A 67,257-nucleotide genomic window follows, 5' to 3' on the forward strand; every position below is an offset into this window, starting at 1 on the left:
TGCGGGCGCCAAAGAGCGCCAAAGCTCTTGTCTAGAATAAAGGGGTCTCGTATCCCTATGCGCTTCCCGCCTGGTACAGCGTACCGGCTAATTCCGTTCGGCGCCTTCTGACCTTGGGGGAGCTGAATACTGACACAGCTCTGAGTGCTCAACTCGAACCCCGGCTCCACACTCTCTGAGAGCGGAGGCTTTTTCCCTCGAGCCGGAAAACTTGATATCGAGATTTTGAATCGGCTGCTGCCGATGGGAAGCAAGTCCGAGTCTCTTTCGGATGGAGTATTTTCGAGCTCTGGGAATCACGAAGTACAGCCATGAGATTCCCTCATTGAGAGGTTGAAGAACTTGAGCTCACGTCGAGATGTATTCGAGAGAGCCCCTCATGGGGTAATCTTCTGATCTTTCACGCTCGACCATCTCTCTAGCAGCAGCTCCAATGCACAAAATCGCTGTCAATTCACCGCGCTATCCTGGTCGTCGAAGATAGATTAGCGGCTCAGACTCATAGCAAGCTTTCAAATTTATAAAGTTCTGTGGCTCCTATTCCATTCCCCCGACAAAGAGCCTCCCAAAGTACCGGACCTCCCCCTGAATTTTCTGTGCTCTTGCAGTGCACAGGACGGTCGGCATGATGCGCAGAGAATGCGATGATCTCGACAACGGGTCCTTACCCAACAAACAAGGACGAATGGATGGTTGTTCCCCTCTGGGAGTCCTTCCCCACAGCATCAAGGAGCGAACCTGTATCTCCCACCAACCCCTTTCCAAGAGAAATTGATCGCCAATAACCCGTTCGACGACAGCCACAATGCTAGCGCACATCTCAAGGGAAATGTAGCGAAGAATTTCCCGCCCGGGAAAGGTGAGACCTCAAGGCTCAGGACGCCGGTGGCTCGCGATGATTTTCGGGGAGATTAGTGAGAACGCTCTTACTACCGCAATCTAACTTCGAATACCTTCCCCGCCCTTTAGGTCAATACATGAGCCGCGAGAATGGAGGAGCAATGTACCCGTGTGGGGTGTGTCATAAAGAAGTGCACGACAACGACCAGGCCGTATTTTGCGAGCCGGGCTGCAACTTTTGGTTCCACAGAATTTGCACTGGACTAACTGAAGCAGCATTCCACATGCTGACGCAGGAGATCGCTGCTGAGTGGGTCTGTGATAAGTGTGCTGTGCACAACAAAGTACCGCTTGTGAGATTCAAACAATAGGGCCGGCATCAACTGTACATAGAAGAGTTCAGAGTGTCAGCGGATCGGACCAGAGCCTGGACTCCAGCTCGGAAATCAAGCGGAATCAACACAACGCCCTATTCAAGAGCTGGCCGGTCCGCGACGTCATCTACACATCTGTAGGATACGTATCACCGAGAAAGAAATTTACCGGTCGCGGAAAACATCAGTTCGGCTGCGCTGACTTCTAGGAAACGGATTATTTTGTCGAGCAGCCGAGTCATTTTGATTTTCGCAGCCATTCTCATCGACGCAATAAAGTCATTAGACCTCAGGAATAACGAGCGCTATACTTTAATGGGTGAAGTGGATTTATGAGGAAATTTTGTAGCTCCTTGCACAAATTCCATGGCTGGGCGCAGGCGGACTTTCTCCAATGCTACCTATCGTCATCCGACTGCGAGCCCTGTATCACATGACGACGATTGACTCGATGAGCTTTCGTCGCGTTGTATAATTTACAATAATTCGTATCGTCCCAACATTCCCTCTCTCTATTCCATGACGTATCCCGTGAGATCAACTTCTCCGATCTGATCCCCGTCAGAGCCGACAGTTATCTGCACGAGGTGCTGAGGGTCTGAATCGTCGAGGATTCGGCTTATGAAGTCCTCATTCGCTCCATTCGATATCGGGGTCGGATCTTCCGCTGGTGGATGCTCGTCGATGGTCGAAATCACAATTTCCTGGAAAAAAGGAATCGAGAGTTTGAGGTCGTTCGAAGTCGGAGAGAAGCTGTCGGGAATCTCGCGAGACGGAACTCATGATAAGAGAATGCGAGCCAGTTGGAAACGCCGGATCTATGCCTCAATATATTACCTGACTCAAAATCGTCTCATCAGCCGTCATGAGCTCTTCTGGATGCGGTTCGAGTGGAATCGGCTCGGGGAATTCCTCTATTTCTTCCTGTACAACTTTGAGCTTTTTCGTTCTCCGTTTCTTCGTATCACGATGAGAATGAATCATGTGCATCTCTAGTCTCGCTTGACTGAGCATACCTTTATCACATATCGAGCAGAATATTTCGTAAGCTTTAGTATGAACTGAGATGACGTGATTTTTCAGTGCTCCGGGCGAGAAGAATTTCTTCTGACAAAACTCGCACGTGTTGGCGCGTTCCTCCAAATGCTTCCGGATGTGATAACTGAGAAGGAGTTTAGAGCCAAAGGGCTGCTTCGAGCAGATGTGACACGAGAGCTCAGTCTTCTCGGAGTGGGCTACCATTTGGTGAGCCAACAGACTGCTCTTGTACTTGAAGCGGAGCTTGCACTCATCACAGTAGAACACCCAATTCGAATTGCCAACGTACGTCTTTCCCTTGTTTCCCACCTCCAACCTCGTGTGCCGTTGCCGGTGCACGCAGAGCGACGCGGCAGTCGTGAACGTCTTCTTACATGTAGGACACTCGAAGTTCCTGACCGTCAAGTGACTCCGACAATGGTACTCCAGGTGCGCGATGGACTCAAAGCAGAATCCACAAGTTAAACACTTGAGCTCCTTCTCGTCACTGGCATGACATGCCTCCATATGCTGTTTGAGTCGAGCCTCGTTCGGGAGTCGTCGAGCACAGATTGGACAGGGAACGTGCTTTTTGAAATGACGAACGTTTATGTGACGATTGAGAACGTCGAGGAGTGGGAAACTGAGATCACAATACGGACATTCAAGCCGGTCGCGGTGGGTGGCGCGATGGAGACGGAACCGGTTCGCCGAGTACGAGCTGAATGGACAGTTCTCGCAGCGGAAGCGGGACAGGCCTGCGTAAGGCTCATCGCCATTTACCGCTTCGGAGTCATCGAAATGCACGATGGCCAAGTGACGTTTTAGCCTCAGCTCAGTCACGAATCGATTCTCGCAAATACCACATTGATAATTCAAAGTCTGATAATGCGTCATCCGTAGGTGTTTCTTCATCTGACTCGCCGTGCGGTATTCCGATTACAAATCTGACATTTGACGCTATCCGTTGTGTGCAGATGACGTACGGCTCGGTGCGCCCGGAGGTTCCCGCTCGAAGACGTCGTAAATTCGCAGAACTCGCAGCGGTACGGCTTCAATTTGTTGTGATTATTGAGGTGCGTCCGCAGTGATCCTGCTGAAGTGGTCCATTTTTGACACAGATTACATTGGTACGTCGATTTGCCTACGGTCGCTGGGAGCGCCATGTGTATCAATTGATGATTCAGATGCACCGTACTATCTATGGTACGGTGAGCACATAAAGCGCACTCGTAGATTTCGATCTCCTCGTGTTTCGTCTCTATGTGCTTGAGAACGTTCTCCAGAGATCCACATGACTCGCCGCAGTGTATGCAAATCCCTGATGACACCGTGCACTCTTCGGAGTGCGTTGCCAGAGCCGTTGCCGTACAGAAGACGTGGAAACAAGAATTACAAACGTTCTTGCCAAGCATGTTGATTTTGGGGTGGACATCGACCATATGTTGCTCAAGACCGTCGACAGTTTCGAACAGTTTTTCGCAAACGGAGCAAGTCCTGGCAGTATGTTTCGACATGTGTGAGCTGAGACTCTTGTCGTCGGAGAACTGGAGTTTGCACATGTCACAGGTGATTCCTTTCGAATGCTGCTTCTCCTCATGCTCGAGGAAGGCTTGCTGAGACAGAAAAATAATATTGCAATGGGGACAAACTTGTGCGTGTTTGGCTTGCATGTGGGCTATGTGGGCTTTTTTCGTCTGGAGAATCGCGCTACATTCCGAGCAAGGGTAGGTGCTGTGGAGCGAAATAGTATGATACTCCAGGATGTTCTTCGAATTGGTGCCGAACGAGCAATCCTCACAGAGAGTGTGAGGAAACAGTTCTGCCAGGCTCTGCTCCACCGTCAGTCCGCAATTCTGCGGGTGCTCGGACATGGCTCCGGAGCTCGCGAACATCTTCGAGCAGGTCGAGCACCGAAACTCGATTTCCAGAGGAGGTATGTTGTTGACTGAGAATGTTGCTCGTTGCAGTGATTGTCCATCTCGCTTGCTATGTTGCATGAGAAACTACAGAAGAAACAGTGGAAAGAATCCAAGTCACGCTCACTCGACTGTTGGTGAACATGTGATCGGAACTTATTGAATGAGGCTGATTTGTAGCGACAAATATGGCAAGAGAATCCACTGCTCGCATCTCGTTTCCTCCTGATGATGGTCGGTGTTTTCGCGAAACGAGTGCTTTTCCGGCTGTAGGAACCTGACGACGCATGTTTATCGATGATGTGACTGTGCATGGAATCCTCACGGATTGTTCTGAAAGTACACGATTGGCAGTCCAGAACGCTGACTTGGAAATTACCGACTGCGGGATTATCCGATTTGGCGTCCGCCGATGAGTGGGCCCGAGCTTCCTTCTGGAAAAAGAGAGATTCGAAAACGGGACCTTCGGAGTCGCAAGTATGAAACTTCCCGGGCAGAGAAAAATAGGGCGCGAACTTTCGTCAAGATCTTCGCTCCGACCAGACTATATATGCGTACCTTGCCAGTGCTACAGTCTTGGAAGTGATCGGTGGCCTCCGACTCGGTCTCGAAGAGTTGTTGACAGATACCACACTGATAGACAGCGTTGATGGACTTCCTGTTTTCGTCCTCATTCTTCCGTTCTGGCAACGAGGGGTGATCTGGAGAAGAAGTGATCTTCAATTCGAAGCCTGATACGATCAGCTCACAGTTCTTCGAGGAGGATCTTCGGAACTCGTTTTTAGGCGCCAATGGCAGAAGAGAAAGCAAGCCTCGATATCAACTTGCTGCGAAGAGCTACTTGCTCCCAACATCGTCCTATCGATTCTAGACATGACGCGCCTCCAAAACCATCAGTTTCTGGCGTCTCTGCATGGAGGATCGCAGTGAAATCTGGGGAGTTTCAGACGGTTTCCCACACCGGGCTTTCCGTGGGCACAACCAGTCCTCGACATGGCGGGCAGCGGCGTCATTCGATCTCTCAGTAGGACGACCATCGCGCTTCTAAGACGCAGGGAATAAGGATCATGTGAGCGGCAGCCTGAACTTTTGCGCCATAATTTTTGAAAAACATCAGGGAGCATTAGACAGCTCTCGAGCGACCACGGTTATAGATACGAAGAATCTGCGAGGCTCTGCTCTGCGAGTTTGCAGAACTTCAGGGACCGGGACTTACGTTTATTGTTCGCTTTCATCTCGAACTCCGCTTGGGAAGCACGGGGAGTAATGGAACTAGAGATTCTACCATAGTGAAACCGAGACAACTTTTGGGAATCGATCCGTAACGCCGTGTCCGTATACCATCAAGAGCAGACGCTTCACTCTCTCTGGGACAGGGCTCCTGAGGAGTGGTGATAATTCGAACTTCTCCGGCGCGCTTCGAGCGTTCTGCATCGTCGGCAGACGATTGAGCCGACATTTTTTGGGACAAAAACAGAGGAATAGTCTAGGTTACATATATGAGCAGGAATTGACGCACAGAGGAGCCCGAGAGACGCAAGACAATGTATCCTCAAAACAGAACAATTATCTAAAATATCTCATCCTCCACGCATGGCTGTATTACCCGCGCGACGCCGCCCTCCGCGGCTCTAATTGCCGATAATCGGCCCCGTTCGACTCCGGAATCAGTTCCAGACCTTGTGAGTTGTGAGACGCTCGGTTTCAATCTCTCGGACCGGAACTGATTTTGCTCTCGAGTCTCGAAATGACAAGGCCGCAGGCCTGCATTGAACCTCGCACCATTCTTGAGAAGCGACATCCATCCATCGAGGGAGCAAGAGCTCGAAGTGTTTTTCGACAAGGTCGGAGACAGAATCTCCCATGCCCGAATGTCTGGTCTCGACACGTTCCTGCTTCGAGTTCTCGAATACGATCTCCCCTTTCAATGGAGTTTTGCGTCGTCGTTCACCGACCCAGCCGGGAATTCCGTCATCGCGCTCCTGTGGACAGATGGTATGGCGAGGAGCTGCTGATGGATAAATTCACGCCATTCATGCCCCTCAGGAGCGAGAACCATCTGTTATCAGCTCTCGCGCAATCAGGGAAGCAAGCTATCAGCCGAGGCGACGGGAGACTACCGAAGGTGGAGGTCGAGGGTGACAGAAAAGGTAGGTCTCGACTCAGCCGGTTCGGTAACGACGTCACAGACGGCGGGATATTCGACACAGGGAACCGGTATCCCTGTCGTGCTCCAATTTCACATAATATTCCCACGGGTGCTCTTCCGAAACATGAAAGTTAAGCGGGCAGACGACGGAGCAAGAGGAGGCGGCACCACCGCAGGAGACAGGAGGCGCAGTTTCGGGGATCTCCTCGGGGTCCCCCCTTCTGGCGGAGGGATTCCCGGGAGCACGCTCTTATCGCTGAAAAGCCTTAGGAAATAATTCATCTAATTTAATTCCAAAACTTAGGAAAGCCTCTCGATCCGGCGGAGCCGCTCGGTTGTTCGCTAGAGCCGCGAGCAAGATCATCGACATCATTGTTTTCACATTCCTACGTAGATGTGTAGACTACAGAAAGTAAACACAGCACCGGGAAGACTCATATGAAAACACCGGCAGCGCGTAGAGCGGTACAGCGATCCACGCGGATAGCGAGTGGGAGCATGGAGTTTGAGCTGTGACCTGTGACTCGTCGTCGGTCCGCAGTGCTCCACTGAAGCTCCAAAATGAACAGCTTCTGCCGGCTGAAGCATAGCCAGTACCTGCTCCCAACAAGTAGTCCTATTGTAGGTGCTTGAACCTGGTCGATATCATTCTCTGTCGTAGACTGCGGTCCTTGGCACGTCCGGTTGGACTCACTCCGATGAGAGGTCACGGAAGCCTATCGGGTCTCTAGGGACTCCGACCTGCGACAGAAGTTCCCCTCAGAAGTTCGAAGAGTACGGAAGTGTCGGTCCTCCCAGCCGCCTGGCATGGCAATCAATCCCGAGCGCGCTGCCGGCTTGAAGATTGTCCTTGAAGAAATGTGGAAAGAAATACCGAGGTACAGGCATTCCCATTCCCGCCTGCCCCTTTACTTGTAGAGTTCGAATCGATTAGCTCAGACTTGAGCGCGGACGACGAATTCCGCTCTGTATAAAATACTGGGTGCAGCGATCCAAGCATGCTGAGCTGATCCCTAATTGGATATAAGAATTTCGAGTTTACGGAAGGGCACTCCTTGTAGTGATCTGCAGAGGTATTTCACGGATACGGTCCTCGAGGAACTCTGCCTCACGCTACAGAACCCACTCACGCTGAGAATCGCGAAGCTTCTGCATGAAGTGCAACTCTTGCGGGAGGATGAGCTGTACAAAAAGAGATCCGAGCTGGTGAGCAAACTCAAACGTAAGTCTTCCTCCGAAAAGTCAGCCCCAGCGAAACCGACCTTCAACGACACCCCTAGCCCGAATTCCTCGATTTCTAGAACGCATGGGAGCTTTGAAAGAAGAACATCAAAAACGGCGGGAATTACAAGCTAGAGCGGGCCTCAGCTTGGAGGATCTTGAGAAGGAGCTCGACGCCGATTGGAAACTGATGGAGGTGCGTAGACTAGGAGAGCGCATTCAGAATCTGGACTCGACCGCCCGATCCCAGCACCATCTGATAAACATTTTTTTCTAGGACGAGAGTAAAGCTGAGCTGAATCAGACAGACCTCAGCATCATCAAAGATATCGACAATATCGTAGCCGAACAACAAGAAGCCTTGCAGGGTGTGGGGGTTCCTTTCTTCAAGGTACGTGAGAACTCCATGATTGAGATGGTTGGCCACGGAGCAGCCTCCGTGTATATTCGTCTTCATGTGCCTTCATTCGGAAGATTTTCTCATCCGTAGAAATTCCACAGAGGACGCAGAACAGCACGGAGCTGCGAATCCAGATGACGTTGATCGACATTTTGCGCAGAATCACGGAAATGCCCAAATTCCTCCCGCCCTCCTCTGACGTTTGATGACTGATCTCGCTCTCATAACAACATCATTGACCTGATTGTGAGCTCAAATTTTAATTGTACAGATGTCGCACAAGCAGCCACGATTGTTCCGAAGTTTATAAAATAATTGTATTTAGCGAAAGAGCATTTTATCAGACAGAGCACCTGGGCGTGAGTGCTCGTTCTCGCTGCGAGCCACATCGCCCGAAGCCCGTACGGAGGAAGACGATCCGCATATGATTGGTGAACCACCCTCGCGTGGTCTCAATCCGGCACGGAAATCAACTCTTGCCTTGGTTCTTGTATAGCACTAATGCGCTCCGCTAAGACGGTCGTTCTCATTGAGATCACTCCGAATCGGGAGGATGACTCCATAGCCTCTCATCGTTGTATTCTTGAGAATGACCTTTTTCATATCGACATTATTTTCGCGGCAAAGGTCGCGACGATGAACAAGGTGTGCTTCTTGGGATAAACCCTCATCCATCGGGGATGACCGGCATGATGCTCTCGATGTACACCCCGCGTACTGCACCTAATAATTTTAGAATCGTTGCCGGGTATCGGAGCGCGTCCTTTCCCTGTTCCCCCCCGGATTTCTCTTCGCTATCGAAACATCTACTCTTGCTGTCTGCTCCTTGCTTCGCCCCGGAGACCATCAGTCCGAGATCAACAGGGGCCAATGCCGCTCGGGAATATTATTCGTTGAATAATAAAGCGTCTCGGGATAACCTCCCATGGAGAGCCGTCCGCTGAAAGCGTGCAACGGCTATTCAAGAAAGTCCGCTGGAGACTCGCCTGCTCGCGGATTGGCGCTTCCCGGGCTCAGAGTTGACCTGCTCATCTGCGAGGTTTGACACGAAACCTTCCTCTCTGAAGTTCGTTCTGTCTTCAGGAGCTCAAGCGTTCCGCTACCTCATATGAGCCTCCAGCTCGATGCTGTGCTCCTATATAAGGCTCTGATGTCCTGGTGTTGCGGGATCGGCGAAGCGCGGTGGGTTTCAATCCAGGGGGAGCCTCCTCTCTCGTGCTAGTTCCGCTCTGAGCAGTTTCGTAGTCGAAGTCCGACTACGTCAGCAAGGGGAGTCCAAATACCGCAGCAGGGACGAACGATAATTCCTGCTAACGTCGAATGGTATCCTCAAATATCGCTTTCGTATAATGTGGGAAATATCATCAATGTGAGAATCTTTGATAGCATTGCCCCCAGCACTCTCAAATGATCGGATTCCGTCGTTTGGATAGTCATTCATGGAGCGTGCTTCCCGGTGCGTGGCTGAGCACGACACTTTTACAGGAATAACTTTTTCTAATTAGTACATAGTTAGGTATCATTGCCTGAGTCGCTTCGAGCAGTCGTCGGCTGCTCGTGGCTCGGGAGTACCGCTACTCCTCATCGATCTGAGGTAACAGGTAGAACTGCTTGACGCAGGAAAAGAGGGCACAGCAGCCCACAAGAGCCTAGCTATTACGTTCGTCATCCATCGCGGTCAGGACAATACCCACGATGATCCAAGCGTGATTCCCCGTCGTTCAAGCAGGACTCATCCGACTAGGGAATCGGAGCCCATCAAATGGATGGACCGCGCGAACGCTCTCCGAAGCCCAGCAGAGATCACTATCATCATTTCTCATTTTGCTTATTGCAAATCAGGAGTTCCCAGTCCTGTGCGATATAACTATTCCACCTATTCTCCTCTAGGGTGGCCATCGGAAATACAAACGAACGATCGTACGTCGAACTTTTATCCGAAAATCCAAGCGGAAGAACGTATCACGGTCAGGGAACTGTGCGAGCTGAAGTCCGAGTCAGCATGGGTCGATCATATGTGACGGCATGACGGGGACGGTGGAGGGAGAAAGAAAACAACAATAAGGCGAATCGGATCGCGGATCCCGGGATTCGAATCAGGCAGTGGGCTGAGAGTGTCGGAGAAACGAATCTTAGCCGGAGGCTTTGAGGCTGAGGACCGCCTGTATGGCTGGAGCGATTCCCTCTTCTGATTTTATGATTTTCGCTCCTTAGGACAGCTCCGGGCTGCAGCTCGCCGTCCAAAAGCGGTTCATCGCGAAATCTGTGCAATGGATCAGTGATCGCATCCGCAGTACCGGAGACCGGATCGTATCAAATGGTAGCGCTGTCGAAGCTTTTTTCACTCAGCACTGCCGTAAGGACCGCTGCAGTGGTCGGCGCCGTGGTGTTCGCCGTGTGGTATATCAAGCGCTCTCGCGAAAAAATACCGCGCGTTTTCGTTTGTTCCTCTGACTCGGATTGGGACGAAATCGCGGACGAGTTCAAGAAATGTTCATCCGAAGGCCTGCTTGGAGTTGACTGTGAATGGGTGAACGTGAATTCGGGCACCCATTTGGTTGCTCTGCTCCAGATGGCGCCGAATCCCGAATTGTGCGTCCTCATACGCCTCTGTCAGATGCAAATGCCATTGGAAGTGAGACGAATCCTCGCGGATCACAACATCTTGAAGTTTGGTGTCGCTATCGTGGAAGACGCCAGGCGACTCCACACCGACTACGGGGTCGAGGTAAGGGCTGCGCTGGTTCTGACATTGTTTGGAGCGCAACAACATTCAATCGAGAAGTATCTAAGGCGAATCGTTTCTCTTGTAGATGAACGGCTGTCTGGATCTACGGTACATGGCCTTGGAAATGGGTTGTGAGGAGAACACGAGCCAGGGCCTTTCCCTGGCCACGCTGTCATCTCGCTTCGCAGGTTACGAGCTGAACAAATCCCCGCTGCTGCGAGGGTCCAACTGGGAAGCTCGTAGACTCACGAAGGCCCAGTGCGTCTATGCGGCGAACGATGCGTTCGCTGGGATTAGGATAGCGCGCCATTTCCTAGGAACCTCCCTGCTGAGATCTCTGCGCGACAGCTGCTTGTCTCGATTCGCGATTTACGTCGACAAACCATTCCGGATGCATCCAGCGAAGAAGAAGAACCCGTCCACGAAGAGTTCGAAACCTCCGAGCTCGAAATCGAAACGAAGAACGGTCACCAGAAGCGACCAGAAGGTGTACAAAAACGCTGTCATGAAAGCTCCCGACGGTGAGATGCTTTGCAACACCGACGACGTTAAAGTCGATTGGTATCTCAAAATGAAACTGGCCACACTCGAGTCCGAAGATCCGCCCGTGATCAGACTCAACTTCGAGCCACGCTGTCGCGCGATTCTGGGGGGCGAGTTCTACATCGAAGAGAAACGCAACATTTGCGTTGTATGCGGCGCCGATGATCTCTTGTTGAAGAAGAACGTAGTTCCGTTGGAATATCGCAAAAGGTTCCCGGAATTGATGAAGTCTCACACCTCTCACGACAGCGTTCTGATCTGCGTGAGTTGCCAACACAGGTCAACGAGGCACGACGCCGAGCTTCGCGCAAAGTTGGACACCGAATGTCCGATAGATGTGCAGGCTCCGATGATGAACTCGCTGAAACGAGCGGCTCGTGCGCTGAAGACGGCAGGAGGGAAATTACCCGAATCGAGGAGGATTGAATTCATCAATTTACTCGAGGACCACTTCAGAGAACCTCTATCGGATGCCGTGATAGACAAAGCGCTGAGACTAGACGAGCAGCAGTGGATGCTCGACCACGGCTTGACGCACGCTCAAAGGGTTGTTGCAAAGTACAGCAAGACAGAAGGCCTTTTCGCATTGGAATCCAGATTCAGGCAGCATTTCTTAGATACAATGCAACCCGAGCATCTCTCGTCGAAGTGGTCCGTCACCCATAATCACGAGGCTGTCTTGATGAAACTTGCCACAGGCAGGTATGAAGGTCCGCTGACACACGATGAATTTTTGAAAGTTGTCGGCGCGTCGTGGAGCCGAGTCGGCGAGATAGTTCGTGCTGTCGTCCAGTACGGGCTCGTAGATGCCGGTCAGGTTGTTGTGTGGACGGAGATAGGAGGAGCCGGGTTCACGCAGGCTCCAAAAAATGACTGCGCACATATCTCGGAAAACCGACTCCATGGAGATCGCCTTGAACTCAATGATCGAGAATCTAAGGAGAAGTTCCACGTTATGCCGCGTAATCCGGATTCTTGAGCCGAAGCTTATATTTTCGTAGTCACGAGAATTCGTGTACTTTGGGTCGGAAGCGTAGGTACTGGTGAAACCTTTTATTTTGGTGTGCGCTCATGTACACAACGATCTGGGCACACGTCGTCATTGGCTGTAAAATTCGAGGCGCGAAATACTCATTGGGCCTGATAGTCGGAAAGGTTCATGGAGGAGCATTGACAACTCATTGTTGGATGGATGATAATATGACGCACATTTGAATCTGGGAGATGTCCCTTTCTTGTGATTCCCTATAACTCTTTGACCTCGTCCGCCGCTTCCGTCGATCCAGCCGAATCAATGGCAGTCGAAGCTCACCCCCACAAACTGTATGATTTATGATCTCCAAGCGCGGACTTGGAGGATTTTTGACAGTAGTTGAGCCAACTGATGGGAAGGACTCAGGTTACAACATTGTTCTCATATCCGACGACAGAATAAAGGATGGATGGGAGGCCCGCGATCTCTCTTGTTCCTCTCATCAATATCAGCTCGAGTCAACACCTTCACCTGTCCGTCACCTGTCGTGACGGTGTTCAGAAATGTGAAGTTTCCATTATGAATTATGAGGAGCGAATCGAGAGCAATACTTGGGGCCTACTCCAGGGTGCTCAAGAGAGGTGGGGAGGGCTGGGGCAATTTCCAAGGTATGAGGTTTTCTCTGTCGATTTCGTTTTAGAATTCCCGCTCTCCACCTCACGCGCGGAGTTCGCTCCCGTGCTGATGACTTTTTTTTGCGTATTCGATGCCGAACCAGATGTGGTCGCTGGCAAGCGGCTGGCCGCGACGGGCTGACGAGGTTGCGTGCGTGGAATTATCCGACCTCAGAGGCTAGCGAAGCATCGATAAACAGGTCGAAAACGATTCATCGGTTTGCTTTGATAGCCGAATCAGTGTCCTATAGGCAGACCTTGCTAGACGCATCTGATTTTAGCCTAAAGTTCTCAGGAGATCGAACTCGAGAAGTTCCTCGACTGGAGCGTGAGCTGTTAGCATCAAATTCTACACATATGAGGGTATGTCGTTGCCATGACATCCGAATCGAGTGTGTACTCGGCAGGCTATCGGCGCACTTACCCCTCGAGTTGGGCCCGTGTCGCAGCTCCGGTGGAGCTCCATGTTCCTAACTATGAGCTCGCATCAGAGCCTTCTGGAGGAAATCGACCGTGAGCAGCGCTTCAAGTAAGTTAGTGTATCTCCTTCAGTCGGATGGTCTCCGATCCGCCTTGAAGAAGTATGCAGTACAGGTGGCTCCGAAGAAGTGGTTCTCGTAAAGAGTCAGGATTATTCCATCTCGTGCCGGGATCAGAGCCCCCATTTCGGTGATTGCTTGCAAAGATTTCCGAGTGAACTACTAAGCTCACTGGGCTATTGTGCGTTGGTACAGATCCGGGCGGGCGATTTGCCCCACTTTGTTCAAAGTCTGGTCGAATGGAGCGAGGGCAATGAAAGTTCGAACGAGTTGAGAGAGGTCTGCCCGATCCGAATCTCCACCTGTGTGCCGTTTTTTCAATAATTCTCCTCTTAAAGGCATGTACTTGAACAATCACTGAAGGACCTGGAGCATACTGTTTGTCAATTAGAGGAGAGAAGCGGGAACCCTGACGTGAGCGAATGGCAGCTCCGATACACAACTCAGGTTTGTGTCCCGGGGCACGGACTGAAAATCTTCATGGCAGGATAATCGAAATATTAGTGCTCGGCTGGTCGGATAGAGCGAGCAAAGGGATCCTTTATTCAGAAGCTCGGGTTTCTCTCGTTCACAGGTAGAACTGAATCACCATCTGGATCAGCAAAAAGAATGGCTCCGAGGACAGGTGGAATGCCAACAGGGCCGACCATTTATTGGCTCAGCAGAGCTCGACCTTGATTCTTTTTCGGAGGTCAGTCCTGGAACCAATTGCGAGTCGATGGAGCGTCTATCCAAGCTTATTCCAGCGTTATGGCGGACTCAAGGGAGGACGGGGGCCAGCAAGAGGGCCTCCGGCCATCCAATCGAACGGGCTCCCGGAATGCCCACGTCCGTTTGACCCCTTTTCCTGCTGCTCCTTGTTCCCCGAAAATACATCTACAGTAAAAGCTCGTAATAAAGACCCCCATTACAACGAATTTCTCGGTACAACGAACAAGGAATTTCCCCTCCTTTGGCCAGCTCGCCTGAGGAATAGTGTTGAGCGGCATTCGTTACAGCGAAAACTCGGTACAACGAACCAGTTTCGTCGGTTTCTCCGTGTTCGTAGTAACGAGCTTCTACTGTATCTCGCGAATTTCGAAGGGGAGGCGGGAACCGTCGTTTGGAAATCCGCTGTAGTGATCCCCCGCACACGGATTTGGCGAGAAAAACGATCGCATCTGGTCAAGAGCCGGGGAGAGAGTTAAGGAGACTTTTGGCAAAGGAGTGCTTAGAGCTTACGGAATTGTGATTGAAATTCTCAGGCTCAGTTGGCAAGATGCTTGAGGCAACTGGAGAAAGATAGGGATAACCTCCGAAGCGACGTTCGCGATCTCGAATGGAGGTTGGACCAGGTGAAATCCTTTCCTTCGACCATCGATTGACTTCATTCATTTCGATGAATTCATGGAGAGTCGCTATATGTCTGTTGCGAGGACAGACCTCGGCAAGTAGTATGGTCTATATTCTAACGGATTCATATCAATAGGAATCGAAGGCCTTCCATAAATTCGATGAAACCCGGAAGGCATACCAAACTGAAATCCGAGACGCGATGACGAACCTCGAAGCTCTTCGATCCCGAGTGAAAATGATATCGAATGACTACGTAATGTTCAGCAAAAGGAAGTGAGTATGTCCCTCATTTCATGATAATCCAACCTTTTGAATCCATCGCTTCAAAGTCCCCTTGTACTGAAAAACATGTCCGACTTTCCAGGGGGAACATTCTGCCAAATCAGCGTGTCCTTGATCCGAAAAGGGGGCCTATAAGGAAAATCGCAGCCGTTCGCAGTCTTCCGAAACTGAACAGCGGACATCATGATCGCACCTCTGGCCATATGAGTGAATAGTGCGGGAAGGAGGCGATACTGGCGGAAGCGAGCGGCACCGGGTATCGGGAACGATCACGGCCTGGACTCCGCGGCCTCGATGCGGACTTATGAGAGCGATGAGGAAGAGAGGGCCGAGCACCGATATTGCATGGGTATCAGACCGGGATTTTCAAACTTCGCTTTTTCCATTCACAGAAGAATGAAAGGTCGAGCTCTCAGTCGGAATGAAGCGAGAACTACAGGCTGAACGGAGTGGGGGACGATTCTGGCGAAGAGATAGGGACGGCGCGAAGATGACCGACACAGTTTTTCTTATCGGAGCCCATTTCCGAGGATATCCCTGCGACCAAAAGAAGTCGAGCCACCGTAGATTGAGACATTACGCCCGGGACTTTCGCGAAGCAGAGAATCGTTCACCCAGATTTGTTGTGAATATACGAACCGGCATCATTCTCAAGAATAAAAGAGCCGTCGCGAACTTCTTCTTCGGTGCCCTGTTGACTTATCCACGACTCCATCACGGGATCTCCACTCTCAGTCGAGCTCTCCGGTGGAGTGGCGATATGACGGCAGCCCCGAGGAGCATCGATGAGGTCTCCTCTTCGCTTCCAATTATCCAGAGAAGCTCCGCGCGGGCTCGAAGTCGTCAGATCGGAAATTGAATACCGTTCAGAGGGACACGGACGCCCCAATCAGGGGTCCATCGGAAACGGCTTGAGACCACAATGACACCCGACAATCGACGACAGATTAGTCGCCGAGTAATCTGAGATGATAGAATGACTTTCAGTTTTACAATCAGTTCTTGTAGGTCTGCTCCCATTGTCAGAATCAGCATCAGCACCATTTGGCTGCTCCAGGTATGATAGATCGAGCCCTGGGAAATGTTAGGGACTTTCTCTCCAGGCAAAACAGCGCTTCCGGAGTCGAATCGAGACACACACCCCAGAGAGTCCTTCGGGAAATTGAGGAAGAAATTGAAGAGCCGTTCTGCTCAGCAACACTCTCCTTGTTCCTCTACGTTATCCCCCGAGCTATCCTGATCTAGAGAAAGAACCGGATCATCGATCTTACAGAAAGCCGCGCCGCTTTCGCACCCGCGGCTTCCTCGTGTATTCTAAATGAACTCAGCTGGGTGAAAATTCTTCGTAAAAGCCTTGCCGAGTGACCGGACTAGCGCTCTCGCAAGTATTCCTCGAATAAGTCAAAAAATCATCGATACCGCATACGCTCCCATCACAGTCCTCTCTCGATAAGTAACACTCATTCAGCGCTCAAAACATTCCGAGTAAAACCCCTCGGTCGACAGCGTTGTGCATCTCGATCTTGTCTGCTATGATTGTGAGATAATGTCCAGACAATCATCCTCATCTTTTGATTAGTTTGTATTATAAGTGAGTATATCTCGCGCGTGGCGGCGGTGGAACTAGAGAGGAATGTTTCCGTGTTTCTTAGGTGGATTGCTCAACTTCTTGTCCCTCAACATATTCAGGTCCCGACAGATGCGCATCCGAGTAGAGTGCGGCTCAATTATATCGTCGACAAAGCCTCTCACCGCTGCCGAGAAGGGATTAGTGAATTTGTCGATGTACTCCTGCTCGTATCTAGCAACATTGTCTGAACCTCGGTAGAGGATCGACACCGCGCCCTTGGCGCCCATGACTGCCACCTCGGCCGTGGGCCACGCGTAGTTCACATCACCCCTGAGATGTTTCGACGACATAACGTCATAGGCTCCTCCATACGCTTTTCGCGTGATGATTGTCACTTTGGGGGCGGTGGCCTCCGCGTAGGCGTACAAAAGCTTAGCTCCGTGGCGAATGATACCGTTGTATTCCTGAGAGGTTCCCGGTAGGAATCCCGGCACGTCAACCAACGTCACGATGGGGATATTGAAGGCATCGCAGAAACGGACGAACCTCGCACCCTTGACGGACGAGTTGATGTCCAGACAACCCGCAGCGTACTTGGGATTGTTGCCCACGATGCCGACCGTTTCACCGTTCATGCGAGCGAAGCCACAGACGAGATTCTTGGCGTAGTTCGGCATGATTTCGAAGAAGTCTCGGTCGTCCACGAGATCCAGGACCACGTCGATCATGTTATAGGCTTTGGTCGACTCCAGCGGAACCACAGAATCCAAAGAGTAAGCGGGGCGGTCCCACGGATCGCTGCACTGGCGTCGAGGAGATCCTTCTCTGTTATTCAGCGGGAGGAAATCGTAGAGTCTTCGGAGTTGAATCAGTGCATCGACGTCGTTTTCGAATGCTCCGTGAGCGACCCCTGAAGTGTGCGTGTGTGTCTTCGAACCACCGAGCTGCTCTTGCGTCACGTCCTCGTTCGTAACGGCTTTGACCACGTCGGGTCCCGTGATGAAAAGGTACGAGGTGTCTTTAACCATGAACACCAAATCCGTCATCGCCGGCGAATAAACAGCGCCGCCCGCACAGGGTCCCATGATCACCGAGATTTGGGGAATGACGCCGGACGCTGTCACGTTCCGTAGGAAAATGTCGGCGTAGCCCGCGAGCGATTCGACCCCTTCTTGGATCCGAGCCCCACCGGAATCATTGAGTCCGATCACCGGAGCGCCCACCAGCATTGCTTGGTCCATGATCTTGCAGACCTGTAAGAGAAACCCTCTAATGAACGATAAGGGTCTTCCGTAAAACGGCCATGAATTTGGAGGATTTCATCCTTTCCAATTCCGCTCTATCCAGCTCATGAGGGTTAGGATCCACACCTTTTTCGCATGGACAGAACTGAGCGATCCACCGAACACCGTGAAGTCCTGCGAGAAAACGAACACTTTCCTGCCATGGATCTCGCCGTGTCCCGTCACCACGGAGTCACCGGCGAATTTCTGTTTTTCCATCTCGAAGTCTGAGCAAGTGTGCTCCATGAATTGATCGTATTCGGTGAAAGACCCAGCATCCACGAGGAGACGGATTCTCTCTCGAGCTGAGAGCTTTCCACGTTTGTGCTGAGCCGCGATCCGCTTCTCACCTCCACCGAGAAGAGCTTGAGCTCTTCGATCTTCGATTTCTCGCTTCACTTTCAGAGTGTGAGCCACACTGCACCATTTGACATGAAGGGCCTGCGCGCGGACCAGAGACGGCCATCGCAAGCGAGACAACATCATGAGCTCTTCCTAGACGCCACCGAACGAGAAGAATATTCGAGGGAAAATCTCTTAGCCCCGCGGTATCTCTTCCGAGACTATCTGCAACCAACGGATGTCAGCCGCTGTCTCGGGAAGGGAAATCTTCTCGCGTACCGTTGGAACTTCTCGATGCTCCCTGATAGAGCTAGATTCCGATCTAGTTGGGGTAACGAGTGAACACTCGAGGTTGGTCGCTAGCTCAAGGTGTCAACATTGGTCCATGCGTTGACAACACCGGATAGACTCCAAAGAGCAGATCAGGAAACACACGGTGAGCGTTTCAGGCAACCGTCAGCAGTCTTCTGTGTTCGAATATAACGTGTGAGTTGAGTGCTTATATACGGATCTGATCCGGTAGTGAGGGCTAATCCCGAGAGAAGCACGATGAGAGAACATGGGTTCTAGAGTACCTGGTCGTTGAGCAACCCCCCTTGGGGTGGGCTCCCTCGGGTTTCACTCAGAGCGACTCTATCTAGAGGATCCGTCTCTCGCCATTTCGAAGTCTTCTCCATTCAGAGAGAGGGAGGTCAGCGAAACGTTTCGATACCCTGGGAGAACTCATGACGGGTGACAAGCGGAGCCCTGCGGGTCTGCCAAAGGGTTTCCTTGTCGATTATTATCGCACTGGAGTCATGGGTCGCGGGTGGCTTTCATCGGGACGAGCTCGGGGCGGGAGCCAGCTATCTCCAGCTGCGCAGCCTCGGTACCTGTAGGAATCTCAAGGTGCTCCCGAGTGCATGATATCTGACTGAAAAAGCGTTCAGTGCCCTGGATGTTACCCACTTGCTCATTCTCTTCATGCCTTGTGTGCCTCAGACAGAGTGATGTTCAAAATGGAGCTCACAATTATACTCCACTGCTTGTGGTCGCCGAATCGTTATTCGAAATCCGATGAAATCAAATCCGAGGAACACACCTCTGCCTGCACCGACGAAGGTGATTCGATTGTTCCCGCCTCTGCGAGTGGCGCTGTCATCTGCGCGGCGGTACACGTCGCTTCGGTGGCGTTGTGATTCTCCGAGAGACGAGCCCTTCGACTCTCTCATTCATCGGTGAGAAACCAACTCTGTACCCCCATAGTGACTTCACACAGCGGGTATTCCACGATCAGCTGTTTCTCCGTTCATCGGTGGGGTTCAGGGAGTGGAATATATTCTTCTGAGAGGCTCCACAGGTCATAATCATGGAAGTACTGAGACCGCTGGCGAGCCTCGTACTACCCGGCAAATGTTTCGATTCGATCTTGCTTGATTGGAACTTCGGAGACGGTGAGTCAGATGATGTCGGCTATCAAATGGTTCTCGAGGGAAGTTTTCGCTCCCATCATGATAATGTTTCCGATAAAAAAAACCTGTGGCAGCGTATCGGATACGATTACCGAGGGCTCCGTCTGCGCTTTTGACAGGAGCTTACTCTAACCGATGCCGGAAATCGACGGGGAGGCTCGGATTGGATCAAATTCCTTTCCTGGAGATCCCGTAGCTTTCCCATGTTGACAGCGGCGCTGATGCGCCGACCGTCGTTGCCGGCATACTATCCCCAAGAGTATGAGCCCCTCTATGGGACAATGGGCTCGATCCGTTCCCATGGGACTCTTTTCGTACACGGAATCTTTCACCAGCCGGATTTTTCCGCATATGCTCCGCGTCGAAACAAAATGGCTGTGCGGCGAATTATTGCATCGGCTGTCGGAAGGAGCCTGAGTAGAGACATTCGTATTGCAGCGGCCTGTCTGAAGCTCGCCCTCTCCAAATGCCTCGGATATGGTATGATCTTGGGAGGGTCTCTCGTAAAACTGCCCCAAATCCTGAAAATATTGAACGCCAAATCCGCCACCGGTCTTTCGGTCGCTGCGGTGATTTCCGACCTAGCCGGCGTTACGGCAACAACCGCCTACAGTTTCGCTCAGAAATTCCCCTTCAGGTAAGTGAGGAGCTCTCCCCTGAGTCTGAACCTTGGCTCGGTTCCTCGAGCTAATCTATGGTCCATGATTGGATCGGGAAAAAATATTCACTCTAATAAACTATTCGATTACAGCGCCTACGGTGAAGGTGCGTTTCTCATGCTGGAGACAGCACTCATCCTCCTGCTCGCTCTGCATTATCAGGGACGAACGCTGATGGCCGCAGTGTTCGCGTTAATATACTTTACTGCCTGTTTCATCAGTTTCTCAGATACGCTCCCCATGGGAATTCTGTGGTGGGGGCAGGTTCTGGCGGCTCCGACCGTCATATCGGGAAAGGTGAGTTCACTAGACGCCCGTGGAGGATATCCGGGCGGGATGTTGTTTGAGCAGCCCGCACTCAGAGTACGGAGCGACGATGGGCCGAATCGACTCGCGGAGAGAATTAACTCCATGTTCACGGGCGACTCCATGGTGTGCTCTAATTTGATTATTCTTTCCTTTCAAGCTCTGGCAGGCTCGCGAAAACTTCTATGCCGGTCACACCGGTCAACTTTCGATGATCACCATGTCTTTGCTGCTCTTGGGGTGTCTAGCAAGGATCTTCACTTCAATAACTGAGACGAACGATCAGATCATGATTCTTTCCTACGGTTTCGCAGCCTTGGCGAACGCGTTGCTCGTGATTCAAATCCTAATTTACTGGGAAGCGACCGATAAGATCACCAAGACGACTTCGAGTAAAAAGAAAGAGTAAACATTTAGGGCGTCTCGTGAAGATTTCCTACGCACGAGACTTCGAATCAGAGGATGGCGTTTGAATTTAGAGTCACTGAAAACTATTCCGATCGGAAGACTACGAGTGGAAAGTCTCAGGTGTCGATGACTCAGTCAGTAAGATTTCAACTCAACGCACCGCTCGACGATTCGAGGAGATACAATCGAGAGTCTAACTGGGAGCTCGAACGTAGCTTGAAATCGATGTGGAAACCCTGTATAATAGCCATGAGTATTCGGATCTTCTCTCGGGATCCTCATGATAGTCAAAATCGTCGGCTCGGCCTGGGACACGACCATTCAATTTCGGTGAGAGGAATTAGTTTTTGTTTTGGAAGAGATTATTATATGAATTAGAGAGCAGCGATGTCTGCGCTATAGCTTTGTCCCACCTAGAGCAAGACACCCTTCAGGAAACCTGCTGCGCAGGACTCTGAAAAGTTGTTTGAATTATTTGATGTTGTTGGACCCTCTTCGAGAGTCAGGAGTAAATAAATGGATGGTAGAAGGGCTATCTCAATCGATAACTTCATCCCAAATTAGAGGGAGGAGCCTTGAAAATGGCGGGGAGGTCGTTCTGAGAGATTTGGGACATGCTTCCGCGCGAAAAAAGACTAGATCAGACCTACAGGGTTCAAGAGAAGAGTCGGTGACCACACATTCAAGTCGATTTATTGTCAAACCTATATTGAAGTATTTCAACCTTAACGCCTCCCTTTGAACTTGGTTTTCTTCATTTTGAGATCTTTCTGTCCGTGATGCTTTCCGGAGTCTCTTTTGAATCTCTTCCCTGTTTCTGCTCCTTCCTCGTCATCGTCTGCTTGTTTGTTTAAACTGCAATGGAGGAACGCAAATCATCGCTCGTTACGGGATTGAACGTTGGAAACTGTGATGCATCCTAAGAACCTCAGTCGCTCAACACACCTCTTTATGGATATCAGGGCTTTGCCTTTGTTCCCTAAGGCCGTCTTCCATTCGTCATCGGTCCCTTTGATGGAGTATTGATCAAGGTTGAGTTCCTTCAGAAGATCCTCTTTCTGTTTTCGTTCAAACTTCGCGGCGCCTTCTTCAAGGTCGCGTTTTAGACTTTTCTTGAGCGGTTTCAATTCGCTTCCGTCGGCAGTCTAGGGGTCGAAGAGTTATGAATTATTATCACCCCAAACACATCAATGAATATAATTGTGGGAACCACCATGTTCGTGTCGGGAGAGTCGTCCTTCCGCTAGACGCAGTATTCTCGGATCTGTATGACTTGCCTTCGCATCACCGAAATCGGCCTCCACAATTCTCTGCTCCTTGAGTTGTTGGAATCTGGTGAGGAACTTCCGCATGGTGCGATTGAAGAGGCCTACGAGTGAAATCGAAGCTTAAAGCCATTTTCTGATCCGCGTATCGCCGAGACGGGGGTGTTTGCGAACTCTCTGGCCGGCGTGAGACTCGGTGCGTACTCACCCAAACACTGGACGCGGTCGATGTCCAGATCCTTCGCTATGTCGTCGACAGATCGGTGCTGCAGTCCCACAGCCAGCAGAATACACTGTTGCACCAAGGAAATATGCATGTCTCCCATATGTCCCAGGAAGTACCATTTCGCCGCGATCGGTATCATGTCCATCACCAGATGGTAGTCCGCAAGGTTCCCGCAGTACTGCTCGAGTCGTTTGACATCGTGAACACTGAATTCTCTCTCCAAATCCTCTAGGGTCAAGTCAACGGTCGTTGTATGAACGCTGTTCACGATAACATTCGAAGCGAGTTTCGACTCCAAGCTACGGAGTTGGAAACCCAGGAGAGCGCTGAAGCGCTTCCGGAAGTCTTTGAAGAGCAGCGACGTCCAGGACTCATCGTGCAGAGACTTGACCTGAAAAAAAAAGTGAATGGGGGCTCTGGTGGATGTTTCGGAAGTAGAGAAAGAAGTTTCGATCTCGCTCCGGGGCGGGATGCCTTGACTCGGATGTTTCCGGATCGACCAAAATCGAGGAAAGAAAGTGAGCATCATGACATACCACAATACAAGAATGTTCTCCCGTAAGCTCGTTAGGTGTTTGCCTGACGTAAACTGGAACGTAGCCGAGCGACTTCCAAAACCGGAACAAGTTGTTGGTCAGACCGAAAGAGACACCGATATAGTCTAATTGACGAGGTTGGAACTCCTCAAGTTTCAACAAGAGCGGTGGAAGAGATTTCCTGGGCTCGATTATTTCGTTCAGTAGGTCGGTGCCGGAATCCGTGATCTCATCCATGGCCGTCGGGTTCGTGGGGTCGGTTTCGGAAAGACTCGGATGGTAGCCTGCAATCGAAGGATTCCGAGGTCGATGCTTCCGTGACGAAATCTGCCTAGGATTCGAGATTCTCGACAAGGCTCTCTCTGATACCCTCGAAGTAGTTACCTTGATAAAACTCAGCCAAAAGCTGCATAGCTCTCTTTCCATAGCCCATTGATTGGTAATCCGGATGCGTTGCAATCCTTACAATCCGCGCCCCTGAGTACTTGGCGAAGTTCGCATCCTGGAATTGCTGCGCTACGGTCCATGGGATCAAATCACCCGATGGTTGTTGATCTCGAGACAGGTGATAATTCGCAGACTCCGAAGAAATTCCGCCCTCGTAACACAATTGAATGACACAGAGTACTTGCGGGAGTTTCGAATCTTGTACCGGCCCAAGAAGAACGAAAATATGGTGAGCGGGAGCGTCAGAAAGCAGCTGGAGATCGTTCGGCGAGTTCTTATAGTGGGACGCGACGTAGAGACCCACGATCTCCTGAAGGAACATCTCGGAGACCTTGTGGTAACTGAACAGAGAGTCCCTGTTCACGTAGTAGAGTTGACAGTCGTTCGGCGGAGGACAACCGGCCCCTTTGAACTGTTGTCCGATGCTGGCGTCGAAACAGAGGAGTTGGTTCAACCATTTCTCACATAGATCGCCGGGCTTGTACCGGATGGATTCTTCCATCTGGAATTCCTTCAACGAGCGAGACGAACTATCGGCTCCAGCTGTCACCGAATCCTTGCGGAGCTGTGCTATCAGCTTCAAGCTCAACGAGCGACCCGTCCCCTCGTAGCCGTTTATCGTCGACGAGAGGAATACCATGTAGTTCCCCATGAGGTTCTTCACGACCGGCAATGGTATGGCGGCTGCCTCGTCGATCACGAGGAGTTCGGCTTGCGCAGCGTATTTATAATCCTGGGGGTGGATATACTGCACAATCTGGCGGGGTTGGCCTTGTTGATGCATGACGATTCTAACAATGCTCTTCTTAAACTCCGGGTTTGTACTTTGCACAACGTCGAAATCGATGTGTTGTTCGTATTTCATGACGTCGAAGCCCTTCACGATGAATTCGAAGACTGTTTTCAAATTTTCAGGAGAGGGCGCTGTCACGAACACGTTGCAATACCTGCGGAAGAACCATCGAGTTTTTGAACTCTGTCCTTCTCAGAAGGCATTCCGAATTTGTTCGACTCGAGGGCTTAGCTCGGAGATCCTCCGAATGCAGTGGAGATATTCACCCTGTCGCTATGGCTGCGGCTATCGCGAGGCCCAAGGATGCTGATTTTCCTCGACCTCTACCGGCTGTTAGTGCAACGGTGGCCTTCATGCTTTTCTCCGCGAGGACGTCCAGCATAAGCATTAAGGCCTGGATCTGTGACGTGGTCACGCACAGGTTCACTATGGGTGCTACAGGGGCTTCAGATAGCGAAGATTTCAAATCTGCGAGCTCCGAAGCCTTCTCGTCGGAGATTTCAGATGCATCGATCGGAGTGATGTCAGCTGCTTTCGAAGAGAGTGGTAAGATGTTGAGCTTGTCATCGACGACCTGGAAATAGAACTCTGGCTGAGGAATTCCTCCGGCCTGTACCTTGCGCTTCCGGAATGGAGATCATTGTTCGAGCTCCAAGATATTCCAGAGATATGTTTCCTTACCAAACAATCTGCATGATCGGCTAGCGAAAGTAGGAATCGCTCGTTGAATCGATTCACAACTCTCGTGTGAACCTCCGTCCTGTACCGGGAGTGGACATCCATCGTCATTGTATACAGCTGTTTTAGTGAGTCGACAGTATGCAGAAGTATACAGATAATGCCACCGCCTTCGACGGTCTCCACGGTTCTCGCGAGGATGTTCGGGGTCATGGCCTCGAAATCCTGGAGAACGAGCATTCCTGGAGGCGAATCAGCAGTGAATGTCTAAGTTCTAGATTATTATCTGCGTCGTACCGGCAGAAGTCTGAGGCTGGAAAAAATCACTCACCGAAGGTTTGCCCGAGGATCTTGTGCGTTTCATGATAGTACGTGTATCGTATTTGTGTAGACGAGACGAAAAGCTCGAAAGGATCCTGCTCATTGACGTCCATGGTTCCGTTTCGCACCTTTTTCTGAATTTCTTTCATTCGTTTCTGACGATGTGTGGTGAAACCGAGATTCTTCTTATAACACCATAAAACACTCGGTCGTGCCTTGACAACGCTCTTACTGAGCATGTGATGTAGGATGACAACCTGTGAGGCGAGGAATTCTCGTTAGGGAGGTACCAGAGCTTCGATACCGGAGATTCCTGCATAAGAATGAAAACGGGGCGAGCAACAAGTTCTAAATATCAAAGTTAGAATCAAGACTCTCCCTGACTCTCGAGGGCGATCTGGTGACTCCAATTCGGAAAAGTTACTCACCTGCTCTCTGGCTTTGGGTCCGACGATGAGAAACATGCTCCGCTGTTTTTTAGCCACTCCATTCTGAATCAAGACTCGGATCCTATTATCGATCTTCTTCCTTTTCATCGTAGCAGAGCCCGTGGACTCTTTCTTGTCCACACCCATCTCCACGACGTGAAACTTTCACTCTGGGGATCAGATCACTTGGTATAAGCCTTTCCGAACTGTTCGGAATGAGTTTCCCCTCTGCCTGTTCGATTGCACAAACCGCGCTCACTCACAATCAGTCCGATGTTGTGTCTCCGCGAGGAGGGAGCTATCAACACACGTGCTTCAAAGCCGGGAATACAAACAGAAAATGATGACGCTGATCTCTCCAGACCCTCGGGCAGGGCGTTTTGAAAGCTGAAACAGCTGGCGCTCCGCGAACAGCTGGTCTCGGAATTCCCGCATATCGGACTCCAAGGGATCTCCGCGCAGATTCACCACAATAGCCCCACGGACTGGGCATGATCCGAGTCTCTCATTCGGAGGCCTTCCACACCCTCTAGAATCTCCACTCCTCTCTACAGGTTAGATCGCTCGCTGATGACGCGCTTAGATCGCGCCGCGGCACAGGCCTGTGCCCGGCTTGTTATTGACGGTGGCGTGAATAAAAATCAGCTGATGTTATTTTGGTCAGAGTGTGAGGGCCACTTCGTGTCTCTTCTTCTCTCTAGCATCCTCGGTTACTTGGAATCGCCGCATCCCCGGGAGGAGAACTCCTGCATAGAGTCTGAGGAATCTCATCGAGGATTTCGGAATATGCGGATACCCCTCACCAAGTAACGCGAATCTCCACGGCGTGATCGGTCGCCGCCGAAGTGCAATCTTGGCCTTCCAGGTGAGCTCACAATTTCCCCCCGGCCGGTCCTTGAGATAACGAAGTACTCGGAAACCAAATCGAGGAGGGTATTCTGGCCCGCGTAAATCCTCGGCGAGCGGGAGTTTCGCTTCTAGGCTGGACGCTCTGCTTTGGAGCGATCTCTAGCTCTCAGGAAACGCTCAGCTGTCGAGAACATAGAGCATGATACCTGTCGTAGATCGAGCGCGTCCGGCCACGGATACCCTCGTGGAGCGCGCAGGTCCCAGAGCTTCACCCGTCTAATCCATTAATTCAAAAAGAAACACGAATTCCCCTAGGCGTTCCGGCCATCCATCAACATCATGAGTGGCATTGTTTCGTGTAGCCTCCGATATTTCACCGGTACGTCGACGATGCGCTTCTCGGGCCTTACATATTCTGTACATATCTCTGATTTATTGCATTGAGTGTTAGTACCATGATTCCTACCTACCGCTAAATTCGAAATTCATCGTGTGGGATTTGCGTTATGCGGACTACGTCGCCTTGGTCGTAGCGGAGCTCCTTCCAGTCTCATGTACCTCGCTAGGGCGGCATGACTCGCCGGCAGAATACCTCGCGGGAATGTCTCAATGGGCATCGATCCATTTCCCCAATGGGGATGCTCTCCGAAGTAGATCTCCTCCTCAGAAGCAGAGTCGGCACCACGGCTCAGGTCCTGTGATCACCACTGAAGATCCGATGGATGTTATGAATAGTGTCTCGAAGGCGGAGGTTTCTTCGACCTTCGACGGGCTTTAGCGAACTCCTGAAGGACTCGTGATCATCTGTCCCTTAGTCTGATATCGTTCAATGCATGTTGGGCATTTTTGATCCTTGCCTCTCCCATCAACTTACAGAGGCCATGTCTCTGGGCATGCGAATTCCGCATTCCGCGGACCCCTGACCTCTGCTATGAACGTGCGATGACTTTATTTGCGCTGGCGCTCAAGGCGTGCGACGATGGAGAAATAGAAAGAAAAAATCATCCCTTGTTGGTTCCCGTGGATATCACCCGAGCCGAGAGGAATCTGTGACTTGCCATCGTCCGCAGTTTTAAAAACTTCTACAGCGATTTCAACGAGCCGTTTGACATTGGTGAACTCGACAACAAGCACTTGGAATCGCGTGTTCAACTTCCCTCTTCCTTGATTCGGAATCGACATTTTGTTTGCCTTGGCCGCGGATTTTCGTTTCAACTTCTTCGCTTCCCTTGGGCGCGTAATACGATCTTGTCCTGTCTAGAATATCGTTGGGAATCATTTACCTGAATGACTCCACTAGTGGTCCATGCTCACGAAAGTCGATGACGGAACTCTCTTCGATATACTGATCTGATTCGGACGCATCCGATGTCCTCCGCCTCCGCCAACATGGCGTAATAAGACCAGCTCCAGAAGCTCTGCCTCTGGAATCACGTGCGTCCGCTATCGATTTCGTATAGAAGCCATCCGATGCCTTCGTTTTCTCAGAGCGACGCCGACGTGGTGGCGATAGTCACCGAGAAGAACCACCAGCTGATTGTGACTTATCGACCACGTAGTTAACAGACTTCGGAGGCAGCTCGAGTGCTGGAGATAAAAGTGAGCGAATATGGCTCCATAAGATTTTCTGTTCCCCCCTTCTGCCCGACTCCGGTTCCTCGCTAGAACCATCTCCTTCAACGGCTCCTCGTGTTCATCATTCAGAAGCGGCCATCATCTTGTTCGGAACCAATTTCATGAATTACGTTCCTTCAGCGGTGACTTCAAGGGCGAGATATTTTTTATTTCATCTCGGTGGCTGTGTTTCTCATCCATTCCCACCAATGACTCCATGCCCTTACACACGAACGCAAACAGACTCTTTTGAAGCCTCTTACCAGAGACAGGCCGCCTGGTCAGACATCTGGTGGGATGGAGTGTCGGCCGGCACTCACATCCAAATAGGAACCTTGAACTCAAAATACTTTCAAGAAATTCTGAACTGGTCGGGATCGTCCTTATGTTACACGATCAGAAGCCTGGCGCGTCCAAAAAAGCAAATCGTACCGGATGCGTCGCGCAAACATCATGATGGTTGGAATTGCGAGGAGCCGCGGGATTGAAGTACATTGAAATCTTTGCCGAGATATGAAATGTTGCTCTCGCATTCTGATTTCTCTCGAATTGCCCAAATCCGAATCGATTAGGAAGCCAGAAAGCTTCCGAAAATAACAGGAATGAGAGTCAATTTCTTAAAACGAGCGTGATCACTAATTCCATATCTTCGCGTGCCTCCAGATTTCAAAAACTTATGAACTTACTCCATCTCTTCTAAATATATTAGAAAGAACAAAAGTATGCGTGGGAACCTGAGTTTTGTAATCACCACCAACGACTTAAACAGCCCGTGGATAATTTTCTCGGTGCGAGGGGCGCCGCCGTTTGTAAATTACATTTGTTTTTGATTCTTTCGTAAATACTTTACTCGAGAGGCGGAGAATCCCGTCCGTGCCTCATGATCCTTCCCGTGGAGCGAAGTTTCACTTCTGACTTTGCCGAAATTCTCGGGAATTTACATCAGGAGAATACTTTGAAATATGAAAGACACCATCCTGACTAAGTGTGAAGAAGAAAAGGAAGCGAAGACGACGAGGGAAATGAACTCCCCAAGAGCAAACATCGAGCGCTATCTGCGAAAATCACACCTCGGGGTACAGCAGTCCTTGATACTTCGCCTGATGGGTGTCGAAGCGCCTTTCGCCGATATTATTCGAAAGAGCATATTCCAGCAGCGAGAGCATCGGGAAGCCTGTTTGCGGGTCCACCTCACCGCAATATCGCCTGGACCGAAGCAGGCTCGCCGCGTTTCTTCTTGTCTTCTTTGGAGTCTGCATCTTCCGATGGCGCCTCCGGCATCGGTCTCGGAAAGTGACGATTTTCTCATCTAATACAAATATCAGGAGAAAAGGTTCGATCCACTGCCGGCATGGGAGGAGTTTGCGGGCGTGGACGGAATTCTCGCGCCATAAATTGATGAGCGTCTTCCACCGGATACAACTCCGATATCCAGCTCCCGGAGTTCACCCTCGAATAAGCCCCAAATCTGCCACCGAGATCGGATCGAGGGTCTCTGAAATTTCTCGGAGGAAGTCCCGCGTTCGAGGAACCTCTTGCCTCTTAAAGGCTCGTGTTAGAAGGAGTTTGACACGTGTCAGAAGGTAACTACTTATTGACTCCAACTGGAAGGTTTCCTATCTGATACGTCCCTTATTCGCGGGACTTCCCTGCTGACGAAACTCCCGCATGGATGCCCCTTTGTCGAAGAAATGTTCATACCCCGAAAGAGTATCGATGGGAGCCGTCTCCTTCGCCAGACTTCCTCTCGCTCAGTCTTCGTTTGCCTTCATACGAGCCAGGGAAAGCCGCCATCTGTACCAGCTGTCAGCGTTATTCTGGGATGGCGAACGAAATTAGTGAATGAACACTTGCGCAACTCTTCGGGGGACTCGCACCCACTGCACCCGCTAGGACGATGCGCAGCCAATCTATGACGGATGTTTCGAGCATTCTCGGAAAACCGGGGAAAATTGTGCAGCACGAAGACCACATTATCATTTCGAAAGCGAGCAGCGCTGAGACTGACTGAGTGAGAAGTCGATTCGTCCAATCGAATGTTCTCCGCTCTGTGCTTTCTTGAATGAAATTAGCATCGGCACCTTCTTCACTGAAGTGGCACTATCAAAACGTGGCTTCCACGAGATGAACGAAGCGACTCAGCAGATCTGATGGATGTTTTTTTCAAAACGGAATCGACGTTTCATCGAGAAATGCTTCTGGTTTCATTTTTTTACTCTACTCGTTCGCGGCGGTCCAATTGGCGATGGGATCAATCGATCAATTTGATAAAAGCCTTGATGTGCTTGCGAAGCAATGAATGTCGAACTGTTGTCGACGACAATCGGAACTGTTGACGCGGCTCGTCTGAGAAAATTTTGCAATTGAGTATCTGAATCGAATATCGGCCCGCTTTCCTCAACCTTACAACGTTTCGTAAATATACCGTTGTCGAGCGATTGGGATTTCCCCAGGAAGTGGAGAAGCGTCGCTCCGGGAGTTTCTGGGCTCTCTGATGCACATGTATGCAAGGAAAAGCGCTCCGAGTCTCGGAACCCGGACATCATTTCCAAAGTATCGGAGCATAGCTCGATCGACCCGTATCGACGCTTAGTGTGTGACGCGAGCCGAATATGGGTTGGAAACCAGGAGCGATTGCAGCGACTCGGAGTTGGGAAAGTCGGAGTCGAGCTCGGGAAGCGATGTTCCCGAAATAGTGGCTCCGAGCCTGAATGAGTCCGACACGAGGTTCGATCGTCATAGCGCCGGAGTGAATCCTACGGATCTCCAGGCTCCTCTTAGAACTTGCTGCCTTTGCCGATAGTCGCCCTATTTCGAGTTTGCAGCGCCACTCGGCATCTCGAAGGCGGTTTCCATTTCGGCGCTCCTCTTTCACTTGAGAAGCCACAGTAGACGTTAGGCCTCACGGCCATGGAGTAAACAGCTCCTGTGGGAGCTCCTTTAATCATCTTGTAGTGACGACCAGAGGCGAGTTCCCGTCTTCCCCATAGGATAATTGAACCGGTCGCTCCCGCACTCGCTTCATTCGATCGGATCGCGAGGGATCTCAGTGATTCTCTTTTTCTCACGTTTGATTTCCGTAATTCCCCGCTTCGAATCGATTGGGAGCTCATCGGAATTTTCTCGCTTCCAGCCACCGCGATTCGCCGACGGAGCAGCGGGCTCTCCCTCCAGACCCTCTTCCCCTCCGGAGCTTCTCTGACCTCGGGGCTCCGGGCACCGACAAGCTCCGCGCCTCCCTCGCACGGAACTCCATCCCCGTCCCCTTCGTTGCTGTCAGTGATGTCAACCTCATCGAGGAACAGCTCGTTTTCGGCCGATCATTCCGACATAACTTACCTCACCCAGGAACAGGCCACCAATATCGATGTGGAGCTATTCGGTGATTACGGTTTCACCATCGATCAGCTGATGGAATTGGCGGGCTTGGCGGTCGCCACAGCGATCGCGAAAGCCTACCCCCCACCAAGCAAAGCACCTCCTCCTAAAGTTCTCATCTGCTCTGGGCCTGGAAACAATGGCGGAGATGGTCTGGTGGCAGCAAGGTAGGGCACTTGAGTCGGTTGATCGTGTTCCAGAAGAACGGAGATATTTCCGCGGTCGAATGAATCGTGTGCGCTTGGCGACGCGTCAGATAGACAATCTCTCGCTTCCAGACACCTGAAATGGTTTGGATACGATCCGTGCATTTTCTATCCGAAGCAAACAGCGAAACCGATATTCGCGGCCCTCCGACGTCAATGCGAAGAAATGGAAATCTCGTTCATGAGCTTCCTACCGGATGCCAATCTCGTCGACAACAATTTCACTCTGGCCGTCGACGCTCTTTTCGGCTTCGGTTTCAAGCCCCCCGTCCGACCAGAGTTCGTCGAAGTTCTCCAGAAAATGTGCAGATTCAAGGTATGTTCATATACCGAGATCAGATCCCTCCTTTAAGGTACTGAGACATTACAATCGATGACTCCTTCTTAGTAATTGGAAGAAAAATTGTTCCCGATTCTCCGGGAAGTCGATGCTGCCATTAGGTTGCCGGATAAGACCTCTTTCCCCGATGCTTCATACTGTTACATCGCCTGACCCTAGATGACGTGTCCATTGAATTCAATGAATTTCAATCAATCAAAACGGTGAATCGTTGGTCCTGGTCCGACGGTCCACCAGCCATGTCTCGAATGTATTACGTTTGATTCGTGCATCAACAAAAAAGTTTCGTCATCTCCGGGTACCCCGCGGTCGCGATCAACAAGGATGGCTCCAAGAACGACGGCCCGACTAGTGACGGAAAGACGCGAAGTCGATCACAATTCGGACACGCGTCCGATGCTTCCTTCTGACGTTATACGTTTCCTATCTGGAAGACTACGATTCGAGGCGCTCTCGGTCTAGTGGAGTGAACGCATCACTCAATCAAGTTTTGCTTCTTTTCTAGACACCCATCGTCAGTGTCGATGTGCCTTCGGGCTGGGACGTAGAGACAGGCCCGCATCAAGATTCCATCAAGCCGGACATGGTCGTATCTCTAACAGCTCCGAAAAAAGGGATGCAGAACTTTCACGGGAAGCACTACCTCGGCGGAAGGTACATTCCGGACTCATTGGCAGCGAAATTCAATCTTAAGCTTCCCAGATATCCCGGCACTGAGCTCGTTGTACAACTTGGCTAGACCCCTAAGGAACCTCGTCCACAAGAGTACGAATCATTGCCCCTCAGAATAAACGAAGCACTTGACCTCCGGAACGGAAGTGATCTTGGGTTTCAGCCGATCAGAAGGAAGCGCTCAGAAAGCTCTGTTTGAACAAGCATTGTCGCATCGGCGATCCATCTCTTGCGAAGACAAACATCTGCGGATAATCGGAGAGTCACGGGGAAGACAAGCACACTTTCCTTGTTCGATTCGATCGCTTCCTTGACGGAATTTGTTCCAAGTCCGTACAGACAGCTATGTGTACCTCTGATTCGGTTTTGAGAGCGTTCCTCTTCCGTTCGGAAAGGTTTCGGCTGGACAAGGCCGAGAATTTTTCGCCTATTGAGAATAAAGCACCTTCATCCAGTGATGAGTTCTGCCTTGTCTGCGCATACCGTACATTAGCCATCGAATGAGCCTCAATGTTGCACGAATATCGTGTATTTCTTTTACTTTTTCTCTGGGTGAGCCCGGGTAAGTATGAGCCTCGCGCTCCTCACGCAGGCGACTTCGACCGTGGACTCTGGGAACTCTTTGCCTCATCGAGCTCTGACCCACCGACAGAAAAGACGCTGTAACCACGCCAATCGAAACAGAAGAAGTCCGTAAACGAATATCGGCATTAATAATCGTTGACCGGCACGGTCAGCTGGACAACGTTCCATTCTTCTTGTCCCAAGTGCAGTGTCGGGCCTCGATAACATAATTCTCATCCCATTTTTTTCGTTCTCATCCCGATTTCCGCGATATCGGCTCTGACTGGGGGCGGTGGCAGCAACGGCATCACCGAAGACGGGCCGCCGCCGCCGCTGCTGACCATATTGGCGGTCATAGCGAGGACCGTAGTGGACGTCGATCGAGGGAAAAAGGAGAGATTCTGCTGATGCCTTTACGGGAGCCAATCCCCAACCAGAAATACTTCGCGTCTCAATGGACGTCCGCTCAGCGAGGGGAAAAGAAGAACATTTCACGAGGCGAAATACGGCCGGCCGGCCAGCCATCCGTTCATCCATCTAGCCATCCATCCGATCGGTCAGCCGCGCAACTGTCCAGTGCGGAACCGAACATACACGACCGTTCCTTTCTAACCGAATTCACGGAGGCGAAGACACAGCAGACATTACAGACAAACACGATCTTCCAAAAAGGAATCCTCCGAATCCAAGTTGAAAGGATCACAATCCGATTTGTCAACGGAACAGTGACTGGTTCATTGCCTGATGTCGTTTCCGCCGGAGTGAAAGTCGTTGCCGTCTCGTCGGCTTCCCGCCGGAAGGTCCGGTAGCTATTTAATCTTTGTCCGAGAATTAGGATCAAGAGAGGTTTTACGATCAATCATGCTAAACTAGCGGCTTTGAATGTGTCATTCCTAATCCACCGTTGGAGCGATCTGCGAATAGACGCAAAAAATCACTCGCAGGGACTGGAGCATGCCAACGGAACAGACCTATCCGATCAGTTGATTGCTCGACAGTTCCGAAGCGGAGAGGAATCGAGGCATCGAGCTGCACAGCTAGTCGTTATGCGACGCGGCATGCAGTGTCGAATCCTCAAAGTTTAGCGAAGACCGACGCACGAACGAATATACATCGGGAGCCAATCCATTTCGGAGATATCCCACTGCAACCCAATCGAGGGGACCGAGTCGACGTTTTCTCGACGGCTCCATCGAGTCCCATGAGTTGGGATAGACTCGATCGGTCATCGACGAATAGACGAGGCGAGAACATGTTGTATCGAGACCTGCTCGACTGCTGCGAGCAGCTACGTGAGTGTTCCGGAATGAATTCGCATTCGTGCGCAGAATCGGTCTCCTTCGGGAGTTCTCATTTCGAGGCTTCAATTTTGTGTCCCCGGCTAACGAGGAAAAGCATCACACTCGTGCCGCTGCCGTTGTAACCGCCGCCGACGTCTAGAAGCTCTATGTGGGTCAATACGTGATCCGAGACGCTCTCGGATTCTGGGTGTTTGAGCGTTCGCGGCAGTCGTTTGACAGCGTGTTATTTTATTTCTGAAACGACATCGGCCTTAACCAAGTTAGGGAGCGTCGTTGAAGTCAGTCGAAGCTCCATTTACGACCCGACCAAGCAAGCAGCCAGTCAGTCAGTCGGTACGTCGCGTCGGTCCGACCGACCGAACAGTCATCTCCGTCGTAGCAGACGTCTTCTCCGGCGTTTTTTTTGTGCGTCATCATTTTTCTCTTCTATTTCGTCGTTTTTCCCCGCTGAAAATGAAAGTGAAACAGTCCAGAATGCTCCCCGAGGCACTCCTCGGCTCTTCAGAAAAGCGTTTCCGAAAGTAAAAGGAAACACGGGGAAGGGAACCGCCGTCGGACATCTTCGGGGCTAACAACAACTCCATTCCGTAGAGCGAAAAAGTCGTTCCACGTACGCGCACCGCATAGCTTCGCCGCTGAGCGGGTAGCGCAGCTCAGCGGGTGATTCGGCCCAGCGATCCGTGATTCAATCAAGCCTCCCGAGATCATTCATCAATTATTGAGAGCGGATGCTCATTCCTCAGGGAGCCGAAGTCACCGACGAGATTCCTCAGTAATCAGCACGTCTTGCCATTAGCTAGAACATCTTTCAGCGCTTCTCTTGACTTTTTCTGCTGCAGGGACGTTCCTCCAGGGAGACGAGCCCAAGTTCTGGACGATGCTTACGGAAGGATACAGAGTCTTCATTCGTTCTCCTTCAGGGAGGGTAACGAAGGTCTGCTGTACAAATCTGCTTGCTGAATCCGTCAGACGGGGTAGCGATACCTCTCCTGTGATTCTCTTCCGTCGAACCGAGCGGGGGAGAATTACAGAGACTCATGAGTCGGCTCTGTGATCGACGACTCCGGCAAGTGATTCCCGTGAAGAATTTGAAAAAAAGCTCCGTTCTGAAAGGAAGGCACCGAGCGTGAGGACTCCAGACTTTCTAGCGAAACCCCGGGGCATGACCGACTTACGTCGCGTCTATAAAATCGAGAGGGAGCGGGAAAGTAGACGAACATTGATTCCACTGGCTCCGGCTACCTGCGGGACCATCTTCTCATCAAAGGGGAGAACAACACAGCATGTCGTTCTTACGATCATTCGGTTCATCGTTTGCCTCCGTAGTGCTGACAAGCAGTAGCGTCCATTAGAGGGCCCGGGGGGGAGGAGCGTGTTCCTCCCCCCAAGATTTTTTGTCTACGTCAATATATTGAAGCATGGGCTTCTAGGGCTAGCGTCATCATCTTTGAACCTCGGCCCCCTTCGAGGGATGAGTCGCCCCCCCCCCTTCCCCCTGGAAAGAAATTGTATGGAAGCTTGCTGGCCAGCGATCCTCAGACGTTGCAACTCAAGAAACATGAAACGATAACAGAAGCAGCCTAGTCGTCAGAACCTTCAGAGGTGATCCGCAGTCGAGTTTGAGCACGCTCCCGTATCACAAATCCGGATGCGGAGTTCACGTGGCTTCTCGGTCAGGAAGAATTCGGCGCGCCTGAGCGTGAGTTCCAATTTGTTCTTGAGCAGAATCGCAGTTCTAGACGATCTTTCGGTTACCAAAAAAAACGCTTCTAATGAAAACGAAATAGTTGAGGATCATTATTTCTCGGATCAAAGTGGGGAGCGTCCGTGAATTATCATGCTTTTACAGCCGAATAAGCTTAAGAAGTTTCATTAAGTTCTATTGTTCTCAAGTGAGCTCCTGACCGAATAAGCCGAAGAGAGGTTATGCAAAGCAAACTTTCATCAAACAAAGCGGCACCGCGTAGCTCTTCCCCAACACAAAGTGTTTCTCCTGGGGAACTTTCGACCGCGTTCAGTCACGTTGCGAAAATCAGAAAGTATTTCGTTTCCCGACTCTGAAAGAATCGCTGTAGAATAGATAATTGAATTATTATTCAAACTGTTATTATTGACTAATGCTTATCAAGCCCTGTTTTTCGGCCCGATCTAATGATCACGAATCAGCAAGAGTCGATTCGGAATGAAGAAACACCCGAGTCGCAGTGTCTATGAGGTGCTCGCTTGAAGCTGCACCCTGGTGCGGATCGTCAGAATTTTCATCTCTTCCCACAATCGTGTCGTCCCGCTAAACGAGAGGAGGCGACCAGTCGCGGCTCCAGAAGATGGAGAGTCCTCGATGACTTGCGGACTAATATTTCCGCTTCTGAGCTCATAGCTCGACGTTTATTTAAAGGGAAGCTTTTGCCTAACTTGCCGCGTGATAACCGGCGACACTCCTTTCTGGATGGGCCACACTCAGGCTAATTCGCGGGGAGAGAATGCGCCGAATTATCATGAGCGGAAAGGTGTAGGACCGACGTAAATCGAATTCTCCATGCCTCCTTCCAGGAGCATTGTATCGTGTCCATGCATCTATCAGAGAAAATAATAGAAGTATCGGCCATAAATGCAGAACCGAGCCACAGGGTAAACAGTCAGCGATACATTCATGACGGCAATGCAAGTTTATCGACCGACACGTAGCGGGAGCCCAATCTACCGGTGTGAAAGTATCCCGGAAGAAGTCGCTTTAGTTTCTTCGACGTTCACTACTGCGGTGCCGGGTCCATGTTGGCCCGGTGCCGGCCGTGTACGTAAAGGCGTCTGTCCGTTCCTCCGGCAGTCAGGCGATTTGTTGGTTGGTTCGGTCCGTGTGTGTATGAGTTGGACGTCCTATCGGTACCAAGCGTTGTCGACAAATTAGCGGATCGACCAAAAAGCGCACGTTGTTGCTGTGCAGCAAACAAAACGAATCGACCGATGACCAGAGAGCCGGAATGAGCTTTTTCTAATCAGCACACAGTCGGACAGCAGCCGACTTCGAAACTCATAACAGAGCCCCTTGTAAAGTGTTGTTTCGTGCTTATCGTCGCAGATTCTTCCCCACCAACGAACAATGCTGACCGTTCGGCAAACTATCGTACAATGAAAGACAAACACCGTCAAAATGAAAGTTCCTGTTGTACCACCAAGGGTTCCTGTACCGGGAAGACGCGACACTGTTTTAAAAAAAGAATCAGCACCACGCATTGTAGAGAATCGTGAGACCGATGGAAGGAAACTACTTTCTCACTTTTGTCACGGTTGAGGTCACAAGAGCTCCACCTTTCCACCGCTTGTCATTCATGGTCCGAGGGATTTACGACCATTCCTAGGAGGAATCTGTGACATTCCCGAGCCTTATCGAGTCCTCTGAATAGATTGAACAGCTGGATGTCAGTGGCCCTTGACGGCAGTTGGATTTGTTCTCGATCTTCTCTCGAACATGCGACCACTTTTTCGTAGGTGCTTCTTGCCGGCAAACAAGTGAAATGAGGAGCGATCTAATCACTCATCTCAGGGAGAATAAGGGAGACCCTCAGAAGACTTGGCTTAAGGTTCGCAGCGTGGTAGGTTAGGTTAGGTACGATAGGAACGATATAAGGGAAATCCACATCAGCTATCTTAAGGAAAAAGCCAGGATTTCGGTAAACATGCGGCAGCCTGAGCGTTTATTGGTCTCCAGCCAAGAACGTCCCGGGCAATCGTTGATATACTCTCTATATACAGAACAGCAACGAGAAATGCTCCAACAACCTGTCGTGGCGCTCTCCGCCAAGTATCCGCCATTTTCTGCTCCTGGCTCTTCCCTGCGTCCACGGAGGAAATCATCCGATGAGCTCAGCCTGAGGCAACTTCGGTCGGTGATCCAGAGTACGATCGCCAGACTCGCATGACTCGGCAGCAGTCATGTCTTCATATCCATCGAAATTATAATACAGTTATGTGCGCGTGCGCAGGGCAGCTCGAAATTCACTAATTCACCATTCCACTAGATGTCGACGAGTTGTACTTGCGTCAAGTAGTTGAACGTCACAACCTTGAAAAAATTCTCAACTTAGGACGAGAGAAGGGGACGGTGAAGGAGAAAGCTCGCAGCAACCTTTACTTGCTCGCTCACCTTTTTCGGAGCAGATGGCGGCGAGTTCCTAGGCTGGGAGGACACTTCCGAGTCCGATCCGGAATCAGGGCCTGATCCCGAAGACAGCGAACCTCCTCCGCCTCCTGTAGCGATGTTGAAACCAGTCTTGATCACTGGCCGGAGTTGTCGCGTCGATCCTTGCGATTTAGCAGGGCTGGACAACTTTGCCTGCGGATACGAATGACATTCGCTACAAAGCTCGGTCACTTGTCATAAGTGCGTGCGCTCAGCAACGAATCAACCGAGCGGTCCCCGATCTACTGGACTTCCGCGATAAACGCGTCGGTTGTCGTGCGCGTATGCTACGTTTTCGAAGATTCTTTTCTGTGATTTTCTCATCGGCCTTTCAGCACTTCGTTTCTCTGACCCTCAGAGCGATGTGAACGAAACATTGCGTAGGACATGCACCGCAAAGCTGATCCGGGATCTCAAGGGGAGGGAGGAAGAGAGCAAACATTCCCTCGGGACTCGCCTCGAGGGAAAAACATTATTCGATTGTTGTATAGGAACTCACCGGTTGATAGATCCGGTTTTGACTTTTGGTTACGGTACTCCTGCATCCAGGAGGCTGGAGCCAGTACGGCAAGGAAAGCGGTGCAGCTGAACTGCACAGAAGACTCTCGATTGGCGGAGGTATCATATAAGTGTGCGCGCTTGGAGGTGGTCCCATCGGTGGAGGTGGCACCTGCATCATGTGCAGAGGTCTCCGGAGCCGAACGGAAGCCGGAACGCTCAAGGATCGACGATGTTCTGCAAATTAGAAACGGATAAAAACATTAGGTACGCAATGGGATTATCCGGAAACATACGACGAATCACGACTTGTCCCGTACAGCGGCAACGAGCTGTAATTTTCGTAACTCCATCGCTAGAATGCGGCGAGGAAATTCTTGTCACATGACGGAAAGTCAGCCGGACGTCCTATCGCTGAAAACAGTGACCCTTGGCGGAACTTCGGGATTCGAAACATTGCCTCGACCGAGCTTCGTGAGTGAACCTGCTTAGGCAGGGCTGACTCGCTGAACTGTTTTTTGGTGAGATTTACCCAAGTCTGTTCTTAAGGCTAAATCCTCTCTTTTTGTGCTTGAATGTTTACACAGTCGAACGACGCTAACCGTGACTGGTTCGCTCTTCAACAGAGGAAAAAGCCTGTGCGTGAGCGTAAGGGCCGACGTATTCTTCCCCCTCAAGCCAAATCGTTAACTAGTCAGCACCCAGCTGAATAGCAGGCTCGTGCTGATGACACTCGACGATGTGCCGTAATCACGCTATTTTTTGTGCGTGGTTTTCTCCTTCCAGGTGCGAGCCAGAGAGGAACCCGCTCGTTCTCCTCGAACGAAATCTACCAACGAACTTGGATTCCATTGGGAGCGATTGCCGGAAAAACAGATTGAGCACCTCGGATCGTCCGCATGTGAGAGCTCCACATCCCCTCACAAGATGATTCTTCCGAGTCCTCAAGGCTCCGCGGAATCTGTACTCCACTCGACGTAGTTCTCGGAAATTCAGTGCTAATGAGAATGAGGTATCTCGACATTTTATGCGATGTTCCGTTCCGCACATCGCATGAATTCGATGCTTCCCGCCTCTCGTGGGTAGGAAGTCACAGCTGGCATTTTTAGAACGAGCTTCACATCCGAGCTACAACGAAACTCGCTGGTCGGAATCGTAGCGACCGAGTGTTCAGAGACATTTGTTAGCGAGTAATGTCTCTTGTGATTCTGCTCGTGGCAAGAAAATATGAATTTCGGGGGAAATAAAAAATTAGCATCACTCTACGTGACACACCGACGGCGGACCTGTCGAGGAAGACACGACCGACGGCGTAAAGTCACAAACGGGACGAAGTTTCACTTTCGCGCGCGGAAATTTGTCCCGCAATTATTCCCATCATCTGTACAAGGGACAAGTTGAAGTAGTTCGAGAAGTAACTTCCTTTTGAAGAGCTGTCAGATCGTCCCGAAACAGGTTTTTTAGTCCGTCCGGGTGTGTGCGTGCGTGTAGGTCTTCTTAAAAGCCGACAGGTTTGAACTAGTGACATCTTCGACGTCAACGTCAACTGCTCTGTCAACTTTCTTCCATGCGGGCTCCTGTCCACGTAGGGGGATGAGGAGTAGTCGTAGCCGTAAGACTTCCGCCGGCGATTCCAGACATTCAAATATCGCGTGGTAGTCAAAGCGATAGAGAAGCAGATAGAAACAACGAACATTCGGACAGTGGCAAAAATGATCAAGGATGATGACTCGACTCTACCTGTGTCGCGAGTCTGCCGAGACTTCTTCGTTCGGTGGCGACGACGGCCGTCGACGGGACACAATGTAAACTTTAAATGTATCGCCGACACCGAAGATGCCGTGTTGCCGAAGTGAGCGCCTCCTTCGACAACGAAAGACAAAAGCCGCGATGATTTGCCTGACCAGCCAAGTGACCAACAACAGCAAGAGCTGCGGCAGCACGAAGCAAACAAGGAGGAGACGCTGTGTCGCATTTGTTTGATTCTCCAACATTTCAATCGAGCCATCCCTTTCGCTCATCCCCGTCATCCTTTCATTCACTCAGCCATTCATTTCGTTTGGTCATCCCGAATCCTTTTCACTCTCGGTCGGTCCGACAGTTGACTGGAAGACGCGACAGCCAGTCGGTCGGTCACATCTAGATGCTCGACCGGTTAAACAAAACCGTCTGTCGAAACCCCTATGATGCACCCATTCGACCCGATCTCCACCCGGAGCTGTTGGCTCCGCTCATGTTCTTGACGGACTTTATCTTTTGTTTCTCGACCATTCTTAGATCACTTGCGTCATAGAATCACGATCCGACATATATATATGACTGACTACGCGTCCGACCGTGTTCTCTCGCCGATCCGTCCGCACGGAACTCGCATTTCTGTGGATAGCTTTAATCGCGTCGATGGGTGCCTGATATGATTCGTTCGAATGAACGATTTTCTGACTTCTACCCGACTCGCTTCGACCCGGATCAGGTGGGAGCGATTCGATTTTGAGAAGTTTGTCGACAACTTCACAATCGAAGGTTCCAGCTGAATCGTTTAATTTGCGTAATGGGCATTTGAGTTTAATGATGGCCATACGAGCGGCACGGCTTTTTGAAACGCGCGATAATTCCTCGCGCAGCTCACGGCCTTTGACAGCTTATGCGACATTCGCGATTTGATGCTGTGGCATACCGGCTCCGGTAGCCTGGCCGCGCGGCGCAGGAATAAGGAGCGATCAGATGTTCGCAGCAATCCGAGATATTCCATATCGCTGTTGCCACGATAATTTCTTTGGCACTTCGCCGATCTGTCGCTTGACGTCGATTCGGCTATCGCTGTCATCGTCGCCAATGCTCGCGAAGAAAGGTCAGTGGAGCCGCAGTATGTACTTGCCCCATAGCCCAGAGCATTATCAATGAGGAAACAAGCAGCTGGCTGCCTGACCGACCGACCATCGTAGTGACCGTCCACCCAATCGACCGACCGACCGACCGACTGAACAAGCAATAGCGTTATTTATCTTCGGCTAATTCCGAAAGCGACTTACGTACTCTTGCGGGGAATGAAGAAACGGGAATGTCCACTAATCGATCTGTAACAGCGCGGCTCAGCGCAGCGGACGTGACAAACACTGCAGTCACCTAACGGACGCTTCGTCTTATTATGACTCGGGGCGACCGCTGTGCGCAACCTGAGTACATTGAAGTTTCTTACTCGAAGTTCACAGGGACAGGAGCAATCTCCCTCTAAGGATATAGGAGCGCCGACTCCTTTCTCCCTTTGGATTCTCGGTGCCGACTTATTTCTTCTTTCTCTCGACTTTGCCCTCCAAGGAGTCGGAGCCCTAGATGATCGTTTAAACGAATAATAATCATCCCTTCAAATCATGAACACCGCTCGCGATTCTCCAGAAGAGAGGACACCCGGGGGGCTTTTCGACTGACTCTGTTTGCACCCTGACGAGGCCCTAAGCGAGAACCCCGGCCGGGGCCGGACGCACCGAGTCGCCCCGGAGCTCCGACACGCGAACCTACCCCGATCCGAACCCCCGCGAGGGACCACTGTCCCCTACCGGCGGCGGTGGTCTGATCGTTCCCTTGGGAAACTCCAGAAAAGAAAAGTCAACAAGGACTCGATCTATCAGCAAGCCTCCGTTCTGCAAAATTCTTCACCACGTGCAGCCAGTTAGCACTCTATTGTCGAGGTTGCAAAATCGGAAGCCAAAGGATGAACGCCTTAGTTCAGAACACAGACATACACCGCGCGAAGCTCTAATTCGACCGCGCTAACAAGGGCGCTCTGGGAGACGACCCCATGAATTCACTGTAAGCGAAGCTGGAGTCTGCAGTCGCAGCGAGCGCGGGCGATACATGGATTCGAATAGACTTGAAATACAAATGAAGCGCTCCTAGTGCTTCTGCTTAGGACCTCACGATGTGGCTTCTTGACCCAAAGGTTGGAGCAGACGATCCATGCCCTTGATAATAATCGATAAGGCCTGGCGACCCATTATCTACCGATTGACCCCTCGAGAATTCTATATTGGAATCGACTTCCGCTGGGATACAATCCGATGCCTTGAGAAGGAATTTCGCGGAGGGAGACTTTCCCCCGTGTCTCAGGGGAGATGCACCCAGTGAGAATGAAGTTTATAGAGACTAATCGGATTCCCTGGGGAAAACTAAGAGAATCTAATTCAATCGTGAGTCGGAAGGACAGTCATCCAAAGATAATAATCAGTTCCCGAACGACGCTTGAGTAAACAAAACTTTGGATTGTCCAGCTGAACCGTGTTGTTTCCAGAGGGGTCCGCGGAGGCCGAGGTTCCCATGGATGCTTTGGAGCCGCGTCGTTTAACTACCCTCCTTTTCAAACTATTTTACTACCAAAAAACTACCGGGCTAAGTCAGTTTAGCGCCGTTCCTGGTCGTCTGCGACGCTGCGACGCCTGGGTTACTATTTCCTCCAAAGCGGGACAGTGAGAATGCGGCAATAAGTTGAAAAAAGAAAGTATAAAGGGAGATAATGATCCTATGGTCCACGCGTTAATTGTGCGGACGAGGCTCCAGCGGAACCTGTGTTGTCGCGCTGTGAGAAGCCACCCACGGTACGGCGTAATTGGTTCCTGGGCGTCATCGTCCCCGCCGGTCGACGTCATACGCTAGAAACAGTGACGGCGCTACGGGGACGAGCTAGCTAATCACAGCATTCAAACTTCAAAGAATGCATAACAAGGTGTGTGGTCATCGCTTGACGCTCTAGTGAGTCAATCAGATCTTCAAACAGCGCGTAGTGAACCACGGGTAAGGTACACGCGGAGTCGGAAGTTGGAAAACTCTCGTGCGGATTCTGGGTATTTTGATTCAATGTACACGGGAGCCGATCAATTAGGAAACGGAAGTTGCCCCCGGGAAACTTCCTGCGGCTAATGAAGATTTGAGATCCCTCTCACCTGGGCCTACGGACCGAATTCTGTCTCATTTTGAAATTTCATGAATCGGCAGAAGATCATGCGAGATGGTGAACTATTTCTGGGAAAGATGAATACGGGTCGGGCAAAGGGATAGCGTCGCAGGCGTAGCTCGACGCCGGTGAACTGGAAACCTCGCTTCCTGATCGAAAGCGAGGAGTTCCGCGAGCGCGAATCGAACTGGAAGCATAGTGCTCAAATTCTTTCGTGAGGCACGCCGAGCAGGGTTACGGGAAGAATCCAAACTCACAATGGAAACTTTATCCTTTTCTGGTTCATCTTCCCGTTGTGAAGTGTTTCCTTCTTCATCGCTGTCAACGGCGGGCTCGTATTCATCGGCTTGATTTTGTCGTTCCGAACTAGTACTCCAACTTCATCATCGGTCCCTTCCTGGCGCCGAAACGTGCCGCGTGCGTTACTTCAGAAAACGTCAACAGATCGCCTCAATCGCTCAGCCAAACATTCGCTTCAACGCCAGACATTCGGCCGTGCGTCGTGTCGCTTGCGAGCGGAACGCGTCGTCTGTGGTGAATTGCCTTGTCATTATTATTGTTGAATAATTTCTGCTTCGCAACCGGAGCATTTCTGGGCTTCGACTTCACATCCGGCGACAACCGCGCTCGCCTGCGCCTCGGAGCCAGTATCTCCTCCGAGTAGGAGCACAGGATTTTAGCCCTGGTAGGCTTCGTATTTTCTGGCCTTGTCGTAGCTGAGACGAGAGGAATCATGTACGAGATGTATCTCGGAACGCCTGTTGGGCTCAGCGGGTAGTTTTCCCCCATTCCACCAGGACTTCGACCAGGGCCTCTGAAGGATAATTTGTGAGGACTCGGAGAGCGGGCTAATATTCATGCTTAGTGGTGCCGAGTAAATCCAAATGCTTTTTGCGGATAAGCAGTCATCGGATCCTGATGGATATCGATGCCAAGGGGTTCTTTTTGATTGAGTGAGCTAGGCCAGATCCTTCTTCTCGCAACGGGTCGTCCGAACGGGTTGTAGGATACGTTCGTCATTTGTATAATTGACGTCACGAGATGAGAGGAACACGTAGGAACTCTTGTGCGAAAGTTTCGCGGCTTCGGCGCCGCGGTCCGCCGATGGCCGACCAGCCGACGAACGAATGAGCGAGCTAGTCAGCCGGGCAAGCAAGCGGCGGCTAAAGCAAGAAAGCAGCCAGCCAGCCACTGAACTGACACTCATTTACGAAGAGAAGAAACTTCCTGTTGGCCGTTTTGCCGTTTACCAGAGCCGCGGCGCAATGAATGCACCACGATGCCGTCGACTGCATAGTCCACCGTCGGCGCGATTCATCTAACCATCTATTACTTGGTCCATCTTCGGTTTCTCGCGAAGACGGCCCACACATCTGTGTCTATCTCTTCAATCGTATGCCAATCAATATGCTCAGCGGTTCCCTCTTCCGCCGATCAATCAAATCACCGATCCGGTCACTCCACAAGCCATGTCCAAAAGGATTCCTGTCGAATATTTCGCTTTGATAGCCGATGTCTCCACCCTCCCCCCAATCATTGCGAATGAACCTCGAGTTTGAGCTCTTGATTTGGTTGTTGGCGTCTAGGGACAACAGAAACGTCGTCAGTTTTGGAAGTAGGTACTTTCTGGAGCGTCCCTGTCTAACCGATCGAGTCCGACGGGGGACCCTCGGCTGAGCTGAGGGTCCCCCCGTTTGACTTCGGATTCAATCTCCTTCCTCTCCTCCCACCGAAAGGTTCAGCGACCTGCTCATAAACAACAGTGCTTTATTCTATTGAGGGAGAGGATCCACTGATTCCACGACAAAACAAAGCTTCAGCATCGTAGGCCCCCACAGTGGTTTGGGCGATTCTCGTCGCAGCTAGAAAGACCGATGGTCACTTATCCGAAAAATTTCGATACAAGAGCCATTTGGGAGATTCGTGCGAACGAGCTCCGCACGACCAGCTAGAATCACCGATCAACGACGGGATTCCGCTGTGCCACCGTCAGGCTAACAATGAATGGGTGACGAAGAAGCGGACCAGTGTTCATCACCGTGAGCTAGCGCTCCGAGAAGCGATTCGATTCAAATGTTTCTTCCTCAAGCGTTCAGACGCTTCCCTCCTTAGGGGACGGGGGAAATATTGTCTCTCAAGTGCTCACGCTCCACCTTCAATGAATTCCCATCTCCTTCCGGCACGCTTCGATATGCCAAGAAGTGTGACATGTTCCCGAGGAGGGGGGCATTTGTGACACTCAGCTTCTCTCGACAGGCCGCCGCAGGAAAAAACTTTACGGCTTAGAGCGATGCAAAAAATGGGAGAAGTCGAAAACACCTAAGACGTCGGCAACTTCATCGACTCATTTTTGTACCGAGCCGTGCTGATGCTGGTGGACGCAGGAGTCGGAGCTGCCTCTCCGAACTCGCATTCAGCATATCATTGAATGGCATTTTCTTCATTCTATCATACACTTCAAGCATTCCTCCACGGAAAGAATCATCGTTCTCTGAATCTTCCGCTCTACTCCGGAAAAATCGGGGAAATCGGAGGTCTCCTCTCGGATCCCGAAATTCTCTCCCCTTTCTCTCAGCGTCTAACCAATTATTTGGAAAACGTGGATCCCGAGGAAAATTTCTGGAGGAGGAGGATGAACATGAAGGAGGAGGATGATTCGCGACCTCGAATCCGAAACGTGATCAGGCATCGCCGGAACGAGGGAAAAATCTCCTCGGACGCAGAAGCACACCAAGGAAAGGGTCCGCCGTCAGAACGAGTCTGGGGCGACATCGCTCTGAGTTTTGTCATCAGGACGAATCCATTACAAACACCGACAACAAATCGCTTAATCCGTGCGGCGTACGCCAAACGGTGCTTTTCAGATGCTCGATTCAACACTTTCCGAATCACGCAGCTGGCCCCGCAATAAACGCTGTCGCACAAACATGGTCAAGCGATTCTACGACCATTAAGGCGCATGGATTCAAGCGCCAGCTGACTCCTGGAGGTGTTCACGGAAGGATCTGCACTTCCCTAACGGCTACTTGGGATCAGGTGACCGTTTCGATTTTCCTACCCGGCCGCTGAACGAGGGGTCGATCGGAATCACAGACGCTTCATGACAGGAGTGGTGGTTTTAGATTCGTCTCTTGCAACCTGAGGACCTGTGTCCGATTTCGCACCTACTCCCAGAATGATTGCTCGCTCCCTCCCTCCGCACCTTTCATCCACGTCCCGTACGCAATCTTTCACGGCACGGCTTGAGAGTGAGTAAGTCAAAAACTCAATCTTTCGAACACGAAGCTCTCTGGAATCTCGGTCGTTTCACGTTTCACTCTATCAGGGGCGGGAAATCGATAATTTTCTGTACTGAAATCAGAGAGAATGTGGCTTCGAAGGCGAATTTTTGACATTCGGAACAGGCAACCAAGATAAATGCCTCTGGAGATAACTGCGGAATATCGGCAGTAACGACGTATCGTCAAACAGGATGACGATGACAACGCCAAAGAGTCGGGAGAAGGAGACGAAAGTGAAAGTTGTTATTAACAAGCACCAAGCGGAGAAAAATTCCGGCGGACCGGCGAGCCAATCTGCCGGGACACGAGCGATAGCGCATTGCCGAGCGGTCTTTCACTTTTTTTATCACGACGAAAACGAGCATTGCCCCACGACGACTTCGCTCGTTGAAGACTCGTTCGATCGTCGTACGACGCATCGATTTTCCCGTTGTTCGTAATCTGGAGCAATCGGGCGCTGGAACGCGAGTCGTCTTCGTGAGACAACGAAAAATTCGCCGTGGGATCTTCGTGAGGGTCATATCTCTCAGATCCCTGCAAAGTTCTCGGAAACGTTCGTGCAGGTCTATCGTGTGGTGGGGGGAGCTCATTGACGGCTTCCGGTCCCGTCTCGGAGTTCCTTGGTGTAAGCTCGGAATGCGTAGGAATCCAATAATTGCTCCTGAAGCGCAGAGCGGTACCCACAAAGCAGACGGAATAATTCGACATTTCGAGGGTGCCTGAATCTCCTCAGCCACACTGCGGTCCAAATTCATTGGGTCTGAGGAGAGAGTCGAATGCAAAAAAGAGGCATCTCCTCATGACTCTTGAACAGGTCAAAGGCAATCATATAATAAGGAATGAAAATAGCGGAAATGAAAAAGAGGTTCTCCGATGAACGCGGATACGGCACCAGAACTATTCGGACCTTTGGCCAAAAGATCGACTTTTGGCAGCAGTTTTCTTTTGAGGCTGTCGGCCGCAGATTCTTTCACGACGATGAACCGAAAATCCGTTAACGGCTCCGTGGTCGATGAAATTCCATTGAAGGAGGAACGAGCAAACACTTCCTGAACTCACCGCATCTCTTGTCCGATGACCGGGAAAGGCGTGATGAGCTATTTTTTGACAGAGAATCCGTTTTTTTAGCTTCAGGAACGAATTTCACGTGTTTTTCCACCTTGTTGTTGTTGCTGTTGCTGCTGCTGATGTTCGAAGGAATGGCACTATTTATTTCACGAGGTGACGATGAAAACGATGAAGAACTATCCTTTAGGCACTTGCTCAACGGCATCTGAGGTATAGGCGCTCGATGCTGCTCCGATGGGAGGGCCATACTGCCTCCGGCGAGCACCATGGGGTTCGACGCTCTCCTAGAGAGCCGCCTGGGTCTCGACGGAACTTGGAGCAGTTCCGCGATACCGTTCACTAGCTCCTGGGTGTGTTTTTCGTTCGGGGACGATACGCTGGACTCCTGGTGAGGAGTCAAAGACGAACGCCGGCCCCGCTTCTGACGGGGAGGTGGCTCCGGATTATCCATTTTAATTAGAATCTTGAAGCCTTTCAGAAAGTCTCGCACCGTGCGCCGATCAATCGACCGGCAGCGGGTCGTCTTGTTGTTTCGACAAGCACTTGGCACAGTTGTTGAGCGGGCAAGCTCGCTCGCTTGTTGGCTGGCGCGCGCGCACACGTGACACCGTTCACACCGAGCGTCTATCGCTGAATGAAGCTGCCGGGCTTCACCGTTACTCGGGTGTGGGGATTCGCTCGCTCGCTCGTTCGCTATCTTTCCCAAAAGTCCCTTACCACCGCGACCACTACCGTAAGCACCGCGAAAGGTACTGTCGACGGCAAATGCCGCCGTTACCAAATGCCACAGAAAACGAAACTTGCCGCACGACGATGCTGGTGATAATGATTATTATCATCATGCGCACGGTGGAGAAGTCGAAAGCTCAAGTCGATTTTTAGTCGCGTCGAATGGATGCGCTCGCTCTGCTCATCCACGACGAGGGAAGAATCGCCGCTTCCAAGCTTGAATCACGCGAAGAGGATGAATAGCTCCCGATAATAATCGTCCGCGAACACGAGCAGAACCAGTTCAATAGCCGCACTCGAACCGCGATTCACGAACTGACCCTGGGTCTCGGAGGGTTCGGATCCACGGTAGTCGAGATCCTTCCCTCGGAAGCTCTCCTGAAGCCCCTCATCGTTCGGTCGAAAGTTTCGTCGATATTTTTCAGTTGTACGACTCACGGGGAAAGATGAGGCGATCCGGCAGCGATGTTTCGGATAAAATTTATGGAACGACTTGGACAAGCTTAGAGCAGTGATAGCCGTCCAGAAGCGCGAAATCGGGAAGAAACTTAGGGAAACGTGTTCAAAATTATATCAATCTCGGATTGGGCAGTGGGTCAACCGGACGCGGCAACATTGATGTCTTCGAAGATGCTCTGCTCGATGGACGCTTAAGACGGAAAAAACAACCGTAGACATTTGTACTTCTGATTTTCCCTTCCATCTCCTTATCCGCATCGATCCGAAGATGAAGACTTCTTCTCTTCGACATAAGACTCTTCTCCCTCTGCTCGCTGCGATTGATGTTTTCCGCGCAGCTTGTATCTCGAGGGGTCCATCCCAGAAACGGATGAGTCCGCTGTTTGTCCTACATATGATCGTCAGAACTTCCTTACTGAACAAGGTTTATTCGACGACGACACACAGGTTACGTGGAGGAGCCTGATAGCAGAAAAAGTAGGGACGGTGGGAATAGTCGCGTCTTCCCTCAATACGATAGCATAATCATCGAACGCTGGTCGTAAAACTGTGCGTACGTGGTGGCATTACAGAAGTTAATAGAAAGGGACTCCGTAATCCTTCCGTACGAGGGTTTCTTCTATTTATCTCTGCAAACGTGAATACAGCCATACAATGGAGCATTTAACGGTTTCCTACTTCGTGTGGATTTTTTTTCCTCCGACGCTAGAGAAGAAATAACTCGTGCTTCAGAGGGGAAAAATCCGTTATAACCAGGAAAACGATGCTGGGCCCTCATTGTCCGGGCGTTAGGATGTAAGCCGTCGCGTCGGGGAAAAACTCCGACGTCTCGCAAACTTCTATATGGGGATTCCCATGGGGGGAGACTCCACTCTGGCGTTCGAATCATGCGTATTGCTCGCTGGTCTTCTTGCTTGAACATGCATCGGGATCTTCCCTCCCGAGTGCGATCCGAGCGCGAACGCTGTTATGCTGAAGAGGCGATTGGAGCTGTGACCAGGGGCTACTCCGAGCTGTGCCACGGAGCGGAGTTCGTACAGAGCCCGGTAGATACGATGTTCGAAGATCGGGGGGTTGCGCGGATAAGGTAGAGGAACAGAAGAAGCGGGGGATCATCCTCACCGTCTTGGCGAATTGAACGACAAGTCTCGAACGGCGCCGGCGTCTCGCTGGCCGGCTCATCTCGACGGAAGCAGCGGGAGGGAGTATACTACTGACTCAGGTCCGGTAACGAAATCTGGTACCAAGCTCCGCTCGTCGCCAGGGAAGCTTCATGGAAAACGAATTGTACTCCCTCGGAGTTGAGCGCAGGAATTTGCATATGATAAATGATATAATACGCAACTCGACGGCTGTGTAGAGGAAAAACCGCATATTCTCTCAAAATAGGTATCTTAGATCCTCAGTGACAAGCGGAATCATCCCCATCGCGAAGTCTCCTTCGAGAAGAGCGGAGCCATTTTCTGCCTCCGAGAACTCTCCACGTTTCGAAGGAACCCTACTTTCGGAGCGAACATAGTTTTCGGTTGAAATGCTCCTACAAAACGATGCTCGAACTGAAAACCGTCTACCGGTACGCGGCTTAGCCCTGTGCGGTTTCAAAAAGAATATAAATGATCAGACCCATTGATTCCGTTTGTTGCAACGCCGTGCCGATTTTTATCCTTATTTCAAGAGCAGAGTCGAGATCCGTCACCCGTGTTGAGCTAAAAAATCACTCCATACGATGGAGCCTGCGAGCTGTAAATCTTAGAAACAAGTGGAACAAAATCAGAGATACGAAGAACACTGTTACCATTTGGGCGAAAATAAAAGAGAAAAAATATATATATATTTGCTAACTCAATCAATCATGTCGGATCAACATCACGACCGCAATGCGAAGATAAGGTTATCATCATCCTCCTTCTGTCCGGACCGGCTTGGACCTTGGACGCAGAGCAGCAGAATCAGAACTACTCGAGCTCGGAACAGCGCTGGACGGACCTCCGATTTTGACGAAAATCGAAAGTGATTCGAGCGAGGTACGGTTCCTCGGTGACCGTATGACCTCCTATTCGGAGCTTGAAAACTTATGAGGCATTTCCAACTGCCTCGAAAGCGCGAAACCGGCGAGACCGACGATGCAGTGATCACGATTCCGGCTTCTTCCAGCACAACAAATGCGCTTCAAGTTTCATTTTCAGTGAATGTTTCAGCCAACTCATTTCTACTCATAATAGGTGGAGCCGTCGATATGGGTCAGAGGGAGAATAATCTTACCTCCGGAAAGTCTGCCAGAGAAATTTCCTCTCAAACTTTGCTCCAGAAGGATGGGACGATGAAAGATGGTTCCAGCAGATTCCGGTGACAAAGAAAATAATCCGTCAGTGGGAGAGAATCCCCCTGCGAATTCTTCAAAAGACACCAACGGAGACGAAATACGGAGACGAGCCTCGCAAGGAACGCGAGAACAAAGCTTGCCAGTCCAAGCTCCTTATCGATAGGGATGAATCTGAGCGATCATCTCAAACCTGACCGCAGATTTTCTGACGATACGTTTTTTTCTCTAGAGAAATAAGTCACAAAGTCACCGGATTTGGAAAGCTGAATGACCGTAGGAGCGATAGAATTGGATCCGCATCGGACTCTCCCTCCCTTATCTATGCATAGGAAGGCGCTGCGAGATGAGAAGGTTCATGCAGGACCGATGCCTTCCCTGCTCGGCAATCATCCTCCGTCGGGAACTCCGCCGATATCTACAGGACCCCAATCCCGCACCGGATATGCTTCGAAAGATTCCGAAGATCGAGGGCGGTACTGACAGCGCAGGGACTGGCATCATTTTTCAAGCACCGGATGATATTTAAGCGATTACAGCGAGGGAAAGTTCCGTCGCCAATCCTCTCGATAACGCTCTATATAACAATTAGATGGGAAGAGTCGATCAAGGCGATGAACACGTTGCGACGGAAGAAGGCTTCGGGAACAACACAGCTCGCCGCGAGTCTAGCCAGGGAAAGCCTACATGTCCGCACAAAGCGGGAAAGCAAACCAGCCACCACTCCCTGACTCGGATTTGATGAAGCGTTTCGAAAAGCCCGCTGAAGGCTGTTAGAGCGAATACAACCGCTTGACGGACACCCCGCATACCACGGCGGCGATGAGCCGAAGGGAAGCGGGCAAAGACATCCAGTGGAACCGGAAACCAATTCAATTCCACTTGACGTTCAAATCTCACGAGATGCTGGGATTCGTTATCTTCATCTCAGAATCAGAATGATGGCCTCCCTTCGCATTTTGATGAGGGAGCATAGTTCAAATAAAAAACCGAAGTAAATGCTAAGCGTCGAAAGTCCATGGATCTCATCTCATGAGCTCTGACTCACCGCTGAGCTTTTGATGCTCCGGCTCGAGAAATTGAATAGAAAAATGAGATGACGTATCCCCGGTGAAGTTTTGATTTATAGTTTTTCCCAATAATGAGCGCGTCAAGACTTCCCCATTGACGCTTGGGAGCGCTCACGATGAAATCTTAATTTGAGGTCAATGTTCATTGATGGACTTTCGATATTCCGCGCGAAAACTCTGCTTCTCTTCTCCCGAATGACCGGATGAGCGGAATGGACATTGATACGAGAGGAAATTGATGAGCGCGATGAAAAGTCTTCTTCGCTGATTGCGACGCGTGACTCCGGAGGCTGAGCTTTCCGTCGGGATCGAGAGAGCACGAACTCAGGTAGCGTTGCGGTCTCCTCTGGAACCACGTAGCGTCGCTATGTAATATGCAAACCGTGTCCGAGGAGAGCGCTGTTGAGAAGACGTGGGAGAAGCTAACCATTTGCTGGTGATGGTCGGTGGTCTTTTGTGCTCGAGGTTTTTTTATTTATCATCTCAAATAACTCATCTGAGTTTTTGTTCGCTGCTTACTTCCTCTCATTGGTTTGCATGCGTTGTCCAGACGGTTTCTCGTTGCTCGTCAACGCGGTGCTGTCGTCGCTGCCGCGCCGAACAATAAATCGTATTTCGGACTCGCGATTGTCCTCGTGCAGCTGTACATATGTGCACGAGAGCCGTGGCAGACCAAGTCGGCAGTGACATAGACGAGCGTAAGCCACGATGTTTTTTATTCATTTGCCGTCATTGCGTACCATCGCGCAGGTTCCTTGATGCTTTCACGGCGATCCACGCGGCGCGACTTGCATACATGCATACGCCGATTTGATGCAACACCTCAAGCCGATCTTCTCTCGTGTCGTTCACAGTCACCACGAGCGCTGTTGTTGTCTCCGGGGAGTTGTGGTCGGTGATAATGCGAGAACCGCATCGTGGTTTTTGATAAACGACACACACAGCTTGCATGAAATTACTCCTCGCGGAGGCAGCCGCGACAAGGAGCCGATGTGCGGATATGCGCATCAATCATTGATTCGCGATTCATGAAATTCGATTCCGTACGCAATACCTCCGTCGAGCGGGGTCCTGTACCGCGTGTCGTGTCGTGAGCATTAGAAGCTTGGACCACGGAGTCATCCCCGCACATATTTTTTCAATCGAAGCAGAAATCTTCTTCCGCGTCGAATCCTCGCGGTTCTAACGACGGAAACCGAGAAACAATAAGATCGGGAGCGAATCGCTCTCTTCATGAGTTCCTCCGCGAATTTCTATCCGAAACCTAACTACAAGGAAGATCACTCCTCATGTACCCTTACTGCTCGATCCCTGAATCATCGGACTATGGGGGAGCGCCGAGAACCAGCATCGCGGGAGGCGACCCGCTCTCTCGGCTATTTCGTCCGCGCTGTGTGAGATGTGTTTATCGAGAGACAAGAGATCTCGTCTCGAGAGGAATTAATCCTGCGAGACTCCACGCGGCCATTTCATCACGCGTGCGAACGGCAACAGGCCGAAATAGTCAATTTGTATCATTGTGCTATCCTTCGATTTGATCGACCCAAGAATGAGGCTTTTCATGGACGCGAATGCGATGGGAGCTTCGAAGGGGATGAGCTAAATATAGCATCGGAGAGGAATCATCCGCCGTTTGATATTGATAATTCGTGCGTCCGCTCGCTGGTCAATGATCGTATCCACGTTTTGATTGCAGTCTTCTAAATTTACTCCGGTAGCAAATCGTTCACCGGTGAAGGGCCACCTCGGAAACAGTTGGCTTCGCCATAGCGTCGCTGCTGGCGAAGCTCGGATCCATGTGTGTAGAGGAGATGTTCCTGAGAAGATTGTTGAGAAATCGATCCGAGAGAGGTAATACCTCTTCTAGATACGAAGTTCGGAAGGACGATCCAACGGGTTGCAGAGGAACGATCAGGTGTCTCCAGTGCTCCGATCAGTCTGTGAGACCCCGGATTCGGATGGATCGGCTAAGATATCGCTAGCGCTTTCCAGAAGACCGTCAGAGGCGCTCCTCACCTCTCGATATCCGTCGGATTCCGGCAGACTCATCATTAATTATTTGATCTAGACCTAGACAGCTCCACGATCGACGCAGACTTTTTAAATAACGGGGAGGGGGATCAGGCGAGTTGCGAGCGAAACTCTCGATAATCATGATTCGGACGATACAATCCGCTGTCATGGTTGACCCCCGGATAAGTAGGTACAACTGTAATCTCGGAACGGAAGAATGAATTCGTCGCTGAAGATTAACGATTAATCGTCCTCCCTGTCGACACATATACGACAGCGGAGAAGCGAGGTGTTGCGCATCACCGTCGCTGGATTCGACAAGACTAAAAGCAGCGGCAGCAATAACATGGGCAACGCGATGCGATATTCGAATCAGGTAGGCGCCGGACCGGGGACCACAGGCAGAAGTTTGTACATCTGGCCGAAGATAGCGGTAAACGGCACTCCTGTGTATACTTGATGAATGGTGGTGGTGTTCTTCTTCCCTATGCTCCGGAGTTTTCCACGAAGCGTCATAAATTATCGCTTGTTTTCAAACGCGTACTCCCGCTAGCTTCGTCGAGGTTCGGCGAATCGGAAGAAAGCCGAGAAACGCAAAACAGAGCCGAACGCACATGCACACACACATACCGGTAAATCGCGCATCCGCGGTGTTTATCTGTGATTAGTCGCTGAAGAGAAGGAACGAAGCTAGACCGTGTGCGGCTTGATCATCTCAGGGATCTGACGAACGATGAAGGTTAAGGCCAGCGAACAACTACAGGAAGATAAGAATAAATATACGATGAGCTCTCAGAAATTAATGAGCCGAGCGGTCGACAAGAAAATGACCGTTGGATCTAGGGAGCGTGAAGACGAAGGCACCTACTACCCTACGCATACACCGATTAGACTTTAATCGGATCGGTCCACAGGAGTTTCTTTGCGAGGCAGCCTGTCTCTCCGGCACATATTCGTTCGCTTCGACTGCGTTTCTGACAGGTTTAACGACTGTCGAAGGAAAATCCCGCATGAACAAGATATTCCGCTCCTTTGTCGCGAAGAAAATAAGAATTTTTCCCTCAGCGGTCTGCACACATGAGCTCCGGCTTCCGACCCTTAAATAACGACCAGACGAGATTCAAATGCACCCGCGTAGAGTATTTTTGGCTTTTGAAGTAGCAGGCCGACTCATTCTCTGCGGTCGCTTATCCGACCGCAGATCCCGCCCTGGAACAGGCATCGGGAATTCTGCCGAGACCCTGGGAAACCGCCTGCAGGATTTCGGTCCATCCAGCTGTGCCTAGACTCCGCAGGTGAGCTCTCGATAGGCTCTTCTTCAATTTGGCAATCTGCTAGATTCGGTGGAGTTGTCCCCGCAGCAATTCGTTCCACCAACCGGAAGCTCCCGGACTTTTTTCCAGCAACCCCAGCGCCGAACACCAGCGCTCGACAAAGCTCGGTACCTATCGGATCCGTTTCATTCAAATGAGAACTCGCAAGTGATCCGCTGCTGCTGCTGACGCCGCCACTGCCGCCGGTGGTGTCAAAGTGTGGGAATTCCAACATTGATCACATAACCATCATCGTTGCCGGACGGGATGGAACTTTTGTATGCGCCCCGGGCGACGGCCACGTCGCTGTCGTTCGAGCGGCAGTCGCCAAGGTGCGCTGCTGAAAATGACGATCACGCGATGATGCAAAAATGAAATCGAATGTCCTGTTCGGTACGTTTCGCAGACGGAACGATGCCGACAAGCGATAAGTTCGCTTCCAAACAAGCTTAAACGTCGAGGAATGCGCCGACCGACGAGTTCGTTGATGACAAAAGCGCTGGTGAGCCATCAGGTAGAATCTATCCACTCGGATAAACACGAAGTCAGTATCTATTTACAAGCTGCGAAATCTTGACTCTTCCCCGGATTACTGGCGTCACCAAGCACGTACCGTCAAATAGCACTGTGGTTTTCGAAACCGGCACCTCGGGCAACGCGGACCGATGAGAAATGCTTGTCATCGGTAATTTCATTCATCGGAAGATATCGGAGTTCCGTTTCCAACAATTTTAGGAACTTGTCCTCTCCCGCGAAACTCGGCGCCCGAACGCGCCACGTCGGAATTCCCGCCTCCTATCGCTCGTCCTGCTAAGTAGTTTGCAACATCATGGAATGTCTCTTTACAGATGGGGCATCAGATGAGGGTGTGTCGCATGTTCGGAGTCGAAGCCCTGAGTCAGAGAGAAGTATCTCCCTCTTTTTTGATGCTCGAGCCTCGAACCCACGGGCTTCTCGCTCAGATATTCGTCTTGAGGGCGCTCATGATGCGCGTCCAGACCGCTCCGATGCTCCTGAGAAGCAGATCCGTTTGACTTGGAGAAGTTTTTCCGAAGACGCGGCCCTGAACCTTCGCATATTCGCATTATCACCGTGCTGCTGTCGATGATGAAACAAATTGTATTTTTAAGAGTCGTCTCTTGGAAAACCAATGACAGCGAATTGTATCGATGATAAATGATGCTCTGTGCCGAGAGATCCGGGTGTGAATTGAATGAATATGATCTTGATGACCGGTGCTGCACGGTGTCCCGAATAAATTGATATCAAACTTTGGCTCCGAGCGGTAATTCGTCTCAAACACCGCTCCCTTTTCGTCGCTACAGTACGGCGAGATAAGTTTTTCACTTTCGCCTTCCTTCGATGTGACTCGGCTCGGATATAATCCCCGTGCGCTCTTCGGAGCTCAACAGTCACCAACGCGAAGCCGGAGTAGATTATACTAACGCGATTAGAGCGATCATATTCTTTATATAAATGAATTCCGGATCCCACTGTGACGTTTCTCGAGTCGAGGGCGTGAAAACGATGCACAAAAATCAGGAAGACTGCGGCAAGCCGGGAGTGCATCCGATGCCATGAAATCAGTGCAGTAGTGGTCACAGGCGGACCTGTTCCCGAACGAGATCTCCTCGGGACAGCATTCCCCGAGATACCGTAGGGCGGGATGGAGGGCCGCGATAACGGAACTCCCGAAAGGAAGGAATACGGCGGCTGAACTTCTCCCCACGCCGGAAGATCCACAGAAGTCGATTTCCATCAGAAAAATCTTGTAAAAACAGGTTTTTCAGCCGATGGTTCCGACCGAACCCGAGGCGGCTTGTTTGGCTCCGAAGTCACGTCTCGCGTACATCCCGGCTAAGAAAACTTCGAAGAGCTACGGAACGAATGGGCACGTCGATTCTTCCAAGCTCGTACGCTTCCCTGATATCATGCATGCTTCCTTAACGACGAAGTCTCATGTCCCTAGAGCGGGGCTCGCTGGGTTGCCAAGCGACAGCTCCCAGCTTTCAGTGAGCGTCCACGGTGCTCCTTCGCGTTCGCCCCGTCCGCTTGCCTGCAAAAGCAGTGGTCAAAACCGATATTCTATGGGTAGCTCGGAATTCGGCGGAGTACCGTCAGGAAATTGCCTTTCTCCTCCGCTTAATCGCCGGTACGCTGGTTTTTGAAGCGTGAGAGAGCGTGGACGTGTCGAATGAGCGGTTCGCGCGGACCCGATGCGAAACGCCTGGCTTTAAAACGGATGGCGACCACGAGAGACAGAAGAAGAATGTTCGCGGACGACCCGGTGAAGTCCGCTACCACAACCGACAGTGAGCAGGGTGGATCAACCAGGAGCGTCGAGTAGCGCTCGTACGCTGCTAAATAAGCCCTATCTAGATACTCAAGCTCGAAAGAGCGCCAATTGAATCATTTCGGGGCCTTGCCAATGATCCATCCGCCAGAACAAACCTGCATGGAACGGCATGGGCCGTATTCTGACCCCCAGAGAAGCTTTCGTGACATTCCACCTCGGGACAATGGTGTCGCGCGAGCACCAATTCGCTCGTTGGACAGAACCACAGATGCTCGAATTCATGCCCGGTCCGAAACTCCAATAGGGTAGATCGGATTCAGAGATTTAGGTTTTTGCTAGTTTCGACCGCGAAGCGTGTCCGCCTTCCCCCCAGGACAATGCTTGCTTTGTTTTATTAGTCAAAGAGCTGACAGAGAGCATTGTCCGCGATCCGCGCACAGAAAGGCATAGGGTTGAAGCTTGAGGAAAAAATCAGCACAGCAGCAACATCCTGTTTTGTTCGGTACGGATAAGATACGTGAAGTAGAGAAACGACTTGAAAAACGCAAATTCCGAACAATGAGACGACGGCCCGCATCGCATCTCCCAAAGATCCGTTACCGACGTGAACGGACGTCGATCGATGATCGGAACTAGCGGTCACACGAAAAGCGGGCATCTCAGCACATCAGAAGAAAAATGCGACTCAAGAGCTTCGATGGGGCTGATTTATCAGTGCTTTTTCACTTTTCCGCCTTTCTGCGACATTCCTCCGGGAAGAAAAAATTCTTGAATTCCTTCCTCATTGGTACATTCGATCTATCTTCCACCGATTCCTCCCGCGGCTTTCCATCTTCCTTCCTAAGGAGATGCTTCGCTCGTCTCTCAGACGACAAGGATGAGGTTTGCAATTATCATATACATTTTATAATTGGATGCCTGCGGAATATCACTTAAGGAAGTCGGGCTCCACTGAAAAGCTGTCGAGCCTTCCCCCCCCCCCGACTCCTTCGCTAGCGCGTTCGAATGAGATATTGAGGGCATATCGGCTACCTCCGAATGTTCCCTCTCGGACTCTCTGATTCCGAGCGATGCTTCAAGCACGGGAGTGACTGAGCTTCTGATGATAGAGCACTGCTTTCCCTAAGGGAATTCGTCGATACCCGCTGGACGATCTTCTATTGGAGAGTACAAGTTCCCGAACAGCGCGCCCACCACAGCTCTGTTGGATATTTCGACGATTGGAATTCTGTGTGGTAGAATTCCTATCCCCCAGGAAGACGCCCACAGTTCTCACTGTCAGATGAACCTCCCCTGCCCAATGAGCCCTATGAAGCCTTATATCGGCGCCTGCGATTTCTCCGAGAACCTCATGTCGATATTCGAATCACTCATTGGCGTTTTGCATGCCCCGTTCCTGCAGAGCTCCTTCTTGTCGATATTTGTTTGACTTCGCGGTTGACGACATGTCGGTGAATGCTATTATTTCGCGAATCGCCCCCACTCCGCCGACTCACAACATTCACAGTTACCGAGTAAAGTAACCATGGGCGTCGACAAGAGCAGTAGCAACAAAAGAAAACCGAAAGCGCTCGCGCCCGATACTAGGTGTCCCAAGGGAAAAAATCATTCGCAATGCATTCGAAAAAAGCAACCGTGTGGACATACGCTCGACTGTTCGACACTCCGGTCAGAAACACCAAACGGCTTTCAAAGCGAAAGGCGATTCCGGTGATGGTCCCTTAGGAAAGTCACCCGTTCCAATAAATACTGGGGGCAAATGAGAGAGTCCTCAATGTCCCGTATATTTATTTTGACCCTGAGAGGAGGTGCGGAGGAATGTCTCACAAGGGAGTTTCTACTATGATCTAGCAGGGATACCGGTTCGGATGCGCCGCAAGCGAGAAGACGCTGGGTCTATTCCATCAATCGAGAATATGATTGATGGCTCCCTCGACCGCTGCTCCTTCTTTCTGCGGACTGAGCGAAACGAGCCATCATTACACGCATGCTCAGGTGGTACAAAACTGTGCACAAATAAGATAGGCATCAGAGGGATAAAAATAGAATGAAGATATGCACCGACGAGGAAATACTGTATATATCGAGCCGCTTGCAGTCACTTCGAATTGAACGCTGTCCGGAGATGCGCTTCATCGGTCGTCTGGTTTTAGGGAAGGTCAGAGATCAATGAAAGTCGAAAATCGGAACTTCATTCATTTGCCAAATGTGGGATTCCTAGGAAAAGCAAGAGCTCGCTTGCCGGATATTTTCAGCTGTGTAGAATGCGTAACCGTGACGAACATCTCGGGGTAGCGGATTCCTATGAAGGGCTCCCACAAGGAATGGGAAGATGCTCCAACAATTAGTTCATCAGTTCCGTTCCCTATCACCCACTGTGTTCTCAAGTTACTCGAATGTCGAATCGTGTCTAGATAGCCGGAAGAGGTGACGACTTCTGTTGATCTCCTCCCTCAAGGAATGATTGTCCAAGGAGAAAGGTTCAAACCTCCCGACGAGATCCGCAAAGGAGATCGTTGCGCCCATTCCGGGTCTTCTGTTTGTCTGACGGATATCCGAAGCTTCAGGGTAATCTGTAAAATCAGTGCGTTTGTGCATTGATCACTTCGACTAGGCACCGTACGAAAGGTCGCCGCGTCGGAGATACCTACCTATGGGAGCCCCCGTTTGCACCCGTTCGGCTCGTGTCGCCCTCCTTGATGACAACTTCTGTTGAAGGAAATCCAATATTCTGGTTGAACTGCGGACAGAGACAGAAGAACATATCACGCCATTATATCGGAACTGCAATATAGTTTGGACACCCGCTCCCTTTTTCTTCTCTTCGTTCCCACTGAGCCGAGGAAGAAAGTGGTACGATCGGCGGCTCGAAGTCAGGACACTGAGTACTTTCTCTCGCCTCCCGATGCTCAAGCCGGCTCTTCCCGCCCGACGCGCATGAAAATTGAATTTCATGAGAAATCGCTCGCTTATCCAAGAGCGTACAAAAGACGCAGCGAAGCACCGTGAAATTTGGTCAAAAATCCGGAAGCGTCCAAAGAAGGATCGTTTCTGGTTTCGGTGGTTCCTATTTGCGTCTCAGTTCGATCCAAGCGGGCCAGCTTAACTTGTGGCCGCTCAGGCAGCTTTTCAGTTGCCGCTCTGGTCGAACGACTACGGCAACAGTAGTTGTAGGAACAGCTGATCAGAGAATTGCTGGATTGCTCATGGGGAGGCGATATGCCCAAAGCCCTGATTCAGAGCAAGACCGAAAATATAGACCAGGGCAGCGGTTACATTGGGCGATCTCGGGACGAACCCTGCCAGTCGGCGTCTCCGATGAGTCAATCAGATCTCAATGCTGTGTGTAGTCCTCTATGTACAAGCTTCCACTTCCTGATGGTTTTTCAATGGATATCATCTTTCTTTATTACTGAATATTCTGCTGACGTCCATTCGCTCTGATAGCGCAGAGCTCCTCGTCACAAATATTTGATCATGATTCATTACACTCTGCTCGGTGCTTTCTGACCGCAATAACTTGAACCATGTTCGCTAACGAGTGATCTCCTAACAGTTCTGCTCCTCTGACAAACTCTCACTATTCACAAACTTCGCCCGGCGAGCGAAAAGGCTATCGATCGCTAATCTGTAACTTGCTCTCGATCCCTACACGTGTGCCTCTTAAATACGATTCTGACAAAGCTTCCGCCGTCATAACCACATATAAGTTGTTTCCCCTCTCGGAATTTCCAGAAGTTCCGCGACGGCATGGGTCCTCCCTAGGGTATAACGGCCGAACATCTGTACGCCTAAGGAATCAAGAACAACGAAAAGCGTCTACGTAAAATGACTTCACCAATTGAAGACTGAGCTCTTTCGAGTCTAACTTGCTATCGACAAACTCTTGATCCGCCGTCGGTTATAAATTTCAAGGGGAGGAACCGAGAACGGCATATAATTCAGCCTGCCGTTCGACCGAATAAATTCGTACAAGAATACGATTCTTTCCCGTCGGCTTCGACCTCCGACTCTTCGAGCTGAGCCTCAGCTCAGACCTTTGAACTTCCTAGTACAGGTTTGTATGCAGGGCACCCGACCTCTAATGTGCTCACATACTTAAGATTGAATAATAATTGATATCTTCCCGTAGACGATGCCATCGTCCCTTCAGAGCTGATCGAGAGGTCGAAAACAACACAACGGACACGAGCCATTCTCACCGCGATGAGGCCGAATAGTGAAACCAGCCCGGGATACCACAGCAGCTGTACTCAGCCTACCGTCGTATCTCGAATAGCGGCAACGTATAGCGTACCCTCTCAAAAATCGTCGTCCATCGCGAAGATTCCTGAGTCATCAGTCACTGTGAGAATTTTAAAAGGGGTCGGAGAAAACGCTCGTCCCCTCCCTCCTTGATTATAATAATCGTTTGAAGAATGCAGACGAAGATTGCCAAACAGATTTGGGCATGAGTTTTCTTCCGGTTCGAACTCCTGACTGACAGAATATCCGTGGTGTGCCTCCTTCTTTGGCGGAAACTACTTCGGTTTTTCACGTCACCTCCTTCTTTCGGCAGGAGCTCGCTTGCGAAGGGACCAAGGGAAGCGAGCCGGCAGAAGATTGTTCCGGCGAACCGAACCATATTAGCTCGGAACGGTGATCAAACAAACGAGATAAAGCAGAATTTTTTTCGCTTCGCCCTGTCAGTCGACTCCGGAGTAGTGCCAGTCAGGGAGCGCAACGGGATTCGTCGAGTGCCCGGTCAGATTGTTCTTTCTACGGCTCATTCAGGGCATCAGGGGGAATGACTAACTGAGTTCGGAGGTTCTACAACGGGAGGAGGAATCTCGTCCACCTGGAGACCCCCTAATGTTGAGAGAATAGAGAAATTGTTTTCGGACCTTCTGGCCGTCTCGATCGGAGTCCATGATGACTCAGCCAACCGCGAATCACTTTTTTGAGGGTCAAGCCCGCTGATAGAATGGAGTTTTCTTCGAATTGGTCACCTTTATGCACAGCCTGTAGCGGAGGGGAAAGCAACTGAATGCATCAGTCGGGTTTCGAGGTCTTGAATCGCTCTGATTGAATGAGGCGAGCGGAGGGAACCGCGGTGAGATCTAGCTCGGGGGTCCAGGGGAATATTCACTATCACATTAGCGTTTTCAACTCTTGGTCGGAGCTCGAGCGGATATTCTTTAAAAGAATCATTTCAAGACCTCCTGATTTGAGTTTCGCTTCAAAACGAGAGTATAACGGTGACGAACGTCATTCGTTATACTCAGGTGTCCGATAGCGATCGTGTCACATCCACCTCACGATTGACCCGGATTGGGAACATACTATTCAAAATCTCACTGCGTGCTGTTCTCCCATATTCTAGGACGACCTCCTCCCCAGAGTCATAGGGGACTGAGAGATTTGTTCCCATGCAGAAATGATTTTTAGGCTCTGCGCTGCTCTAATCAGCATTGACCATTGCGCGTGTCGTCGCCCTCGAAGGGAAACTGACGTGCTCTCATCCAAGGGGAAAGGGGGAATCCGTTCGTATACTCTCTGTTGAGCTTCGAGAAGTTCAAATCTCACAGACCGACCATCTTGAGACATGGAGGACTTGTCAGCGTGCAGCACGAGCTTGGGGAGCTCAGGGCTCCCTCGACGCGCCTATTTTCCAGATAATACCGTGATAAGTCCCAGATGCCGCTGATAATGACGCGGAATCGGTGACTCCGCTTTGTCACCGTTTTTTTCCCGTTGACAGTGTTCTTGACCGTTGTTCTTCTTGTGCGGATGACATTCCATGGATTCCTTAACCGAAAACGAACGAGTTTTTGCTCGAGCTCGCTCCGATCGGCAATGTCTCCGGCAACGAGGAACAGCCACAACAAAAAGCCCTTGAAGACATTTGCCGAACTGCGACACAGAATTAATTGAAGGCACTTCTCATCATCGGATTAAGAGATCATCATGAGCGTCATCGGAACGTCGTTCTTCCCGCCGTTGCGGTGGTGCGTGATGTGGCGGTCCAAGTTTTCCCTATTCGTGGGAGTGTCATCCATGAAGTCCGCAGCCGAGCCTTTGGTGCCTGAGGCCGGAAAGAGAAACCATATTCGATTTGGCCCCCGCTTCAGTATACACGGATTTTGAGCGACGAGTTCAACTGATTGTAGGAGAGCCTGCGATTCCGCGCTCGGTTGCCGTCTCTCGCCTTCGTGTGCGTTTGTACGGATACGTATGCTCATACATATTCGCGTACAAGCACCTACTTCTATCCACATTCGCCGCACATTCGAGTGGTGAGCTCCGGGTACGTGGATAGACTTCCTGTGCGGTTCACGATGTTTGAATGTCGACGCAAGGCTGGTAGTTCAAAAATGTAGGGAGTAGTCCTCGAAGTTTACGCATCACCTATGATTGCGAGGAAGCGGATCTCCCACAAATCGATCCCTTCCCCGACCCGGACAACTATGCTTGCGTTCGTTTTAACCGGGCCTAAGACACCAAAGCGTTCGTTAAGGGGTAGAGTTGTTTGCTGTTGGACTCGGGAACGGGTAGTAGACGCCAATGTCGATTCGGAGCACAATGGCTAGCAATGTGGGCAGATTAACGATCGGAATCCGCTCGTCCTCGAAGATGCGCAGCTCTTTGTCGATTGCACTCCGCTCCTTGCCCTCGAGGGCGTAAAGACGCTGGGAGAGAATGAGCAAAGGCACAGCGATGTCAGCTCGGTCCCGATGGTATCGCACCTGGAACGGAAGAGCCCGCGTCAATTCGTGCATCGCCATTTTTTCCCTTGAGCTCATGCCGGTAGGACTTGCGGCTTCTTGTACCGAGCCACAACGAGTTCCCGATAGAGCCGCGAATTCGCGAGATGAAAACTTGCCCAGAGCAGGAGCCTACTCACCGCAGCCACGGCCGTCTCGGCATATTTCTGAGCTTGTTTCACGTTGTCACACGCATTCAAACACGCAATGACTAGGCACACAGTTATGAACGCGACTGGGTCTTCGAGACTGTAGAGTTTCTCTGCGATCCGATAGGCATTCAGGAGAATGCACGAGGCGTCCTGGAACTGGCCCTGCGTCATGAGCTCGTGTCCGTGTCTCGCGTCTTTCGAGAACAAGAACGCGCTGAAGACTGCGGAAAATCGAACTTCTCTGTTGACGTACGCATCCGACAGAAAGTTCCTGCGGAAGGAGACGATTTCCCTTAGAGTTTACGGGTGGATGCGATCAATAGATATTGATTTCGCTTTCGGAAGATTGACTTAATTTTAAGAGACTGAAGTTAATTTTCTGATCTCCGACTAATTATTGTCGGGTGAGAGTCTTCTACTCACGCAAATCCGTGGCAACGGGCTTCTATCACTTCGGTGGTGAAATTCCCCATCAGGGCTTTTCTTGGGAACGGTATACTGGCGATAAGCTGGGGGAACTCGTGCCTCAACGTACTGTACAGGGCGAGAAAATCGGAATATCTTCGTTCGATCTCCCCAACTTCAGAATTATTTCGACCTAAGTGCTCCGGCCTGCGAAGTCGGAGACGAACACAAAACCTCTTAAAATCGGAAGCAGCGGAACCGTATAGCTCGGAGTACTTTTAGAATGATTGGCCGCAACTGGATTCACTATCGTAATTACGGGCTGATCTATACGGGCATGTCAGCCTGCGGACGACATCTCTTCAGTCACGTTGAAACTCACCTCTTGACAGCGAGCGTATACAAAACATATCTTTTCGTTTTCTCATCACACACGATTCGTGCTTCAACAACTTCGAAGAGTACGTTCTGCTCGCTCTCACAGCGCCGCAGAAGTCCATCGAAAGGTGATAGAGCTCTGGGCTCATTCGATTCAGATGTAGAAAGTCGTGTCTTGGAAGACCAAATGCCTGGAAGAAAGCTCGGTAAGGGATTTCCTTCGAGCGTCGACAGCCGTGAACGAAGTTATCGTCGAGATCCTGTTGACCTCGAGCGTCAAGGTCCCCGCCTCGGCTCGGAGGAAACCAGGGTGAGATGACTCATTAGAACTCTCTAACTTGGTCGAAAAGGCTCCTACCGCGAACGGAAGAAAACTCTCAACTCCCAAGACGGGGACCATCGATTGCTTCTCACGTCGCTTCAATAGCCGATTGATATACTCCGCATTACGCTCCCTCGAGCCTAAAAACTCACATGGGGTGCTCTTCGGCACCAGAGATTCCGCTGATTCTGAAAATCGTAGCGCGCTGGAGCCAATCGCAAGCTCACCAGACTCCTCTGACACCGGTGAGCTGAGGCTTCGTCGAGTCTCCATTGACTTGCCGTTTTTTCGTCATTCAGGTATCGGGGGAAAAAGTAGCCCACTTCTCCATCGTGAAAAGCCAGATGTGAAGTCCGACGTATCGAGTAAGCTCGTCGAAGGCCAGCTGTGTTTTGTTGACTCCGAGCTCCGGAGCGAGAGGGCGGCCGGAGCGCGCATTGCCGGCTCCGCGCCA

The 67,257-nt window shown here is 50.9% G+C and overlaps 10 protein-coding genes and 1 long non-coding RNA gene across 11 annotated transcripts; 6 read left to right on the forward strand and 5 right to left on the reverse strand.

The window, feature by feature from the left end:
- Positions 1 to 723: 723 nt before the first annotated feature.
- Positions 724 to 1,211, forward strand: LOC100898172 (protein pygopus-like; the record flags this gene model as incomplete). Its single annotated transcript, XM_003742097.2, has 2 exons — positions 724 to 859; positions 970 to 1,211. Coding segments are annotated over 2 exons (378 nt in total), but the record flags the coding sequence as incomplete, so codon positions are not given.
- Positions 1,212 to 1,726: 515 nt separating this feature from the next.
- LOC100905329 (zinc finger protein 808-like) lies at positions 1,727 to 5,385 on the reverse strand. Its single transcript, XM_018639030.2, is given in 6 exon segments — positions 1,727 to 1,918; positions 2,052 to 3,163; positions 3,166 to 4,179; positions 4,278 to 4,584; positions 4,709 to 4,851; positions 5,367 to 5,385. Coding segments are annotated over 6 exon segments (2,787 nt in total).
- Positions 5,386 to 6,868: 1,483 nt separating this feature from the next.
- Positions 6,869 to 8,126, forward strand: LOC100905475 (uncharacterized). The gene is made up of 5 exons (XR_003777095.1): positions 6,869 to 7,177; positions 7,361 to 7,521; positions 7,601 to 7,716; positions 7,798 to 7,911; positions 8,022 to 8,126. It is a non-coding gene; the product is annotated as an uncharacterized LOC100905475 (long non-coding RNA).
- A 1,886-nt stretch (positions 8,127 to 10,012) lies between these two features.
- LOC108864090 (exonuclease 3'-5' domain-containing protein 2) lies at positions 10,013 to 12,170 on the forward strand. The gene is made up of 2 exons (XM_018639032.1): positions 10,013 to 10,648; positions 10,734 to 12,170. The coding sequence occupies exons 1-2, from the start codon at positions 10,238 to 10,240 to the stop codon at positions 12,168 to 12,170; spliced, it is 1,848 nt and encodes a 615-aa protein (XP_018494548.1). The 5' UTR covers positions 10,013 to 10,237.
- A 1,132-nt stretch (positions 12,171 to 13,302) lies between these two features.
- On the forward strand, positions 13,303 to 15,209 carry LOC100898462 (coiled-coil domain-containing protein 169). Its single transcript, XM_018639033.2, has 6 exons — positions 13,303 to 13,367; positions 13,716 to 13,824; positions 13,952 to 14,068; positions 14,622 to 14,711; positions 14,846 to 14,985; positions 15,077 to 15,209. Exons 1-6 carry the CDS (start codon positions 13,303 to 13,305, stop codon positions 15,207 to 15,209), a joined length of 654 nt encoding a protein of 217 aa, XP_018494549.2.
- Positions 15,210 to 16,272: 1,063 nt separating this feature from the next.
- On the reverse strand, positions 16,273 to 18,260 carry LOC100898601 (propionyl-CoA carboxylase beta chain, mitochondrial). Its single transcript, XM_003742100.3, has 2 exons — positions 17,935 to 18,260; positions 16,273 to 17,817 (listed from the first exon to the last, which is right to left on the reverse strand). The coding sequence occupies exons 1-2, from the start codon at positions 18,091 to 18,093 to the stop codon at positions 16,618 to 16,620; spliced, it is 1,359 nt and encodes a 452-aa protein (XP_003742148.2). The 5' UTR covers positions 18,094 to 18,260; the 3' UTR covers positions 16,273 to 16,617.
- Positions 18,261 to 19,357: 1,097 nt separating this feature from the next.
- On the forward strand, positions 19,358 to 21,539 carry LOC100905621 (mannose-P-dolichol utilization defect 1 protein). The gene is made up of 4 exons (XM_003742066.2): positions 19,358 to 19,622; positions 20,079 to 20,277; positions 20,392 to 20,596; positions 20,766 to 21,539. The coding sequence occupies exons 1-4, from the start codon at positions 19,538 to 19,540 to the stop codon at positions 21,012 to 21,014; spliced, it is 738 nt and encodes a 245-aa protein (XP_003742114.1). The 5' UTR covers positions 19,358 to 19,537; the 3' UTR covers positions 21,015 to 21,539.
- Positions 21,540 to 21,689: 150 nt separating this feature from the next.
- l(1)G0020 (RNA cytidine acetyltransferase l(1)G0020) lies at positions 21,690 to 25,815 on the reverse strand. The gene is made up of 10 exons (XM_018639057.1): positions 25,708 to 25,815; positions 25,290 to 25,536; positions 24,962 to 25,200; positions 24,547 to 24,854; positions 23,425 to 24,434; positions 23,041 to 23,324; positions 22,487 to 22,895; positions 22,291 to 22,382; positions 21,959 to 22,158; positions 21,690 to 21,868 (listed from the first exon to the last, which is right to left on the reverse strand). The coding sequence occupies exons 1-10, from the start codon at positions 25,813 to 25,815 to the stop codon at positions 21,739 to 21,741; spliced, it is 3,027 nt and encodes a 1,008-aa protein (XP_018494573.1). The 3' UTR covers positions 21,690 to 21,738.
- A 537-nt stretch (positions 25,816 to 26,352) lies between these two features.
- Positions 26,353 to 33,008, forward strand: Naxe (NAD(P)HX epimerase). Its single transcript, XM_018639056.1, has 5 exons — positions 26,353 to 26,572; positions 26,872 to 26,935; positions 31,304 to 31,715; positions 31,827 to 32,070; positions 32,600 to 33,008. The coding sequence occupies exons 2-5, from the start codon at positions 26,896 to 26,898 to the stop codon at positions 32,831 to 32,833; spliced, it is 930 nt and encodes a 309-aa protein (XP_018494572.1). The 5' UTR covers positions 26,353 to 26,572; positions 26,872 to 26,895; the 3' UTR covers positions 32,834 to 33,008.
- Positions 33,009 to 38,643: 5,635 nt separating this feature from the next.
- LOC100898744 (uncharacterized) lies at positions 38,644 to 48,793 on the reverse strand. Its single transcript, XM_003742101.2, has 4 exons — positions 48,595 to 48,793; positions 39,308 to 39,543; positions 38,773 to 38,961; positions 38,644 to 38,691 (listed from the first exon to the last, which is right to left on the reverse strand). The coding sequence occupies exons 2-4, from the start codon at positions 39,485 to 39,487 to the stop codon at positions 38,644 to 38,646; spliced, it is 417 nt and encodes a 138-aa protein (XP_003742149.2). The 5' UTR covers positions 39,488 to 39,543; positions 48,595 to 48,793.
- Positions 48,794 to 65,294: 16,501 nt separating this feature from the next.
- Positions 65,295 to 67,076, reverse strand: LOC100898891 (Sorting nexin 21). Its single transcript, XM_018639034.1, has 5 exons — positions 67,031 to 67,076; positions 66,486 to 66,672; positions 66,122 to 66,310; positions 65,690 to 65,969; positions 65,295 to 65,528 (listed from the first exon to the last, which is right to left on the reverse strand). The coding sequence occupies exons 1-5, from the start codon at positions 67,074 to 67,076 to the stop codon at positions 65,295 to 65,297; spliced, it is 936 nt and encodes a 311-aa protein (XP_018494550.1).
- Between the last annotated feature and the right edge of the window lie 181 nt (positions 67,077 to 67,257).

Source organism: Galendromus occidentalis, unplaced genomic scaffold, assembly GCF_000255335.2.
Source record: "Galendromus occidentalis unplaced genomic scaffold, Mocc_1.1 scf7180000077284, whole genome shotgun sequence".
In the NCBI taxonomy this organism is placed as follows: domain Eukaryota; kingdom Metazoa; phylum Arthropoda; class Arachnida; order Mesostigmata; family Phytoseiidae; genus Galendromus; species Galendromus occidentalis.

What these genes read in the sequence shown, in the direction of transcription:
- LOC100898462 (XM_018639033.2), top strand. Translation starts at nt 13,303, where the DNA reads ATGTTCCTAACTATGAGCTCGCATCAGAGCCTTCTGGAGGAAATCGAC. An exon ending in TCGAATGGAGGTTGGACCAG is followed by an intron (nt 14,712 to 14,845) that starts GTGAAATCCTTT and finishes TCATATCAATAG; the next exon opens with GAATCGAAGGCCTTCCATAA. An exon ending in GTAATGTTCAGCAAAAGGAA is followed by an intron (nt 14,986 to 15,076) that starts GTGAGTATGTCC and finishes CCGACTTTCCAG; the next exon opens with GGGGAACATTCTGCCAAATC.
- LOC100898744 (XM_003742101.2), bottom strand. Translation starts at nt 39,487, where the DNA reads ATGATGCAGGTGCCACCTCCACCGATGGGACCACCTCCAAGCGCGCAC. An exon ending in AAAACCGGATCTATCAACCG is followed by an intron (nt 38,962 to 39,307) that starts GTGAGTTCCTAT and finishes TCGTATCCGCAG; the next exon opens with GCAAAGTTGTCCAGCCCTGC. An exon ending in CGCCATCTGCTCCGAAAAAG is followed by an intron (nt 38,692 to 38,772) that starts GTGAGCGAGCAA and finishes AATTTTTTCAAG; the next exon opens with GTTGTGACGTTCAACTACTT.
- LOC108864090 (XM_018639032.1), top strand. Translation starts at nt 10,238, where the DNA reads ATGGTAGCGCTGTCGAAGCTTTTTTCACTCAGCACTGCCGTAAGGACC. An exon ending in ACACCGACTACGGGGTCGAG is followed by an intron (nt 10,649 to 10,733) that starts GTAAGGGCTGCG and finishes TTTCTCTTGTAG; the next exon opens with ATGAACGGCTGTCTGGATCT.
- Naxe (XM_018639056.1), top strand. Translation starts at nt 26,896, where the DNA reads ATGAGTGGCATTGTTTCGTGTAGCCTCCGATATTTCACCG. An exon ending in TAGCCTCCGATATTTCACCG is followed by an intron (nt 26,936 to 31,303) that starts GTACGTCGACGA and finishes TCTCGCTTCCAG; the next exon opens with CCACCGCGATTCGCCGACGG. An exon ending in GATGGTCTGGTGGCAGCAAG is followed by an intron (nt 31,716 to 31,826) that starts GTAGGGCACTTG and finishes TCTCGCTTCCAG; the next exon opens with ACACCTGAAATGGTTTGGAT.
- LOC100905621 (XM_003742066.2), top strand. Translation starts at nt 19,538, where the DNA reads ATGGAAGTACTGAGACCGCTGGCGAGCCTCGTACTACCCGGCAAATGT. An exon ending in TGATTGGAACTTCGGAGACG is followed by an intron (nt 19,623 to 20,078) that starts GTGAGTCAGATG and finishes TTCGTATTGCAG; the next exon opens with CGGCCTGTCTGAAGCTCGCC. An exon ending in GCTCAGAAATTCCCCTTCAG is followed by an intron (nt 20,278 to 20,391) that starts GTAAGTGAGGAG and finishes ATTCGATTACAG; the next exon opens with CGCCTACGGTGAAGGTGCGT.
- LOC100898891 (XM_018639034.1), bottom strand. Translation starts at nt 67,076, where the DNA reads ATGGAGACTCGACGAAGCCTCAGCTCACCGGTGTCAGAGGAGTCTG. An exon ending in ACCGGTGTCAGAGGAGTCTG is followed by an intron (nt 66,673 to 67,030) that starts GTGAGCTTGCGA and finishes GCTTTCTTCCAG; the next exon opens with GCATTTGGTCTTCCAAGACA. An exon ending in GCCCGTTGCCACGGATTTGC is followed by an intron (nt 65,970 to 66,121) that starts GTGAGTAGAAGA and finishes CTCCTTCCGCAG; the next exon opens with GAACTTTCTGTCGGATGCGT.
- LOC100898601 (XM_003742100.3), bottom strand. Translation starts at nt 18,093, where the DNA reads ATGGAGCACACTTGCTCAGACTTCGAGATGGAAAAACAGAAATTCGCC. An exon ending in GTTCTGTCCATGCGAAAAAG is followed by an intron (nt 17,818 to 17,934) that starts GTGTGGATCCTA and finishes TTTCTCTTACAG; the next exon opens with GTCTGCAAGATCATGGACCA.